We start from the raw sequence: 72,089 nt of genomic DNA, 5'->3' as shown, positions 1-72,089 counted from the left end.
AAAACAGGTTTTCAATGATTGACAGACAAACATAATTAATTAACCCTTTGTTGAGTGATTAGGTTTCAATAGTTTTTTTTTGTTTTTGTAATGGTGACCTTGATCCTATGGGCCCCAAATGCAATCCCACGAGAGGTCTCTATAAGCTCTTCCTATATACTAAGTTTGGTCACAATATGTCAACGTTAAATAGTTATTCGGTACTAACCATTTTTCTATTTATATTAACAGTGACCTTGACCTTGATCCTAGGAGTCGCAAATGTAATCCCATGTAAAATCTCAATAAACTCTACCAATATACCAAATTTGGTCACTCTCTGTCAAACTTAACTAAAATTATAAGGTACCATAGATGTATTTGATGCTGCCCTTCTGCTGACCAGCCCACAAAACAATATCATTGTTATAACCAGGTTTCACTTCACAGTGAAAACCTGGTTACAAATATAAAATGTGCCTATCAAAAGGAACAAGAGATGTTTGTCAAACATTATGCCCCCTGAGCGCCAAGTTGCCAGAAATATTTGGACAATTGAATGAAATATGCATGGACTGAAATGACAGCTGATTTGTCATTGGATGCATATGAGGCAGGTCATCTACTGGTCATACCTAATCTTCATGTCAAGTTTGATGACCATAGGTCCGGGAATTGTTGAGTTATCACTCGGACAAGCTTTGGTCTTCCAACAGACCGACCGACATGTGCAAAGCAATTATATAACCCCTCTGCTTCGAAGGGGGGCATAATTAAACTAGATGTTCACTGAAAACTGATACTTCAACTCATGCATTTAGTGACATATAAATTTCTACTGTCTACTATATAAGAAAATAAAATATGGACAATCAGAAAACCTTTTTTCAGCTTACAGTCACACTGACCTTGACCTTTGACCCACTGACCTCAAAATCAATAGGGTTCATCTGCTGGTCATGACCAATACACCTACCAAGTATGAGGTTCCTGGGTCAAAGCGTTCTCAAGTTATTGATCGGAAACCGTTTTTCATGTTAAGGTCACACTGACCTTGACCTTTGACCCACTGACCTCAAAATCAATAGGGTTCATCTGCTGGTCATGACCAATAAGCCTACCTAGTATGAGGTCCCTGGGTCAAAGCGTTCTCAAGTTATTGATCGGAAACCGTTTTTCATGTTAAGGTCACACTGACCTTGACCTTTGACCCACTGACCTCAAAATCAATAGGGTTCATCTGCTGGTCATGACCAATACACCTACCAAGTATGAGGTTCCTGGGTCAAAGCGTTCTCAAGTTATTGATCGGAAACAGTTTTTCATGTAAAGGTCACACTGACCTTGACCTTTGACCCACTGACCTCAAAATCAATAGGGTTCATCTGCTGGTGATGACCAATACACATACCAAGTATGAGGTCCCTCGGTCAAAGCGTTCTCAAGTTATTGATCGGAAACCATTTGGTATTCCGACCGACCGACAGACAGACCGACCGACCGACCGACATGTGCAAAACAATATACCCCACTTTTTTCAAAAGGGGGCATAATAAAAACGTACAAAAGTCAATCAAGGAAAAACTAGAAATGTGTCCATAGGACACGGATGCCCCCACTTCGATTTTTTGTCACAGAAAATAAGCCATAATGATTATTCAGGATAATCTGAGGGCCCTAACTCCTAAATGATTAAGGTGATTTCCATGGCTATCGAACTTGATCAAGATATTATGGTCACAAACATGTGTTAAAAGTTTGGTGAGGATTGGACAAACAGTTTTCAAGAATTAGATCGGAAACAATCTTCGGGACGTATTTTTCAAGTCTTTTTTTGCAAATAAAGGGCCGTAACTCCTAAATGACAAAAGCGATTTCCTTGGCTATCGAACTTGATCAAGATATTATGGTCACAATCATGTATGTAAAGTTTGGTGAGGATTGGACACATACTTTTCAAGAATTAGATTGGAAACATATATTTTTGAAGTATTTTTGGCAAAAAAGGGCCGTAACTCCTAAATGACTAAAGCGATTTCCATGACTATCGAACTTGATCAAGATATTATGGTCACAAACATGTGTTTAAAGTTTGGTGAGGATTGGACAAACGGTTTTCAAGAATTAGATCGGAAACAATCTTCGGGAATTTTTGGCAAAAAAGGGCCGTAACTCCTAAATGACTGAAGCGATTTCCATGACTATCGAACTTGATCAAGATATTATGGTCACAAACATGTGTTTGAAGTTTGGTGAGGATTGGACAAACGGTTTTCAAGAATTAGATCGGAAACAATCTTCGGGACGTACGGACGTACGTACGTACGTACGTACGGACAGACGTACGTACGGACAAGGGCAACCCTATATGCCGCCACTTTGTGGGGGCATAAAAAATCATTTAGGGATAATATAGACTTATCTAACCCAATTGTAAGTGTCTTCAATAATTGTGTGAAGTATTAAGACAATTGAATGAAATGTATAGAAGTAATTTATAAAAATCCCAAATTGCCCTAAAACTGTAACCTTACACAATGTGCCTTAAAACTTTAAAGTAAGTTCCTAAGTCAGAGGCCATAATTTTTGTATTAAAGATAACATGGCATTGTGTGATGGTCCTGAACAACTGTGTAAAGGTTATTGGATTTTAAGTGAAAATGCCAACTTGCCTCAAACCTTGAACCGGACGTCAACAGCGACACTGGGTCAAGTAGTAAAGCCTCCTTATTCTTCCAATAGTCAAGCTTAACATGGTCAAAATTTAACATGTTCACCAAAAAAGCACATTTTTAGGAAATTAAGAAAACAAATACACACTACAGCAAAAGGTGTAGGGTCCGTGGAAATAATAGTGATCAGCCAGGTTAATGGAAACAAACTAACAAAAATTTCACACAGTTGGGTATTTTAAAAGTTAGTCAAATATGACTGCATTGTAACCTTTTATTGTTCATTTAACTAATTAAGACCAATACCTGTCAGTATATGCAAATATCTTGCAAATAATGTGGTTAAAAAGCAAGAGAATACATCTGTACATAATGGTATTTTAGTTAAAAAGATACTTGTGCTAATTTACGCACATTGAACACAAACTCCAATCAACTAATGCACAATGCAATAGTACATGCTATCATTAAACAAATAAATCATTTAAACAAAAGATGTTTAAAGACATTGTGCTAGATTAAAGAAGGTATATATCAGCAATGACTGTAATATTTACTTTTGACCTAATGATCATAAAGGATAATCGACTGGTCAAGTCAAATATACTAAAAACGTATTAACTGTCTGAGATATAAAACAAAAAGAATGTTTTACTTATAGCATTAACAGTGACTTTGATCAACTGGTTTCAAAACAAGCAGGAATTGATGCAGGAGGGTGATGATTAAGGGCGCAATCTTTTGACACACGCCCATCCCTCAGAGACGAAAATGATACAGCTTTAAATGTTTGCAGTGGGGTTCAGGGAAATTTTAAACAAATCACGATTGAAATGGTGCATATTTAGCCTATTTTATTACCTTTCGATATTGACATAATAAGTACCCCCACTGAATCGGCTAGTGGTTGTATGCTGTTTTAGTGCAAACTAGCACAAAGTTACAAGGTCCTCAAACAAATAACTCTGTTAATAACTCTAAGTTATTATGCAAACATTTTTTATAATACTGAATGATTGATGTAACCTTAACCAGTGACACAACAACACCATCCCCTTGAACATTAATATCAGTCCTACACATTTGTACCAAATTTTCAGTACATTATTCCTAACAAAATCAACTTTCAAATAAGTTTTATTTCTAAATCCATCAAATGTTTTACGAAACTTTGAAAAAATTTAACAGGTTTAATATCATGTTAATGGAAAACTGATTATATAATTATGCAAAAACATTGGCTCTGAAACCTAATATATCATATAGTCTCTGTTTAAAGCTGCTCTCTCACAGCCGGATAGACCGATTTGACATCTTTTTTGTCTTGGAATGAGGTATTTTGTGCTAGATGTCTGGAAACAGTGATAATTATATATATGACTGCTGACAAAAGATCAGATTGTGTTGTTTTTTTAATTTCCAATTGGAAATCGATGTTTTATGGCTACAAGAGTTACTTACGCTTTAAGAAAATTATTTTTTTCAGCAGTTTTTCACACAATTGAGATCTGTTCTATTGTTTAATCTTAAATTATTTGAATTGAAGGATGTTTCTGAGACAAAACATGTAAAATAATGTAAAAACTGTAGAGTGCAGCTGTAATGTATGTTCTTAAAGTCAACAACACAAAACTTTGTTCCTGATTGCTGTAAAAAGAGTTAAAAAAATGCCAAGGCTGAAACAAGGTAAGATCAAAAATGACCCTTATTTGTGATGGTCAAGTTTTTAACACAAAGCCTATCAGTATTTATAGTTACATACACAAATAATGATTTGCAAAACTTGCTAATTAATAAGCTCTAGCTGAATTTCAGCAGGACCCGGTTACTTATGCATTGGAGTATAAATATTAATGGTCTTAGGTCTAAGAATTCAGGGTTATTGTGCAGAATAACCACTGTTTGCCATGACCTTCACCTTTGACCAAAAAACTCAAAATACAATACTGGTCATGTTCTGGTCAAAGATATCCTACCATTAATGGCATAATGTTGATTTTTCTGTTTTAAAATGATTAAACTTGACATAATTTTGACTCAGATTATTGATAATTGTAGTTCTATTTGTAATTTGAAACTCAATGTATAATTCCCTTCAGACAACTTTAACCTCATTGTACACTTTGTTTCCATATATGTATTCACTATGTGCCTGCATAAAGCCTCGTTATACTTTGCACTTATAATAGCCTCATGTTTGTAAACTCTGTTTGCATTGAGTGTATGAATAAACTTTGAAACTTTGAATTAATGTTTCATGGTCTAAGGTTAACCTACAAAATGTATTTTTAAGTTATTTAAAAAATAAAATGTGTCTGTTTGCAAACATATATATGCTAGTGTATATGCCCATTTTTTACAATAGTGGCAAAATAAATATAAACAAGAGATGTTTGTCAAACATTATGCCCCCTGAGCGCCAAGTTGCCAGAAATATTTGGACAATTGAATGAAATATGCATGGACTGAAATGACAGCTGATTTGTCATTGGATGCATATGAGGCAGGTCATCTACTGGTCATACCTAATCTTCATGTCAAGTTTGATGACCATAGGTCCGGGAATTGTTGAGTTATCACTCGGACAAGCTTTGGTCTTCCAACAGACCGACCGACATGTGCAAAGCAATTATATAACCCCTCTGCTTCGAAGGGGGGCATAATTAAACTAGATGTTCACTGAAAACTGATACTTCAACTCATGCATTTAGTGACATATAAATTTCTACTGTCTACTATATAAGAAAATAAAATATGGACAATCAGAAAACCTTTTTTCAGCTTACAGTCACACTGACCTTGACCTTTGACCCACTGACCTCAAAATCAATAGGGTTCATCTGCTGGTCATGACCAATAAGCCTACCTAGTATGAGGTCCCTGGGTCAAAGCGTTCTCAAGTTATTGATCGGAAACCGTTTTTCATGTTAAGGTCACACTGACCTTGACCTTTGACCTCAAAATCAATAGGGTTCATCTGCTGGTCATGACCAATACACCTACCAAGTATGAGGTTCCTGGGTCAAAGCGTTCTCAAGTTATTGATCGGAAACCGTTTTTCATGTAAAGGTCACACTGACCTTGACCTTTGACCCACTGACCTCAAAATCAATAGGGTTCATCTGCTGGTCATGACCAATAAGCCTACCTAGTATGAGGTCCCTGGGTCAAAGCGTTCTCAAGTTATTGATCGGAAACCGTTTTTCATGTTAAGGTCACACTGACCTTGACCTTTGACCCACTGACCTCAAAATCAATAGGGTTCATCTGCTGGTCATGACCAATACACCTACCAAGTATGAGGTTCCTGGGTCAAAGCGTTCTCAAGTTATTGATCGGAAACCGTTTTTCATGTAAAGGTCACACTGACCTTGACCTTTGACCCACTGACCTCAAAATCAATAGGGTTCATCTGCTGGTGATGACCAATACACATACCAAGTATGAGGTCCCTCGGTCAAAGCGTTCTCAAGTTATTGATCGGAAACCATTTGGTATTCCGACCGACCGACCGACCGACCGACAGACAGACAGACCGACCGACCGACCGACATGTGCAAAACAATATACCCCACTTTTTTCAAAAGGGGGCATAAATACATTTAAGGTCAATAAATCAATAACACAAAGCAGCCCAAAAGAGGTCTTTCATATCACAGATTCTCTGTATCCCAAGCTAAGGTAATTCCATCCAAAGAGCTTGCAAACTGTCAACAGCCTGTTGAAGAGATTTTCCTGAGGAACAATCCTGGGGATTCATTCACTTCCTTCTGAGTTGAGATGTTTCAAACTGACAGCCTGCAATTTCAATGTACATATTTGAAAATTGTTTACATTCGCAGTGACTTTTTATATATTTTTTTTACCTAAAGTGATGATACATTAAATGTTGCCCATATATAATTTAATTATTAAACAGACTATCATTAACAGTAATTTTACAGGCATGATTCATGAAAGCTTTATGGCTTTTACAGCATTTCAAAGAAAACACATTCATGAAACAAATGATAAAATTTACTTTGTCTGTATATAATTATTTATAACTATGTTTAAAAAGGTTATTATTTTTAGTTTTAATTACAGAAATGTTGATGCTGAGGACTTCAAGGTGAGAGGTGCAGATTGTATGGATCCATAGGCCTACTGCAGGTGTCAGTCTGTAGATGTTGTCATGGCTGCTACTGAGATCATGGACTCAATGTGTGTGGTCAACTGTTGGTCCTACCACCACTGAGGCAGGCTCTGGATGAATGGCAGGTCAGGCAAAGGTCCATGACCAGCTCCTAATAGCATTAATTATTCATAGTATAAGATGCATTGTTTATTAAACATGTACACGGGTATATCATTTTTGTTCTCACTCATCAACTCAATGCTCTTTAAATCATTGTTTTTATTTCAATTCTGTACTTGTGTATTAGACCTGTACTTGTGTATGGACATTTCTTTTAAGCGTGGCAGAAACAATAATTGTGGAATCATACAAAATTACAAACACAAAGCACAGTCTTACCAGTTGGCTTTTCAACATGGTTCGTTCTTGAACTCTTCTACATTCCAGAAGCAAGCTGGTGTAGACAGACAGCACACACTTTATGGTGATGGTGGTGGTGGCCATTTTGTGCTTGTGTGCTTCTAGTGTCTTTTTGGTCCAATTCTATTTAAAAAAAATGAAAATCAGTCAATTGACTTCCTAGAGTACATAAGAAAGTCACCTATATAGAGATATCACCAGTATAGAGATATATGGTCAACTGTCAAACTACAGTGCTTTAGAACATGTCCCTCAACTCTGATTAACTGTATACAGAGATATCTGGCCTGTTGTCAAACAACAGTGCTTTAGAATAGGTCCCTCAACTTTTAACACCAGAATAGACTAGAGATATATGGCCAGTTGTCAAACTACAGTGCTCTAGAACGGGTCCCTCTACAATGAACACCAGTATAGATCGAGATATATGGCCAGTTGTCAAACTACAGTGCTTTAGAACGGGTCCCAATACTATGGACACAAGTATAGAGATATATGGCCAGTTGTCTAACTACAGTGCTTTATAACGCCTTAACGGGTCCCAATACTATGGACACAAGTAGAGAGTGGAGATATATTGCCAGTTGTCTAACGAAAGTGTTTTAGAACGGGTCCCTCAACTATGAACACCAGTACTATAGAGATATATGGCCAGTTGTCAAACTACAGTGCTTTATAATGGGTCCCTCAAGTTGAGTCAACTATGAACACCAGTATAGAGATATGGCCAGTTGTCAAACTAGTGCTTTTGAATGTGAATTCTAGCTATGGTCACCAGTATAGAGATAAAAGCATGTTGTCTAACTACATTTCCTTTAAATGTATTTTATCATCCCTTAGCTTAGTGTACGCCAGTAGGATAATTATTGTTCCCAGGTGTATGGCACATATTAAATAGAAAATGCTCAATACTGTTATTTCCAAAGTTCTTTGAACCTGATTCTGTCACATACTGCACATTATCTCTCAGTTCCGACAGTTTGATTTCTTTGAAAACATCCTCTAAGTTACAGCTCAGCGCCATGTAGTTGTAAACCAAGTAAATAAACAACTACACAGATATCCATGACGTTATTTTACAATCGGGCACCTGCTAAAATCCGTCTTGTCGTTTGTCAAAATCAACACTGTATCCTGAATGGTGTCGGGTCAACTCGGCCCAATTACCTTTTCGGCCTGGTCCAAATCGGCCTAGTCCTTTTCGGCCTACTTTTAAAAGGATGTGTGCCTATGGAATGTCGATTGGTATTATGTTGTTCACACCTAATTTTTTAGAGCCGTTAATGTGTTAAGTACTGCAGTTTTAAAGTAAACGCCGAAAATAGTGCTGCAAATTTCGAGAGGTATAGAGCACCTAACTGGTCTATGTCTGCCAACAGCAAGTTTCATATACCAAAATGTTCGCAAAGGCCTGTAGTTTCTGGAATGGCTAATCATTTTGTTCAATGCCGATGCGAAGCTGAGAAATCCAAGATGGCGTCCAAGATGGCCGCCAAAACACAAACATTTAGTGAGTATTCATATTTGCCTATTTCCATTACTACGTTTGAGTTTTCAATGACAATTTTCAACTGATATGTTAGTAGGTATATAACGAATGCGATATACGTGTTTTTTATTACTATCTTTGTCATTTTTGTTTATTTATTTAGCTAAAATATGCTAAATTATGCGCAAAATAGGGGTTGGTGTTAGCATTTTTATGTGCAGACTGAAAGAGGATAAACAGACATATGTATTTTTCAGTTTAAATGGAAGTACAGAGTATGGACATTCATGTATGTGGCATTTTAATTAAAATTAGTGAGATGTCATGTTGCAGTAAGGTATATGATGTGGGTGGGGTAATTAAAACGAGTTTCAGCGGTACCTCATACTGCGCTTTTTCTACTATAGATTTACTATTTTTAATTAGTTTTTAAGTATTCTTACACTTCATAGTTATACTAGACACATATTAAAACAGTTAAATACACTTTTTAATGATTCATAATTTGTTGGCCAAGGTGGCAACTACATTTTGAAGAATACAGGGGGGTAAGTTTGCATAATTTTATGAGAGGTCAGACCCATCATAATATATTACATTTCAAAAAAAGATTGAATATAATTCATAAAACTGTGTTGCTTCTTTAATTTATTTCTTTTTACAGAAGGCGCATGCTACATTTACCTTTAACTGTGAGATTATCAGTAAACCTTCTTGCTGGTGATTACCATATATCTGAGCAGTTACTCCCCCTTGATATAATTAAGCCATGGAAAAATCTACTGTAAGTTTGTAAGTCAGTGGTGTTCTCATTTGATGCTATTGATATTATTGGAGACAAGTACTTTTTATGGTATGTATCATTTCATAGAATTGATTAAGTATGTTTCTTTATGTTTTGCTACACACTCAATATCTTTAAGAGACAGTCTGAGTACAGTTTGGAGTGTCACTTGAGTATGAAACAGAACTAAACAGAACTAAACGATTTTAAAATGTACAATATGAATTCAAATAATACGAATTTAGGCAGATAAAAAAATAGGTAAGTAGTAAGGGTGAAAAACTAGGTATGTTTGGTTCTTTTGTCACACACCCCATGACCTTTTTTTTAAGAAACATGAGTAGTAATCGGATACTCACTAGTAGCCGGATATACAAGTTATCCTTCTTGACGAAGTATTTTCCATATAATACTCGATAAAATATATATCCGATATGTTCGAAAGATGGCGTCAAGCTTATATCTATGTAAAATAAGATAAAATGAATATTATTTTCAGGGAATCTATCTAGAAGCTTTTTTGTGAACAGCTTAGACACATTGATGAGCAAAACAAGAAATCGACCACCACCACACTTTACGCACAGGACAAAACTGATTCTTATGCATATTACATATAGAGGTATATAGCTCATGCATTATGTACATTTGTATAAACTCAAATACAGTTTAGTAACTTATCAGTACATTAGTAACTTGTAGAATACCAATATTATAACAAAATTCATACATGTTGAGAGAAAAAAAAATGTTTTCATATATATAGAAAATTTGAAGTACACAATATTATGTAAAAATTCATATACTGTTGCCTGTTGGATAACTTCATAAATGTCAACTCATTTGCAAAGAGATCGTAATGTTTGTTATAAGAAAGCTAAAACACTCTTACTCAAACTCCCTGAGCAGCATCCGTATATGTATAAGAGAAAGTGTTGCAAGTCCTTCTCAATGTAAACATATTTACTTTCAGAACCATCGGCTGGAATAACGCTGGGTTTTGAATATGGCCAACAAGGAAAATATTGGAACACATTTGAAAACAAGATCTTGCAGTGATAACTTTGACTGGAAAGAACATTGTTTTATTTGTGGATGTAAATGTGACCCTAACTGTAAATCGTCATCACAAGGTTATTCACGAAGTTGGTCGTATGTTGAAAGTTGTATTTCTACAGACCATAATTCCATATATCACAAGGTGTTAAAAACTGCTCTACAGATCAATGATAAAACAATTATCGATCGGTTAAGTGCTGTTGCAAATGGTGATCTTGTAGCAGTTGAAGCTCGCTATCACAGGAGAAAAGGCTGTCTTGCGACGTACTACAGTTATGCAGGCACTGATGGCCGTACTCCACCCAAAACTGTATTCAATGCATCTGACAAATATAGTAAAATATATAAAAAGGCAGCAGAAAGGCTAAAGGAAGAGTACGAGCACTCGATTGTAGTCCAAAATAAAGTGTATTACTTGTCTACGTTAAGAGAACGTTTTATCCAAGTAGCAACAGATGAGGGGTGTACAACTGCACATAGTTATAAAGGTGCTTATTTAAAGAAGCTGCTTGGGGCTATATGGCCTGAGATAGCATTTGTCCACCAGCATGGCAAATCCGATTTAGTGTGTTCGTCTAATAAAACGATAGGTGAGGCCATTAGAGAAGCGAAACAGTTCGAACAAATTATTCAACACGACAACGAATGCTCTTATGAGAACACCACAGAATCAGAACCAGAAACAGACGAATCTATTGTGCATAAAGCGATTGGCATTTTAAGAAAAAGAGTAATGGACTATAATTCTACAGTCGATATGGATTATCATTCTGAATACTATTCACCTAATGAAATGAACATGTCTGCCCAAGCAGATTTTTGCGAGCCTTTGCTTTATAAAGCTGTATGTTGGCTATCAGACAGGAAATGTTTCAATGCCGCATCGGAAACCACAAACAGAAAATGTATAACACTCGCTTGTGACATTACTACTCTAGTTACGTCAACCCCATCACCGAAGCATCTTGGGCTAGGTGTTCATCTGTACCACGAATTCAACAGCCGCCACTTAATTGAAGACATGTCAGCACTTGGATATACAATAACGTATCCTGATCTAAGAATGTTTCTGACCTCGGCTGCTCATCAAGCAATTGCAGCACAGAAAGTTACACCATCTGGAGGAATTGTACCGGATAATATTGCTTCCAAACAGAGAGGGGGTAAACTTGTGGTCGCAGTGGCAGATAATTGGGACCATAATGAGAGGACGGTTGATGGGAAAAGGACTACTCATGCAATGACCAGTATTCTAGTGTCCAGTACAAGTGTTGAAAACAGAATCAGTCAACGATTAGGAAAATCATCCAGAAGGACATTTGACAAAAAGTGCCTACCAGGTGGTAGTTTATGCTGCCTCACTGCTTACAAGAAACCGAGTCAAAGACCAACTCCCGTTTTCGAAAGCTCTGTCACACTAGACGAAATAAATCCAGTAGAGCCCAATGCTGTAAAAAGTGCGAGACTGAAGGAGTTGCTATACTCATTGGGACGGAGCTCCGTCTTTTGTGATGATGTAGCTGAAGATAAAAAAGTTCCAAACTGGAGCGTTTTTTTTCGCAAATTCAATTGGGCAAGACAATCAAACCATCTCGACTATCGCCTACATATAGGATCTGACACAAGTTGTCATTTAATACAAGATTTTATTAAACGAGTTCATGAAATTTGTTAGTAAGCGAGCCTCTGGCGAGCTTACTAACAACTTTCATGGACGAGTTTAATAAAATTCTTGAATTAAATGACAACGAGTGTCAGATCTTTTTTATCACATGCTTAAAACGGTGTTTTTATTACCAATTAAGTTCTGTTTTCTGAACCGATTGTTTGACAGCCAAAGTACTCAGAGTAGAATGTCAACGATGTGCCATATAAATAGTTCCAAATTAAAATGACAAAAGTAACTAGCAGTTATCAAGTTTTAAAAGCTGATAAAGCGCTTAAGAAGTCACAAATACAAAAGTGTGTAGTAAAATATCCAACAACATGAATAACAAACGATTTTAACCAAAAATCCCAATAAGTACACAATTTGATGACGTCACACTCAGAGTACATGCATTCACGCGGTTTATGTGACCTAAATCGGTCTGTCAAGTTTTCTGTGTGCACGGATTTAAAAGTTATTCGCTGTCGCTTTCTACGATGATTTTGCAGCGTTTTCTTGGTGTACATGGCGTTTCACAACATGCAGATGATAACGACGAAACCTTACTCTGTACTGCATGGATGTTGCTGTTGAAAAAGTTAATTTCCACCAGCAATGTTTCCAGAGAACATGATGTTCTAGCCGCCATGGGATGTGTAATGAGATGTCTGTGCTGCGGAATTCGTATTTGTGTTTTCGGTAACCGACAGCTGATTAAATTGGCAAGCAAATGGCATTGATTGCATATTGCTTGTGTTGGTCAAGATGGAGATGTTTGAAATGTTCTTGTGGTGTTTGTCACTATTGTGGCTGTATTTGTTGACTGACTGGATATTTCTGTGACTAGTAATCTGCATTATCTGGTTGGCGGAACATTGTTATCAGAAAGTTTGTGTACAAGATGCTTTCTGGCACTATGATTCGTTAGCCATTTCTCTCCCGAAAGTCTTACAGCTTCATTATTACGGTAAGTATTTGCTGTCATTTAAACCATTTTGTTTACAAACAATGCGGAGGGATATCTAGGTTGCGTGTGATTAGTCTGGCCAATCGAAATGTCTGATAGGTTATCTTACACATGTGTAAGATAAAAATATTCGTAATGGGTATATTACACGGAAAACAAGGGTAAGCATGTGATAAAACCCAATCATCATGGCCAAACCAACAGATTACAGCACTGTGTACACAACACTTCTTCGGGCCAAAGAGGTTATGCATGAGTTAGGACAGAGTCATATCCCTGTAATTTTTGACATGGGACTGCTGTCAAAAGCTTGTGAGATTGTATGGAGTCAAGACATTTCTCTGAAAGGTGTAATTCCCGTCGAAGGTGGGATGCACCTTCTCATGTCTATCTTTGCTGTAATCGGCTACTTGTACGGGGAAGCAGGTCTGAAGCATCTTTTAACCGATGCTGGAACATATGCCCAAGCTACAGCAGCCAACATCATGACTGGGAAAGATTTCGACCGGGCATTGACAGCCTTCAAGTTGATTGACGAAGTGTTATACAGCCGTCTGCTCATTAACTTTGAAAGCTGGTGTATTAACAACAACAAACAATTACATCATGACGTTACATCGGTCTTGTCAACACTCAGATGTATGAATGATGATTCTTATCCAGAGCCTGAAATAGAAAGTTTCTGCGAAGCTATTGCGACTCATGTGGTGCCTCTGCTCGACGAATTCCGAGAGGAGGGTCGGAACGTATCCCCAACGTTCCGGGTATGGGACAATTATTTATCAAGAGTATCAACACCCCTTAAACTTCTCTTGGCTTCTACAAGGTCTCCAAGTTGGACAGTACATCAACATGCCAAATTACAGCTTATGCCTCTACTGTTTGCCTCCAATCGTACAATTTATGCTAAGTATATGGCAATTCAAATTCTGACTATGAACAGGCTACCGGCGGAAGTCGAAGAGGGATTTCTTGCAGGTCTTTACACGACCAAACTGGCACCCGGGAAGTTTAACAATGTCTGGTTAGACTACACGCTCGAGGTAACTCAAAATAAAGCTCTTAAGGGGTCCGGTGGAATCATCGGACTGACACTAAGAGAAAATGCCCTTGCACGTTGGTTTCTGGCACGACCTCTAGCATCCCGATATTCCACGGTATTTCATGAAAGCATAGACAGCCGAAACATCGAGGACAACACCAAACACCATAGTGACACAAAAGCAAAACGAGACAACTATGACAAAACTGTAACAAAAATGGCTAACCTTTTTGACAACAATTTCATCGACCCTTTTGATCTAACCAACGCGCCTGAAAAGCTTGTTAATTTTGCGACAGGTGTTCATGCTACAGAGGAAGTTCAGCAATCGATGACAACATGTTTAGAAAGAGGACATCAGATGTTCGAAACATTTGTGTCTGAAAGGCTAATTGCAAAAAGTGACGGCTCAGATCCACCTGAGAAAAACGTGTTTGCTCCAATGCAAAGAAGTAATGTAAAAACCATGTCAGACATGAAGCAGAAAAAAACAAAGAAACAAAAGGCAGAAATCATTAATGGGGCAGCAATGTTTCAACGATTATTGGCAATAAATGCATACAAGAAGGTGCCATCTGAACGTGTATTTTCCTTTGAAATTTCAAAGGATGTTAATAATGTTTAAAAACTGAATTATATTGCTAATAACTAAAATAGTTGAAACACACTTTTTCAATATTCAAAAGATATAGAATCACAAAGTCAAATGAGTAAAAAGGGACAGCCATACATAAAATAAAAAATTAATATTAAGTTAAAAAATATTAACATTCATTGAAAACTCATCCAATTGTAAGTAATATCATTATGTTCATCCTGAATGTACGTGCCAAATTGCGCAATCGCATTCGGTACTGCCATACCGGTACATCTGTTGAAGTAGGTCGTAATATTTTAAATATAACTAAGTATTGATTAACAATAGTTTTCTGATGTGTATTTTGTATAACTAAGGCCACAAACAACAAATTGATCAGTTGTTCGTCGGATTTGTCGCACCTAAAATTCGAAAAACGAAAAAAATAAAAAAATGATTTGCTCCCGCACATACTTTTTGGCCGCGCATATTATTTTTTGTTAACTTCTTAATTTCCTCTATAACTTAGAATAAACCTGCAACGTCGACTTCGCCTTTTTTTGAAGGTATTTCCATGCTTTACATTCTTCGCGAGCATAATTTCCTCGTGTTAGGACAAAATACAGCCGATATTTGTTGACATTCGGAGCTTATTTTGGCCGAGGAGTTCCGAATTATTTGTTGACAGTGTGTTTTTTTTGGTCGACGTTATATTCTATACACGCTCACGGTCTGACCACTGACCACTGGAATCTATACACCCCCATTGAAATGTCGTAAAATATATGAAAATTTCTTTATCCGCATTTTTTGAGATTTCAGATAATAATTAAGACAAAAGATGACAATTTTAAATAAAATAAATACTTTGCAAGGAAATAAACAATTATATCTCACTGTTCCTAAGTTCGATCGACATTGGAATCTATACAGCTACACCGTAAGACAGACAATGGACTCTTTTCAACTCCAACGTAGCACTAACATTGGACTGTATACAGCTTCATATTAAGACAGATATTGGAATCTAAACAGTTTCAAATTTGAGAGATCTTGGATTCAATACAGCCCAAAATTTGGACAAACATTGAACGTTATTAAGCCTCAACTGAAGACAGTCATTGGAATCTATACAGCCTCAACTGAAGACAAACATTAGAATCTATACAGTCTCAACTGAACAGCCTCAACTGAAGGCAAACATTGGAATCTATACAGCCTCAGCTTAAGACAAACATTGGAATCTATACAGCCTCAACTTAAGATAAACATTAGAATCTATACAGCCTTAATTGAAAGCGCACATTAGATACTATACAGCCTCAACTTAAGATAAACATTGGGATCTATACAGCCTTAACTGAAAGCAAACATTGGAATTTATACAGCCTCAACTGAAGACAAACATTAGAATCTATACAGCCTCAGCTTAAGACAAACATTGGAATCTATACAGCCTCAACTTAAGACAAACATTGGAGTCTATACAGCTGCAGGTAGGGACAAATATTGGACGTTATACAGACTCAACTGAAGACAAACATTAGAATATATACAGCCTCAGCTTAAGACAAACATTGGAATCTATACAGCCTCAACTTAAGACAAACATTGGAGTCTATACAGCTTCAATTAGGAACAAACATTGGACGTTATACAGCCTCACTTTAAGATAAACATTGGAATCTATACAGCCTCAACTGAAGACAAACATTGGAATCTATATACAGCCTCAACTTAAGATAAACATTAGAATCTATACAGCCTTAACTGAAGACAAACATTTCAATCTATACAGCCTCAACTTAAGATAAACATTAGAATCTATACAGCCTTAACTGAAAGCAAACATTAGAATCTATACAGCCTCAACTTAAGATAAACATTGGGATCTATACAGCCTTAACTGAAAGCAAACATTGGAATCTATACAGCCTCAACTGAAGACAAACATAAGAATCTATACAGTCTCAGCTTAAGACAAACATTGGAATCTATACAGCCTCAACTTAAGACAAACAATAGAATCTATACAGCCTTAACTGAAAGCAAACATTAGAATCTATACAGCCTCAACTTAAGATAAACATTGGGATCTATACAGCCTTAACTGAAAGCAAACATTGGAATCTATACAGCCTCAACTGAAGACAAACATAAGAATCTATACAGTCTCAGCTTAAGACAAACATTGGAATCTATACAGCCTCAACTTAAGACAAACATTGGAGTCTATACAGCTTCAAGTAGGGACAAACATTGGACGTTATACAGCCTCACCTTAAGACAAACATTGGAATCTATACAGCCTCAACTGAAGACAAACATTAGAATATATACAGCCTCACCTTAAGATAGACATTGGAATCTATACAGCCTCAACTGAAGACAAACATTAGAATCTATACAGCCTCAACTGAAGACAAACATTAGAATCTATACAGTCTCAACTGAACAGCCTCAACTGCAAACATTAGAATCTATACAGCCTCAGCTTAAGACAAACATTGGAATCTATACAGCCTCGCCTTAAGATAAACATTGGAATCTATACAGCCTCAATTGAAGACAAACATTGGAATCTATACAGCCTCAACTGAAGGCAATCATTGGAATCAATACATCTTCAAGTTAGGACAAACATTGGTGTCTATACAGTCTCAGTATTGTCTTGTACATATACAGCTTTTAAAAAGTATTTAGCAACAGCTTTGGTTCTTAATCTGTTTTATTGATCATATATAATGTATTATATAACAAGAGGTACACTGAATGTAGCAATCACATGCAGGGAAACCCTTAGATATTTTGTAAGAAAAATGTTGAGTTCTCTGTAGCCACTCTATATGTATATGCATAAAGAACACATTTTACAACAACAAATATATCAGATTCTGTTTTATCTTGAAGGCTAGGAATGAACATGTACATGTACCCTATGACATCAATACAATATAATCAAAATAACAACACATTTAAATTTGTTAAAATGTTTGGTAATATACGAATGGGTATTCAATAGAGTATAATAAATACAGTTTATAATGGTTAAACTAAAATGACACATTTGGTCTTGTTTCGTACAGAAAAATGAAGAGAATGAAGGTACACATAGTGTCAACATAAATACATACTATCCCCAAATAAGACAAGAGCTGTCACAGTATGTGACGAATGCCCCCGAATGTGACATTGACCTACGAACAAGGTCAGTACATGAAAAGTTGATCTTGCCTTTACGTGTCAAATACATATGGCAAGTTATTTTAAATTGCCTCTGAACATAAAAAAATACCACCCATACTTGACAACCTACACTGTTATGTCCTTATATTCAGAATTCCCTTGTGAATAAACACTTAGTGTATCTTTCACCTAAGAGGTAGGGACATGGGTCTTGCACACGACACGTTGTCTTCGTATGTGGAACACATGTAGCAAGTGATTTTAAAATCTGTCCATACAAGGGAAAGTAACAGTCCTGACACGACAACCTATACTCTATGTCCTTATATGCAGCACTCCATTGTGAATAAACACTATGTGTGACCTTGACCTTTGAGGCAGGGACACGGGTCTTGCACACGACACTTCGTCTTGGTATGTGGAACACATGTGGCAAGTTATTTTAAAATCTGTCCATACAAGAGAAAGTTACAGCCCGGACATGACAACCTATACTCTATGTCCTTATATGCAGCACTCCATTGTGAATAAACACTAAGTGTGACCTTGACCTTGAGGTAGGGACACGGGTCTTGCAGGCGACACGTCGTCTTGGTATGTGGAACACATGTGGCAAGTTATTTTAAAATCTGTCCATACAAGGGAAAGTTACAGCCCGGACACGACAACCTATACTCTATGTCGTTATATGCAGCACTCCATTGTGAATAAACTCTATGTGTGACCTTGACCTTTGAGGTAGGGACACGGGTTTTGCACGCGGCACGTCGTCTTGGTATGTGGAACACATTTGGCAAGTTATTTTAAAATCTGTCCATACAAGGGAAAGTTACAGCCCGGACACGACAACCTATACTGACATATATGCAGCACTCCATTGTAAATAAACACTAAGTGTGACCTTGACCATTGAGGTAGGGACACAGGTCTTGCACGCGACACGTCGTCTTGGTATGTGGAACACATGTGGCAAGTTATTTTAAAATCTGTCCATACAAGGGAAAGTTACAGCCCGGACACGACAACCTATACTCTATGTCCTTATATGCAGCACTCCATTGTGAATAAACACTAAGTGTAACCTTGACCTTTGAGGTAGGGACACGGGTCTTGCACGCGACACGTCGTCTTGGTATGTGGAACACATGTGGCAAGTTATTTTAAAATCTGTCCATACAAGGGAAAGTTACAGCCCGGACACGACAACCTGTACTCTATGTCGTTATATGCAGCACTCCATTGTGAATAAACACTAAGTGTGACCTTGACCTTTGAAGTAGGGACACGGGTCTTGCACGCGACACGTCGTCTTGGTATGTGGTACACATGTGGCAAGTTATTTTAAAATCTGTCCATACAAGAGAAAGTTACAGCCCGGACACGACAACCTATACTCTACGTCCTTATATGAAGCACTCCATTGTGAATAAACACTAAGTGTGACCTTGACCTTTGAGGTAGGGACACGAGTCTTGCACGCCACACGTCGTCTTGGTATGTGGAACACATGTGGCAAGTTATTTTAAAATCTGTCCATACAAGGGAAAGTTACATGGCCGGCCGGACGGACGGACGGACGGACGGACGGTGCGATTTTAATATGCCCACCTTCGGGGGGCATAAAAATGGTTGATTACTCACCACTTAACCTCATAAAAATACATGTAGTTACAAGACAAATTTCAAGTATGTGGATGAAACAAATGGAACACATCCAAGTTAACTGAAGACTCTGACTATGTCTGGATTTATCTTATCTTGCACTGTCAAAGAATATTTTTTCCATATCAATTTTTAATGGAATATCATTACTATTAATATAGATATTCATTATTGTAGTGCATACTTGTTATGTAAGTTAAAATAAATCATGTTCAAATAACAAAGGAAACACATCCAGATTGTCAACTGTAGTGTGAACTTCATTATTTCTTTACTTTCTATGTTAAGAGAACCTTTCTTTCTGTTCTTTGCCTGAAAAAATAAAAATTAATTTAAGATAAAGATTAAAAGCATCCCCATTTATCAAAGATCAGCAGTTAGCATTTTTTTGGCAATCTTGGGCATTTATCAGTTTATATGCAATACAGGAATAAATGCTGTTAGCAGGAAATTACAAGAATTTCAAATGTATAAAAATTATTCTTGCATAAAGTTTAGTTATAGAGGATCTTTTAGGATTATGATAAAGTAATACTGGCAAATTGAAATTGGAATACATGATACTTATTTCATGGCAAGATTTAAAGTTTAACACAGTATTCTCATATATAGAAGAAAACAAATACAACATACATATTATCGTTCTTCAATTTTGCAAGCAAATCCTTATTCGTCACCTCTCGAACACCATTTTGCCATGAGTACATACTGCAATTAAATCATAATATAAAAAGAAAATTCTATGAAAAATCATTCATTTGTTGATCACCTTCAAAAAATCAAAGTCTTAAAACCTATTGTGCAAATATTAAGATGTTTTTTACAACAAAAGTATGCTATATGGATGGCCTGTACGGTAGTATAAGGCAAAATATATTAAAACATACTTTGTGGTTTGCTTTACGGTCATGATATTATTTCAAAGACTGAAGCAGTTAAATATTCCTAAAAATCCAATAAAGAAAAAAGTCCAATTTTAGGATCACAATACACATGATATCATATTGGAAAATCATGAATAAAAAGGTGTTTTAAACATTTAACATGTTAACATTAACAGACTATAAGACTCAGACTTTCCTGCCTTCCCTCATCATTTTGCTCTCAACAATCTGCATAACCTGAAATTATATTTGAATAATGCAATACTTGATAACTTTGTCATTATCAACTATGACTGTAAGTCTTGGTATAAAACCTTTCAGTTCCCGCAGTCTTTGATATTCTTCAAGATATATTACAAAAAGAAAAGGAAAATCTTTACTGTGCATGATATCCGATCTGCTTTCATTGCCACAATTGATGAAAATAAAATTTGGACAAATGGGAGCAATTCTCTCAATCTGACATTGCATTTAGAATGTTATGCACCAGTCATTTATAACCACAAACACTTGACAAAGTAACATAATGAACCAAACATACATAAAATAACATTCAAATATTCGTCTTTGATATTTCAAACGTCAAAGTAAAATCATGTATCTTTTACTGTTAGCATGCTTGATCCCAATCCTTTCGTACCACAGCGACACATCATGGTGACGGAGCACTTATAAAGTTGACTTGAGGCTGTTTATCCATGTCGACATATTGGAAGTCCAAGTTATAATCCTTAAAAGAGTTATTATCCTAAAACGGGAGCTTAAAGTGCTATCCGGAAATAAAACTAGTTGAAATGGTCGCAGGCAACAGTTTCATGGTTTACTTTACGGAAAGATTTAAGGCTGTATAGATTCCAATGGTCAGACTGTGAGCGTGTATAGAATATAACGTCCACCCTTTTTTTGTCGGGAATATTTTGCAGAAAACAGTAAACAACAACAGTTTTACAGCGTCGAAGGCAATACTTATTTATGTGTGTTTCAAGTAATTCATTGTTTTGTACTCAACATTTAGTGTTCAATAATTACTAAATCGGATTTTGAGTGCAAAAATCAGAATACGACACGGGGTCGACCCAGTTGTATATCCTTAATTATGATCGGACCTGCTTCGAGGCCATCACAATTTTATTAATGTCGTTCAGATTGTCGTGATAATTGCTTTTATTTATTTTACTTTTTATGTTATAAAAGGAATGACAATATTACTATATATTATTAGTATTTTTCAGGAGTCTGTCATGAAATATTTCAATGCAACGTTTATAAATACGTTGAAGCTGTTGTCTATCACAGATTATTTAGCATGTAGTCATTCTAAAATGCCGTCCAGGCTTTTTTTTAAATGATGGTTAGCCTGGAACAATTCGGAACGTGATTATTTTATAATATGTATAGTGCAATTGATGTAAAAAGGATTAGTTTTAACAGGTAAAATGTTCTTTTTTTGTTTTAATAGACTAAATTGGAATTATTTCAATAAACTTGCGACCAAATTCTGATCGGCATTTTGAACATGTTTACGAATTTTATTATGAATGACGTCCAGGCTAACCATCATTAAAAAAAAGGCCTGGACGGCATTTTAGAATGACTAATTTAGCATGTTGAATAGGCTATTGATGAAACAACAGACGATTGAAACAGATTTTATTTTTTTGTTTTTTTTTCAAAGATGAATGATTGCTTTAAATTGTTCACACAAACATTTATCTTTGATAATCACTTACTTATGACTGAAATCTAAATAATCTTTAGGCGGTCTAAAACAGGTTGTTCCGGGATATATTCTTTGATAATATAAAGAAAAGTATATTAAACAAACAAGTGTCTATCAGAAAGAAATTGAATTGGCTTCAATTGCCAATCAATAATATTTGCTCACAGTCTATCACAGATTGTTCCCAGGCACATTGAAGTATTATATTAATATGTTCAATGAACAATTGCAATAATCAACTGTTAACACTAGCGGATCCAGGGGCCGGGGGGGGGGGGGCACATACCCCACCCCTAAATTTTTTATCAAAGTTTGCTTTCTGTTGCAAATAAATAAACTAAACCTTTCAAATGCCATCATGTGCAGGCGACGTGAACTCGTAAAAACAACAAATTCAAACAGCACAACTTCCTTTAATTACGTCCCCTTGATGTTTCTTCATCCGTAAATAAACAACAGTTTCCTCATCTTCCAATAATTTCTGATACTGATGAAAATGTATCGATGGTCATCCGTGTGATATTTGTTGAAAACAAGAAAAGCATACATGCCATAAAACTGAGAAAAAAGTTATTTTCTCCAGTCTTGTAGCAGAACGCAATCCCTGAACATGTGTAAGATATGCCATGAAGTCAATATCATAACTACTTGTAGGCCACCTTTGTGTTATGTCCACTTTTGGGTACCCTTAGGTATGCCCTTTCTAACGTCCATTCTTGAATCCTCCCCTGCTTTTAAGATAAACTTTTAAAACCAGTATCACTTATTACCTTATTATCAATATTCATCAAACTTATCTTGAAGCCATCTGATGGCAGATAAACAATGGTTGAATGTACAGTAATGTTCTTTTCTAATTTGTATTTTTTATTGATATGATTATTCCTAGTATGGAAGATTCATTTTATAAAAGTATATATATATATATATATATATATATATATATATATATATATATATATATATATATATATATATATATATATATTTAGGATAGACAATTAAGAAAACACTTCTATAATAGACAATATTTTTTTATGTAAATGATACACAAGAAAAAATATTCTTATGATTAACATTAAAACTTGAATAAGTAAATGATGTGTCTGTGATAGAATCTGGACACTCAATAAACTAACGCTTTAAGAGATATAAAAACCAATGACAATTATGAATAAAAATAAAAAAAACATTGATATTAAATCAACCTTTAATTTTTATGAAATATTTTTCACGATAGACAATAATAATTATTTTCTTGATAGACATTTAAGAAAACCTTTTTTCATGATAGACTGTAATAAATTCTTCTGCTTTGTTTATGATAGATAATAGTAGGTAAAATAAGAAATATACTTCATACTTAAACATTTTATGAGATATATTTCATGATAGACAATAAGAATTATTTTCTTGAAAGACAGTTAAGAAAAAAATAATTCATGATAGACTGTTACAAAACTGCTGTATTGTTCATGATAGATAATAAACGGTCAATTAAACAAAATTATATTTTATACTTTAAACTTTAAAATGTTCATGATAGACAATAAGAGATATATTTCATGATAGACAATAATTGAATAAAAAGTATATTTCATGATAGACAATAAGAAATGTTTTTCATGATAGACAATATAAAATATTTTTCATGGTACATGTAGACAATAACAAATATATTTCATGATAGACAAAAACAAATATTTTCTTGATAGACAATTAAGAAAATCTTTTTTCGTGATCGACTGTAATAAAAATACTGTATTGTTCATGATAGATGATAGTATATAAAATAAGAAATATATTCTAATATTTTAAACTTTAAATTTTTAAGAAATATATTTCATGATATGAATAGGCGCAAAAATTGGCACTACATATGCAGGCGCCCCAACAGTTGCAGACGACATTGCTCTACTCTCTACAAATCCGGCAGACCTCACAGCAGCACTCCAGCTGGTCCACAAGTTTAATAGCAAAGATAGGGCCAACATAAACACAACGAAAAGCGAAATTGTCATATACAACTCCGACAAAAAAAGGGAACCACAACATTGGGACATCGGTAACAGTACTATTCACGAAACCGAAAGTACCACCCACCTTGGTATCCTGCGACACCATAAACAACAACAGAATATCACATGCAGAATTGGCACTGGAAGGAGAGCAATGTATTCGCTGATGGGGGCAGGCCTGCATGGAAGAAATGGCATAAACCCCACAATATCCCTACACATGTACGTCACTTTTGCCAGACCCAGAATCATCTATGGCTTAGAGACAATCCACTTAACACAGAAAGACCTCAATCAACTAGCAAGCTATGAGGCGAAGCTAATGAGGCAAATCCAATACCTGCCGGACCGTTGTTCATCCGCTGCCGTATATTCATTAATTGGTGCGACACCTATTTCAACACAGATCCCTTACAGAAAAAATGCATTAAATGTGAACAGTTATTGTGAATAATATGTAAATATTTTGCGAACTATCTGCGAACATGTATCTTCTTCTAAGAATTCATTCGCACAATGTTCACAGAATGTTCACTTTTCACATGCAAATTAGATTATCTGCGAACTCAAATTGCGAACAAATTGTGAACAAATTGTACAAATGGAGATCATTAAATGTTAACAACTTGCGAATATTAAATGTTAACAACTCGCGAATATTAAATGGTAACAACTTGCGAATATTAAATGTTAACAATTCGCGAATATTAAATGGTAACAACTTGCGAATATTAAATGTAAACAATTTGCGAACAGTACATGTAAACAATTTGCGAATAGTACATGTGAACCATTCGCGAACTATGAACCAATAAATGTTAACAATATGCGAACAATAAAAGTGAACTATTGGAGATCAGTAGATGTGAATAACCTGTGATATATATAAATATATTGTGATACTGTGTGCAAAACTTTTGGAGTCAAATCCTAAATTGCCATTTTGGAGTATATATCAAATGTAAGAAGTGAAAACAATTATTATACAGTTTATTCAAACACAAAGTAATTATTCATTTTGTTTTTGTCTACATACATGCATTATACCTTTTAACAAACAATTTTTTCTTATTTTTTCCAATAATTTTGTCTTATATACTTGTCAAAAAATTCCATTTAAAGTAACTTACAGGTAACCATACTTATTGTTATAACATACAGTTTCAGTCATAATATTGCAGAAATGAGCTGCAGTAAGATTAGATTACCATATCAAAGTTAACAAAGTTAAATTGAAATTTTATCAGGTTTTTTTTAAAGTGTTATAAGGGCCTGCAAACCCCTGGCCACAGTTATGAAAAAGGTAGATCTAAGAAATAGATTGGCAACCTCCTGCCTTCATAGAATTAAAAGCTTAAGACAGTCAAATATTGATTTTGTTTTGATAACAACTTTACATTAACATGATTATAAATACACACAGGCTTTACATATTTGGCACTTGAAACCTAATAGTACTTCAATTAAACATTATACAATGTTCCTTACATTTTCTGTAACATTCAAAATGTTAAAATTCTTCACAGCTAAATGAAGGGTGTTCTATTGACACATGGAAACCTGTCTCTTTTCTGTGGCTCCCTGTCTTTCTTTAACCTGGCTAAACCCCTAAGAGGTTTGTTTACATAGTTATAGTAAATATCAGTAAGTTTCTAATTCCTGGAGTTTTCTCATACTGAGAAATAATGTTACTACTTATTTCTGAATGACAAATACTAGTCCAAACAAACAGCTCTAAAAGTTAATTAACAGGTTGCACAGTTTGTTCAATGCTTTGGTTGAGACTGTCAAGGGCACACTGTCTTTTTAAATGTCAAATCTGCTGTATTATCTGATCTTGTCATGTTAATACCACTGCTATTCAAGATCCATCCCCTTGATGCAGATTTCGGAAAGGAGTTCAGGTAACACAACTACTCTGGTTTTCATCAAGGTAAACTACACCATATCCGATGCAACAAACCTGCACTGCACAAAGCCAGGCCTGTTTGCTGAAAGTATGAAATGATAGAAATTATGTCTAGTTCAGTCATATTTTGACATCACAATAAAGCACACAAAAACAAGCTTATATAAAGATTTAGATATCATACTGGTGTTTTGACAAAGTGAGGAGTTTCTTGACTAGTTAAAACAGCATTTATTCTTGTTGATCATTGTTGAAAATTTGAAATGTAATATAGAAATAACATACTTATGAAAGTTCACATATACATTCGTCCTCTGGCAATAGGTATGCAAAGTTGCATTTTATCAATTTTAACAGTTATTGAGTTATGGTCAAGGTTATTTTTTTGACATGTAACTGACAACAATTAAAAGGCTAACATCTTAAGTGAATACTCTTGAAAATCTAGGGCTCAATTCTGTTAGGTAAGTATTTTCAAAATTAAAGTACTCTACTATAGGGATAAATGTGCAAAATTTATTATCTACCTGCTTTTCCAAAGACCAAAGTGCCAATTTCGGCTTTTCTTCTCCAAACCATGGTACTTGAAGTAGTGATCATCATGCTCACAGCAGTGTCTGCTCCCTTCCCCGGCAAATCAGTCTCATCAAGCAAATAAACTGCTCGTTATCCTGCAACATTTGATACACGTACATCTTTATTTTATACATGCTATTTTGTTAATCTAAAATATTGCATGATTTCAAAATAAAATATGGAAACACAAAATGCCTTCTGATTACGCATCACATGATTGTCATGTGTGCAACCACAAATATTCTCCTTACTTGAAAAAAACTGTCAGTTAATAATTTAATTAGCCGTTTATTAATTTGTGAACTTAAGTTATAAATAACTAAAATGTACCTGAGTGCTCTGTACATACTCCAAACTACGATGACGAGGCATTTCCATATAGTTTTGAACAATATTGGACCAGTCGGTTGGGCATGATGGGGGAAGAAGACTGGCAGGGAAATGTTAACTGCAACATGGGAGGGTGTCGGACAGGGAGCATGGATACTGTCCTGAAATAAGATAGCAATATGATGCATATAAATACACTGTAACAGTTATGTAGTGCACTGTGATCTTTTGTCATTTCATCATTGTTGTTTTCGAAACTCATAAACAGATCACAATTATCTACAGTGTTGTCATGGTCAGGATGAGTGTTCCTAGTAAATGAAGGTCATTCATAAGTTATAATACACAAATCATGATGAAAATGTCATATCAGTGTCGTTGACAAGTCCATCAGGAACACAGTACTCCCCTGACTACATAAACAATTGACTCGATCATGATGAGAAAGTTATATCATTATACAAATGACCTCATTATTATGGACAATGTTGTATGAAAATTAAATAAAAGCACCATGCTGTTCTTGAAAGTCCTTTGTTTACTAATCCGGGTTTATGACTATATTAACGAATATTTTAGTCTTTTTCTATATCATTTAAACCTTACAAAGCTTAATATTAAATTTATACAACTGCAATGATATTTACCTGTCAAAACTCGACAGAAGCATCCTCGAACAGCAGTAAATGTAGACAAAAAACGTAATTGTTTCAAAATTTCTCGTTTTTCAATTACAAACCGGAAATTACGTATATGGTGAAGGGAGATAACTAGGTTGTTATTATTTCTCGTCGCTATCGGTAACATCGTTGTCGGAGAATATGGATATTTTATGGATGCGATTTAACCATGTGTTTTACGTTAATTAAATCAATCTAACAAGAAAAAATGGTGACTTATAACAATTTAAGTCAGTGAAATAAATTAACAAAACTTCAAACACGTTTTTCTCCATATTGAAATTGCCGACTTTGTACTGAATGTATATGAATGTTTTTGACACATTGTTGAATATTTGATTTGATTCTGAATTGTCAACATGCTTAAAAAATAAAGTAAACAAAACGTTTGATATTCTTCATTTCTACATACTGGTAGTTAATATTCCTTTGAAAGGATTTGTCTGAAGATCATCATCAATAGGTACATGTATGTTCACTTTTTAACCAAGGATAAATTAACACCCTCGATCATTATAAAAACTCATTTAAAGTGGAATCCATATACTGTTTAACTTAATTTGTTCATCTTTGTGGGACTGATAAGTGGAATTTTACAAGTCACAATTGTGAACATATTGTAAACAGGGAAAATTAACAGAGTGTTTTCCATTAATGTTATTCCTAGTCAGTAACAAAGTTCTTTATGTGAACATTCTGCGACTTAAATGTGAACATTCTGCGAATTGAAACCCCTTCGTTCGATAAACTGACATTTTATATGTTCTAATTGTGAACATTATGTTAACTTTAACATTTTTAAAGTTATAACCGTAAACATTCTGCGAACTATTATTTTATTGTGAACTTATTGCGAATAGCAGTCCTAGGTGTGCGCTGATTATTCGCATAAGCTGCGAACATTCTGCGAATGATACCTGCGAATACTGGTGTTCACAATATATTCACAAATTGTTCGCGAGTTGTTCACAAAAAGGCATTCATTCTGTAAGGGATAGACATCAACGCCCTGACACTATTCGGCAACATCCTAAGAAACCCAGATACAGCCGAGTACGAGATTGCCAGGAGACAATTAGCCATCAAACAGGCCGATAGTCACAGCTGGTTCATGAATATACGTCGCATACTGAGCAAATACAACTTACCTTCTGCCTATGATCTTCTAGACAGACCTCCCACCCGTGATGAATGGAAGGAGAAAATCAATCTAGCAGTCAACAACTACTGGGCAGAACAATGGGAAGAAGATAAACAAAGCAAATCTTCACTGAAATTTTACTCAATACAAAAAGACCCAATTTCAAACCCACACCAATTGTGGTCCTCGATCGAGACGAACCCTCGGCAAGTCAAAGAGGCTGTGGTCAAGGCACGGGTACTCACTGGCACGTACACTTTGCAAGCAAACAAACACAAATTTAATCAACACTTGGTTAACCCAACCTGTACCCTATGCAACCTTGGCCCTGAAGATAGGGAACATTTTCTCACGCAGTGCTTATCACTGCAACATGCCCGGCAAAAACACATTATACGTCTTGCCCATACCCTGACAAATTAACTTAACATTAAGGTTAGTGATACCATTACAAATAACCCAACACTCCTTACTCAGTGTATTCTTGACTGCTCCGCCCCAACCATTAGAGACATTATTGGCAACAACAGTGAAACTCTATTGCAAGTAGAGAGAATTAGCAGACAGCTAGTGTATGACCTGCATTCTGCTAGGAACTTTATACTGAAGAAACAGCAGTGCCAGCCCCCGTAGTTGAACTGTCTCGCGCCAGGAAAACTGCTATATTCATCACTCAATTTCTCAACTGCTAGTCTGAACATTATTATTTACTGCCAGCTGATATTATCAGGCTTATTACCGTATACTTAGCCATAGTATTATACCATACCATGCCCACAAGAGGGATAGACTTATATGGTTACTGTGTAGTGGCTCTAGACTTATGTGTCGATAAATATATCGTCAAACGTTACTACGTGTGTGTACATATCTGTTAATCAGTTTTAAGCAATGTTTTTTAGTTTTACGTAGCTAGTGTAGTGTGACTAGTACTGTAACGGATCTTATCATACTCGTGATGCAGTAGTTTTTTTAGTGATTTAATGACTTATGCCCTCAAGGCTCTATTATTATCACATTCTATGACCGACATCCCAGCTTAACTACAAAAAATTTAAAATATACACAACCAGACCTTAACGAAAACTTCAACAGCAGCAACCAACATTACCTATTCCGATAGGGTGCTCCGATCAACTAGCGGAGGAATCTACAATAACAACAACAACAACAACAACGATAGACTTCAAAAATATTTTCATGATCGACAGTTAAAAAAAAATTCATGATAGACTGTTATAAAACTACTGTGCGTATTGCTTATGATATATGATAGTAAATAAAATAAGAAATATATTGTTTTACTTCAACTTTACGATTTAAGATAATAATAATTCATGATAGACAATAACTTAGAAGCAAGAATCACGTCAAGTGCTTCGCGTAAACTTTTCCTGGTATGGTGGCAATCGTAACAACTCGGCCATCTCCGGCAAGCTTCGAGATCATTCGGAACTCCTCAGCCATTTTTGTTGTTTCACACTACTTACAACAATTGAACATATTTTCGTGAGTTATTTTTTAAATTCAAAAATGCATTTCTCAGTTTTCATATACTCATAATTCTCATAAACAGTTAAAAATAGTAGGAGTTGTAAATTCATTAGAAACACTGACAAACAGTCTGTATAATGCACCAGTCAATTGTATAACTTTTTGGTTTCTAATTGTGAAGCTATCAAGGCCGTCATGATATTCTTTTTCAAGGCACAGACCTATAAACCATATGTTCGTGGTAAAGGCGAGGTCTTGAAAGGAAATAGAGGATATTTGTTTATTTCAGTGTAAGATCGTATTTTATTTCACGAGTGTCATAGAAAAACATATTTTCACGAGTGGCGAAGCCACGAGTGAAAATGTAGTTTTTTTATGATCACGAGTTAAATAAAATACGATCTTACACTGAAATAAACAAATTTTCTGTTTCTTTTATGCTTATTTTCGGAGTTTTATTTGTTTTTTTTATTTATTTCTGAATTACCCCTTTTTTTGAAAAGGGTGGGCTTTACGCCGCTACCCGTGGGGCGCCCCTCATGCATAATTATAGCTGTCAACTTTTTTACTTTCGGTTTGCTGAGAAATAGTTCTCTGCTATTCATTCTTATAGCTTAATATTCGCTCGTTTTTTATTGCAAAGCTTTATAAACAGTAAAATATGAAGTATTATTAGTGCACAAATGTTCCAAAAAATAATGAAAACACTTTTTATTTTAACCAAATTACTACGCCGCTATTTATAGAATAAAAATTTGGAAGGTCAAATGTGTTAGCAAAACAAATGTGGATACTCATTGGATTTTAACCATTCTTCTTAGTTTAAGACTGCATGTACGCGTGTTTTTATAGTAAGTTAATATACAGTCATCTTACTGTCAGAGACCAGTTTGTTTCGCTTTAAAATGTTTGTTTTCCAGAAGAGTAAATGCCACGCTAGTTTGTTGACACATTTTGAGATGTGGTTGGGGTAAAAAATATCGGATCTATCTGTAAATTGTTGTGTGAATTCTCCAGGAAGCTCATTTTACGTACTACAACGGTTAACAGTTCAAAATACATTTGATCGATGCTATAAAATTTTATTTATGTTCGAACAGTTGTTTTTGTCTGTAATTTGTTTGGAATGAAAGCAAATGTTCGAACATTCAGCTTCAAAGATCAGTAAAATGTTTGATAAACGGGATAACCGGTAATAAACGGTAAGTTGTTAATTTCCATTTATATATTTATTTAAATTTATAAAATATTTCTTTATTTTTTTTTAACCTTTTTTTGACATAATTTACTGAAGTCCAGTGTCCTGTTTTGACCAAGGCAAGTAGCAACAAAGGATTTTAAAAGTAGTTCTGAAAATTGATATTTTCACTCCTTATTTTGCAGTGAAAATATCAATTTGATATTTTCACTGTTGTTATTTCACTGTTAAAACCCCATATTTCATCGTAAAGCATGAAAGAAACATCTTTATTCCACCACCTGCTCTAATATAATGAACAGTGCCACATTTGCAGATTTGTTTGATTCTGCTTCAATTATGTTGTCCATCAATTTAATCCACAGTGTCTTTTTTAGAAATGTTCTCTGTGTTATTTATATTTTCGATCTTCTGCAATGTCCAAGTCACTACAATTTTATCATGCGCTTCAAGAAGTTCAAATTTAGACCTTACCCAATATTTGGAACAGCTCAAATGATGAATAACTCGTACTAGTCTAAAATGTTTTTTGTGGTAGTAAGTTACAGAATGAATACAATAGTTTTCTTTTTGGTCTTCGAACTATTGCATGTTACTATGAGGAATGTTGTCTAAAAAATATATCCATGTTTAAATTGAAGTTCATAGTAAAGCACTGGATCTCATTCCCATTTGTTAAATATTGAGACAGATTTTCATTTGATACAATCAAAAACTTTTCATTTATAACTGAGAACCTATGTTTGCAATTAAAAAGCATTTCTTAGTTTAAACTTTATTTAATTTTACAACGATTGTGAAACAAGTTATTACAACTTATATTAATCACTCTCGTTGGCACGATGTTGCGCGAGAGTGTGGTCTTGTGTTGTGGGGGAAACCGGAGTACCCGGAGAAAACCCACTTGTCCGGCTTGGTGACCACTAACCAAACTCACATGCGCTCAGGCCGGGAATCAAACCCGGGTCGCCTTGGTGAGAAGCAAGTGCGCTAACCGGACAACCAAAAAGCATTTCTTTACATAATTGTACATGGTAAATTTGGTAAGATATAAACTTTTTTATTTATTTTTTTATTTTTGCTTTGCGCTCGCCTGTGATTTGCCTAAAATTAAAAAAAAAAGTTTGTTGTATTTTTTCAACTCGCTTCTACTTTTTTGGGGCAAAATCCATAGAACAAATGATCAATTTGTTGTGGTCTAAGTTTAAATTGTGTAAACATGATTAAGATTCCCAAGAGTTACATCATGAAGTTTCACCACTGAATTGAAATTGATACGCGATCTATTTTCAGCGCAGTTAAAGTGTAAAGATTTCAAACATTGTAAACCGTCCATATACATCCTAGCACCAATAATGCGCGTACAGAGAACTATTTTTCAACATTTAGATATTCATTATGTTCCCTAAACGAAAAGGCTGCAAAACAAAAATCGTCAAAGACTCTAAAGCGGCTGTTTATATGGACTATATACATCCGAGGTTGTATTCGATAGAAATTAGCCGAGGGTTTCCGAATGTGCACTACGGGTGTTTTGATTAAAAACTGACCCCAGAAATGAGTGGTGTAAAAGTAATTTCAATGAGCCTATTGGAAATTCCAAGGGTTTCCCGCAAAATAATTTGCATAAATATGCGGATGAATACTGAATTGTTATGGCATTAGCTTAAAATAGTTTTTTTAAACTGACAACGTACCTAACCGTGTTCTATTTTTTCATTTTTTGTTGTGACCGTCTCGACCCCGGAACTTGGTCTCAAATGTTTTATACGGAATTCTTCCAATCCCTAAAGTTTCGCCATAAAAAAATCGTAAAAACAAACCGTCAATGTACAATTATTTGGACTACCCCGGAACAGGGAGTAATGAGGTCGCCATTCCTTATGCTTATTATCTGATTTGTAAGATGCAATAGTTGATTTAACGTTTTTATTCGAATAAAACGATTATTTTGTCATCGCTCTGATTCGTACATGTTTTGTTCATAAATTTTCCTTCATGTAACCATATTCCGTATGCAGATACATGAATGTAACCCTGGTTAGAGCTACCCTGGTTCTTTAAGTTTAACATGCACCTGTGTATAGCACTGTCACATGGGACCCCTATTTAACATCCCTCCCGGAAGATGATTAGTTTTTTTAGTGATGTGACGGGGAATTGAACCTGCGACCCCTGGATTGACAGTCAAATGTGTTATGCACCAGTCAATTGTAACAACGGCCCCCCAGGTCCAGCAAAATAGCGGGGACTTTAACTTTTAGTCCAGCCATCCCTGGGTAAAATCTCTGTCCTGCTGGGACAAACTGATGGTCAAATCCCCGCCAAATATCACTGCAACCAACGTAGCCTCTAGGTAAGGCAATTTCCCCACTTTATTTTGCGCGAAGACAAAACCACCGCATTCACACGACACTATTCCTTATTACACAAATGACTGTAGTCTGTTGCTTACAACATAAATGCTATTGGCCAAATTTATTTCAATGTTGTTTTGCTTTTCAAAAAGATGAAAATTAAACTATGTTTTACGTTTTCTTCAGATTTTTGCCATCATGGGTGATGAGGAAGGCAGCAACACCTGTTTAGTGGTAGTCTAATGAAATATATTTTATGATTTCATGAGATTCATGCATTTTGAACATATTATATATGTTGGGAAAGACCTCATTTCACTGTTACATTGTATTAATTATATAATTATAAGTCTTGTGTCTCTTGATTGATCTGTATTAAATAACAAACATAAATGAAAGCACTTGTGTAAGCAATATTTATTATGTCCAGTATCCCGGTCAGGTTGCATGAGAGTTTGGTTCGTGGTCGAAAAGCCTGACAAGCGAGTTTATTCTGGGTTCTTACAGTTTCCCAATTTTAGAAAGCCACTCTTGTTAAACATCATGTAAAAAAGACCTTTAATATAATTGTTTAAGAAATTGTTTCACAATCGTAAAATTAGTATTATTAAATTCAACAATGTCAAACAGTTATGAAATACTGTTTTATTTCTCTTTGAATGATTGCAGACTCTGATGGGACCCTGGCCCCGCAGTTACTATTTAGTGACAACCACAAATTGGTACATTTAACCTTATGTGCTTTTCAATATATTTAAGTATACATGAAAAAAGTAAGTATAAAAAAAATATCACTCCTGTATTTCCGGTATGGATATAAATCAGACCCTTGGGCATGCTGTGTGGCCGATAACTCAGCAAGCCTAAGTCTTACCGCCTTAAGCGTATTCCCACAGGTTGGATTTTTCCATCCATACCGTTAAAACATGAGTTATATATTTTCTTGCATATAATTATCTAAAATTACCAATTACCAAAAACTGAGGTAGAAAACAACACTTTTGTACATTCACTAATAGGGCGTGCAGCAATGTTTACTAACGTCATAACGAAAGCTCAGTAATTTTATATCACAATTGAGGTAAAAAAATTCCACTTAAAATCACTTTTTTACGATTATTTATTTTCAATTTTATTTGAAAGTCTTACCTACCTATATATTTGATTGCGCTTTATTGAAATAGCATTATATACTTTTCATTTTTACCATACAATAAAGGAAATAAGAAGTGGCGAGTTCTTGTGTGTGACCCATCTTACATGTGGGGTGTAAGAAAGGTTATTCGAGTACTGGAAACATGATCCGAAACACACGTCTGGTATGCAAGAATAGCTTATTATCTGCAATTTTTACTACCTTTTGAATGATTTGCTCTATTGTCTTAAAATGGTGTTGAAAATGTATTTCAGGGTCCAGGATACTCTGGCAATCCACGGCTTCACTTGAAGTTGCCTGATTCTGACGATTCTCGCTCAGGCCCAGAGTTTACTACCAGGGAACGAGAATTAGCCAGCACTTCTGAGCTATCCGCCTTCCAAGAATACTCATCTGAACAGGTAGGACTGGCTGACATAAACAGTGCATTAAATCTTGAAACAGCAGGCAAAGGACATTCATATACTGAACTAAATCTAAAAACAGGTGATTGTTACGGTGTTTACTTTGAATAACTCAATTTGAATCCTATCCTACATGTTTCCATTCCTGGATGTTCTCATAGCCTAACATTTCTAGACTTCAAGGACTCAATTGTTAGTCGATTGACAAGCAAGGGATTCTTGTTCTCCTAAGGCTTTGTCTAACTTGATCCATATATATGCAATTTCTGGTTGTATAATTATAATTGTGTAAAAAAATTATGTTCGTTTCTTTGTTTGTCTTTAGAATTATTGATAATAGAACATCGTATTTCCCTGATGATTGCTGTTTTAATAGCTGTTGGCATGCAAATGCGTTCTAGTTTAACCTGTTTTTACTGTTATAGGCATGCATTTTCTTCTTTTCAGTAACTACAATAAGCAATCTATGAATGAATTATTTTAAGATTTTTCTGTTTCATTTTTTTTTTACTTTACATGTTTTGAATGCTTAGAATGTTAATAAATTCTGTAATGAATATTCTGTCATGAATAGAATTTATGCCTTAGGGCTATTCCAGTAAAACATATAACCCACGGGGGGGAAGGCAATTATTTAAATAGTATATGGTTTGGTGTCTTTTTTCGCTAATTTGGACCCCGAAAGGGTAAATTTGCTTCTGTAGGGGGGTGGTATATTTTAAAAGTTCCTTCCCCCCGGGGGTTATATGTTTAAACGGAATAGCCCTTATTTGACTTCGACAGCTTTTTTTGTTGCTGACTGGTTTGCTCTCCTTCTGTGACGCAGAACCAGTCCTCTGGGGGGAATATGTTTCCAATGTAAACAGGTAACAAATATTTATAATTCTATGTGAAAACTCATGACAATGTTTCCCATTCGTTAAGATATTTCATTTTATACAAAATATTCATTTTATTGCAAAACTATGACCACTTGAACAAATTCACTGTAAAAAAATTTTTCTTTCTATTTAGCAATGAAAGCCTTCAATCATAGTTTGTTAATATAACTAAATCGTACAACTGTTAAAAATACTCTAAATAACACATAACTGTTAATTTACTTAATTAAGATCTTTCTATTAATGTTATACGTCCGATATTATTCCATTTTCAGGCCAGCTTGACGGGAGAGTTTTTTCATCAGATTTACAACCAGAAGAAGTTTACTGCCATACACCATGTACTGAAAAATCCTGTTGATGCCTTACAACAGCCTAGTGTAAGTAGCCCCACCAGACATTCATTGGAAGTGTTGAATGACTGTTTGACAAACAGTTTTTACCACCACATGTCTGTCAATAGTTTTAAAACCAATACCCTAATGTTTATTCAGCACTGACACCAACAAAACTGTTAATAAAACCGATAAACACCGAAAGGTCATTGGATTACATCACTGAATCAAAATGGCCTCAGTACGAAAGTTCATCGCTAGTTAAAAGGATCTATAAGTAATTCTAGAATAAAGATCATTAGCTACAAAATGAGACATGGTTTGCTGCCTAGCCTAACACGAAATACTTCAGTAAATGTGATAAGTTCGTAATCTGTTTCAGTAATTTGTAACTTCATCCATAATCTGTCAATATAAATATGAACGCCAAGACTGAAGAGCAAGATTCGACTTAATGTTGTTTAAATTTATAATACATATGATGAAAAAACAATGCATTTGATACAAAACCTGATGTTCTAATGTGACAATAAACATGCATTATTGTAGCCCAGTACAATACCTGCTATTGTACATACTTGCATGCCTTACAACGAGTGTTATGTTTTTAGGTCTTGAAAATAGCCCAAAAGATTTCTTGTCGTTGTTACATGCATTATGAAGGGTATTATGTTCTGAGGTCTGGAAAATAGCCCAAAAGATTTCTAGTCGTTGCTACATGCATTATGAAGGGTATTATGTTCTGAGGTCTGGAAAATAGCCCGGAAGAATTTTAGTGGTACTTGCATGCATTATTAAGGTATTACATTCTGAGGTCTGGAAAATAGCCCAGAATAATTTTAGTTGTACTTGCATGCATTTTCGAGGGTATTTCGTTCTGAGGTCTGGAAAGTAGTTTGGAATAATTTTAGTAGTACTTGCATGAATTGTTTAGGGTATTATGTTGTAAGGTCTGGGAAATAGCTGAAATAATTTTAGCTGTACTTGCATGCATTATAATACTGATTTAAAACAGATATAATTATTTCATTGAAATCTTTTCAGGTAATGTGGAAAGGAAAACACTCTGAGTTCTAATTGGCAAGAAGAAGTTAATTTACCACCTGTTGCAAGGAACATCATGCAGGAAGAAAATCAGAAACAGAAAACATGATGGTAATATAACTTTTTGTGCATAAAAATACAGTCAGTCACCACTGACTGCATTTGATATTTTTGTAGGTAAATGGTATTAACAATAGTGAGATTCAAACCTACTTTGCATATTTCTTAGTGGTTTTGCAGTCAGCAGTGTTAGGGACTGAGCTATCAAAGGTCAAATGACTATTACCTATCTTCCACAATGTATAAGGCCTTAATATGTAAGAATTGAACAGAAATTATTATAAAGTAAAATTATTTTACTTGCTTTTCATTTGTCCTTTTTAGCCTGAGTGTTAAATAAATAAGGAGAGCTTAATACTGCTCTCCCAGGCATCAACGTCACAGTTAGTTTAAAGTTTTGCATATATATTCACACATTTTAGTCAATATCTCATCAAATGTTTCATTTACTGCATTGACATTATTCCCAACCATCCAACCTACTTAATTAATCAAGAAAAATAACTCTGGCTTGCATATCTGCAAAGTTTGCCCCCTTTTTATTCAACTTCAAATTATGGTTAAGCTTTTGCATGTAAGCACATACCAATTATACTTCAATATCTCATGGCTTAATTGATGTATTGCATTGAAACTTTACTTAGACGATCAAGTAAGGTAACTCTATCCTGCATTTAATGCAAATGATGGCCCATTATTTGACATAGAAATTCTGGTTAAGGTTTTGTATGTAAGCACATTTTAGTCAATATTTCAGTAACAACTTGATGTATTAAATACTTTTGACAAATTTTCTCAACCATCCAAGTGCATACTTGTCTTAGTTTATAGTTTATTAAGTTTAAAGATTATAAGTATCTATCATGTGTTTCCAGTACGGATAGAAAAATCCGACCAGAGGGCATGCGTGTAAGCCGGTAACAAGGCTTGTTGAGTTACAGACCTCGCAGCGTGCCCAAGTGTCGGAATTTTTTGTCCGTACCAGAAACACATGATTGATATTTTTTCTTGCAGATCTATAAATATCACTTTGTGGAAAAAATGACGTAGAAAATGAACTGTTGTACATTTCACCAAAAAGCGCTTGCGACGTTGTTTACTGACGTCATAATCAGAAATTTTAAATCACTAAAAATCACGTTTTTTACGATTATTTATTTTCAATTTTAATTAAAAGTCTTGCATACATTTATATTTGATTGCGCTTTAGTTAATTGAAATGGCATAATATACTTTTTATAAACTATAAGATAAAAGAAATAAGAAGTGGCGTGTTGTTTGGCGTGAGTCATCTTACATGGGGGGTGTAAGATGGGTTTTTCCAGCACTGGTCACATGACCGGAAACACACGTCCGGTATGCAAGAAAAAATGTATCTTGCATATAATGCAAATTATGGCCCATTATTATTTGACTTACCAGTAGAAATATTGGTTACGTTTTGGCATGACATGTAAGCAAATATGAGCAAATATATTTCAATATTTCAGCAACTGATTGATGTATTGCGTAGATACTTCAGACAAGTGTTCCCAATCAAGTTAGGTAACGTTCTCTTGCATATAATGCAAATTTTGCCTTGTTATGGTTTTGAATGAAATCTTATTTTACAGTGATCCATGTATGTTTCACCAAAATTTTGCAAATCCTTACAGTCAAATGTTTCAGAAAAGTCAGGCATGATTTGAGGAGAACTTGGGGCATTTCAGTTACAGTGTCATTAAGAATACCATGATTAAACAATAGTTTTTTTTTTTTTTACAGTACTTGATCATTTCTCATTCCTATTTATGAATACTGTTATCTGAATGAGGATAATCTTTGCTTTACCCAGACAGAACAAGAATCATATGCATCCTTCATGAAAGGCAGCAAAAGATTCCTTGCCAAGCCAACCCTAAAACTGGATTGTCATGTGAAAGTTGACAGAGATGTAAAGATGTTTCTGTTTGAAAGCTTCGAGGTAAAAACCTGTGTATTTATGAATTAAATGGCTCTCATAATTCAGCATTTTCTTAATGGCAACATTATACCGGTACTTGTTATTGGCACATGTGTACGGCACATAATGATGACTTTTCAGATGCAAGACCCAAGTCCATACCGCTTACTATATCACTCCTCCACCCTTGTCCTTAGGGCAATGGCATATGCTTAAAGTTTATGATAGCTTGAATGTGGCATATTTTACATGATCTACTGTGGCAGCTCTTGTTTAAATAATCTGAATATGATTCACTTTTTTAAAGAGAAATTTATCGTGGTCCATATCTGATCTATACAAAATGTATCTTTTATTAAAGCAAAGCTTATATTTTCATGGTTACCTCATTTTTTATTAAATGCTTCAAATTTGTCCCTGTTAAATTTTTCATCAGTAGCTGTCTTTAGCTAATGAATAATGTAAAACTTATTGCTGTTTGTTTTTAAGACCAGTGGTGAAGAAAGAGGTATGAAGGAAAGGCATGCAAAGCTCCTCCGAAAGGCCGTAGATCTGGGATGACTCTTCTGTACCCAAGAAGGGAATCATATTCACACTTCCATTTGGGTCAGAACACAACAAACATGCTGTAGGGATTGTATGCATATGTACAGCATATGATTTTTTTATTTACTCTGAAATGTTATTATGTCTCCCTCATACATAGGGAGACATTTTTTGCCCTGTCCGTCACTCTTCCTTTCCACTCAATAGCTAAAATAAGCTTGGGCCCAGGAACTTCATACTTAGATGACCTCTATTGATTTTAAAATCAGTAAGTTAGGTCACAGTAATCTTTAAGTGAATAACAACTTAATATCCCTGATCTTTTATGCAGTAGATGTTCACTCTGCATATGGGCGAATAGGCCAAACTTCAAGGTCACTGTTAGTTTGTCTCCAGTCCAAAAGTACAAATTTCACATCCATTGTTGATTTTTTTTGATTTTTTAAAAAGCAATCTCTAGTTGAGTTCTGATTTTACTTAATTTGTAACGGTCACTAAATTTATCAATAAGCTGGCCTACTTATTCAACTGGTTAGATATGAAAATGTTGATATTCATGTATTTCTTATTTGAGAATTTGTTCTGCATGGAATATTGAAATGCTGTCTACTATTAAACATAGAGAAAAAAATGCATTGTAAATGAAGCAGACCTTCCACGTTTAAAGGAAGAGAAGTCTCCTGATGGTGAGGAATATGCTAAATCGTTCATCTTGATGGATCATTTGGGCTTGACCTGGGAGAAGAACATGTTGGTGTTGGAAGTGACCTGGGAGAAGAACATGTTGGTGTTGAAAGTGACGTGGGAGAGAAAATGTAGGTGTTGGAAGTGACCTGGGAGAAGAACATGTCAGTGTTGGAGGTGACCTGGGAGACAAACATGTCTTTGTTGGTAGTGACCTGGGAGAAGAACATGTCAGTGTTGGAACTGACCTGGGAGAGAACATGTCGGTGTTGGAACTTGGAAGTGACCTGGGAGTAGAACATGTTGTATTGAAAGTGACCTGGGAGTAGAACATGTAGGTGTTTGATGTGACATGGGAGTAGAACATGTCGGTGTTGGAAGTGACCTGGGAGTAGAACATGTTGTATTGGAAGTGACCTTGGAGTAGAACATGTCAGTGTTGGAACTGACCTGGGAGTAGAACATGTCAGTGTTGGAACTGACCTGGGAGTAGAACATGTCTTTGTTGGTGACCTGGGAGAAGAACATTTCAGTGTTGGAAGTGACCTGGGTGAAGAACATGTCAGTGTTGACAGTGACCTGGGAGAAGAACATGTCTTTGTTGGTGACCTGGGAGAAGAACATGTCAGTGTTGGAAGTGACCTGGGAGTAGAACATGTCAGTGTTGGAAGTGACCTGGGAGAAGAACATGTCAGTGTTGGAAGTGACCTGGGAGTAGAACATGTCAGTGTTGGTAGTGACCTGGGAGAAGAACATGTCAGTGTTGGAAGTGACCTGGGAGTAGAACATGTCAGGGTTGGTAGTGACCTGGGAGAAGAACATGTCGGTGTTGGAAGTGACCTGGGAGAAGAACATGTCGGTGTTGGAAGTGACCTGGGAGTAGAACATGTCAGTGTTGGAAGTGACCTGGGAGACGAACATGTCTGTGTTGGTAGTGACCTGGGAGAAGAACATGTCAGTGTTGGAAGTGACCTGGGAGTAGAACATGTCAGTGTTGGAACAGACCTGGGAGAAGAACATGTCGGTGTTGGAAGTGACCTGGGAGAATAAAATGTCCATTGTAATAGTGTTGGTGTTGGTAGTGACCATTTTGGAAGGGGTTAATATTTACTCCCAACATCAATGGTTATCTATCTGCATCGATTAAACAACAGCTGGATTTGGACAAATTATTACTTTTATCTGTAAATTTATATCAAATTCTTAACACACACACAGCCTACAGATGGAAGGAAGGATAATGTTAGTGAGTTTGAGTATTGTAGAATGAAGGAGGTCTAGTGTTCAACATTGAAACTATTCCTTTCTTTTTCATACTAAAGTTGCAATGAAACTGATTTTTCAGTGGCAAGGTGGAAAAAACTTGGATGATAGACCAAGCTCAGGACTTGTATCATGAAAACCTACTGTTGAAAATACACCTTTTTCATACAAAAAGTGTGATATTGAAACCAATGAAGCTGATGTTCCAAAAGTAATATGGCAAAACTTAAATGACCAAGCTCAGGACTTGTTTAATGAAAACCTACTGTTGAAAACAAGAGCTATCTGTCCTGATAAAAAAGTTTGTATTGCCCTGAATAGATTGTATGTTTAAATATATTTTAGTCAAATTTTGCTGAGGATCAATTAAGGCTACTACTTACATGCCCTCATGCGGTGTTCAACTGTGGAGCAATCATGAAATTGTGTTGGATACAAATACAATTCCTATTTTTGCATGCAAAGCAATTTATCTTAAAATGTAACTCAATGTATTTTTTTACAAAATTAACCAGTTGTGTTTACCACTTGATAATGCGAATGGACAAACTTCAAAAATTTCCTTTCAAAAATTAAACAAGAAGTAGTAAATACAAAACTTCAATGTCAGCTTTATTTTTGGTCATGTTTATCTCTGGCAAGCTTTTTGAAATAATAACTCTTTCTTTTTGAAATGTTGAATCAGGAATTTTTTATATTTATCTTGACATCATTTTGGAGCCGGTTCACATGGGACAAACATTTAAGTACAAAATACCCTATAAAAGTCATGTTGATAATGTATAAAATAATAAAAGGTTATCTTAAGCAGGATTAGTTCCACCATGTTTTTATACAGATTTCTGTACTTATGTATATGGTATAAATGATGTCACAATCATGAAATGTCATACTGATTATCTTCTTTTTATGTACAACTAGTGTAATAACTTTTTATGTACAACTAGTATAATAACTTTTGATGTTACTACCTAAATGAATAGCATTGGAAATCGTAATTAATGTATTAATTTTGTATAAATAGAACGTTTCTTTATATATGGGAGGGGCTGACTCCGAGACCACCATATATAATCAAGACTGTCCGTCCGTCCGTCCGCAACTTTTAGAACCAAGATTGCTTTAATTTTGACAATAAATAATTTTAAAGTAAACTGACCTCAAATGAAGCCGAGTTCTTGGGACAAAAGCATGCTCTTGGAAGGTGGAGTAAAAGGAAAAAAAATACAACTGAGCTGAAGTCCTGGAAGTTGGTCAGGGTCACAGATCAGGTCAAGTAATATATTGACCTTAAAACATGTTCAAAGCAGTTTTGCACTCCCTTGATCATATGGTTTATGTTCTAATGACAATGAGTCCATCAAAGTTGACCCAAACATAATATATATAAATGAACCAAACTGTGGTTAGGCAATGATTTAGGATCAAGGACACCGAAACCTACCGACCTACCAAATTTCAAGAGAATATTATGTGATCTCCCCATTTTGGAGCAAATGTTTGCGCCTTTGCACATAACGCACTACATCACGTACTTCAAACGATAGTCAGAATTCGGTCTTGGTTAAACTTTAATATATTATATTGGTTCATTTTAGTATTTTTTGTATCAATAGCATTTCAGTAAAAAGGCATGTTTGTCTTATTCTAAGTGCATTCGTCTGTCCATAATACATAAAAAAAATTTGGTCCGCATCAAGTATAAGAGGATGCTTTTTTAGTATTTTCCGTCTTTTTTAAAGACGTCTTGATGCGATTTGATTTAATAAACAGTTAGAGGTACATGTATAATTTAAGCTTTACGGTCAATGTTTGAATTCTTTTTTTGTCTGTATGTTGCCCATCAAAATATACCATTATATGTATGCATTTTTTTATACATAGCCAAAGCTTATCAGTTTGTATTATATTGTTATTGTTTGCCTACAACTATTTGGTGAACCGGTGCATAGTCCTTGGCCGAAACTATTTGAATACCTTTTTATACGCCCATCTTACGATGGCCGTATTATGGGAACACCCATGGCGGGCGGGCGGCGGGCGGGCGGCTCCACAATGTTGTCCGCTCTCTAACTTGAACATTTCTCATCCAATTTCCACCAAACTTCATGAAAGTGTTTGTTGGTGAAATATCTAGGTCAAGTTCGATAACCAACCAAATCGCTTTAGGCACTCCCGAGTTATGGCCCCCTGAATTTGTCAAAATTGGCCATTTTAGCTTTGTCCGCTCTCTAACTTGATCATTTCTCATCCAATTTCCACCAAACGTCATGAAAGTGTTTGTTGGTGAAATATCTCGGTCAAGTTCAATAACCAGCCAAATCGCTTTAGGCACTCCAGAGTTATGGCCCCCTGAATTTGTCAAAATTGGCCATTTTAGCTTTGTCCGCTCTCTAACTTGAACATTTCTCATCCAATTTCCACCAAACTTCATGAAAGTGTTTGTTGGTAAAATATCTAGGTCAAGTTCGATAACCAGCCTAATCGCTTAAGGCACTCCAGAGTTATGGCCCCCTGAATTTATCAAAATTGGCCATTTTAGCTTTGTCTACTCTCAAACTTGAACAGTTTTTATCCGAATTTCACCAAACTTGCTACTATAAATGTTTGTTGGTATATATTCTTGGCAAAGTTCTATAACCAGCCAGGCTCTTCAGGATTATGGCCCTTGAATTGGTCAAAATTTGCCATTTTTGCTTTGTCCACTGTCTAATTTGAACAGTTATCATCTGATCTTCACCAAACTTGCTGAAAATATTTGTTGGTAAAATAAATCGGTCAAGTATGATAATCAGCCAAATGCCCCGAAGCACTTCAGGATTACTGCCCTTGCCATTTAAGCTTTGTCTACTCTCTAACTTGAACAATTCTCATCTGACCTTCACCAAACTTGCTGAAAATGTTTGTAGCTATAAAATCTTTACCAAGAATGTTTGCCGGTATAAATGCTTTGCCAAGTACACACTGATTGTCTCTTGGGTACGATTAAGGATGAATCATCTCTTGGAGACGATTTTTACATGAATGTTGTTTTTCAAATCTCGAACACGTTGATCGTCTTTGGGCATGATTTGGGATTAATCGTCTATATCTATAGACACAATTTTCAGGAGCCTTTTCTGACTTTGACAGATTAAGGTACTGAATTTCGCATCACGGAATTTGGATACACAGTTTACAAGAATCCAAGAAATTATTGATGGGCGTATTTTGTGAGTGTCACTCTTGTTAAATTATTGCAAAGGTCGACAACGACAACGACACACACAATGTACAATATACATATTTTTGGTAACTTTTCTTAGCAAAGCAAACAGACTTATACACCGTGTTAATAGCAGAAGACGAAGTTTAAAGTCAGTGTTTATTTTTCAAAGAATTCAAACCTGATCACAAAAAGAAATATTGTGACAATGACAATACTGTGACATTGATACATTGCATGACTTCAGTGCCACACACAAGTCCCTTTACAATCACATGTGATGTGACAGGACACTTTAAACCCTGAAAATATCATACCATTCTTAACATTGTATAAGAAAGAAATCAACTGGTTATATGTAATCACTAACTATGTCTTAAGGCAAATAATGGCAAAAAAGGTCTTCTTCGCAATTCAAACACATAGTAAATTGAAATGTTGTACTTCCCTTTTAAAATGGTAACAAAACAATACACCAGTGTAAAAGGACTTTGTGTTGGTAATGTATAACAAGAGCACTGCCTGCGGGTGCTGAATGCTCGTCTGATTTTACCCTTTTACGGTTTATTTATTTCATATAAGATATTGTACATTTGATAGTGAACAGGTATTCCAAAGTTTGAAAGTGATAGCTTTAATAGTTTGCTTGTTAGTAACCCAAACATAAATCTTAAAAAATCAGATTAGCTAAAAATTATTGAGTCCTAAAATACAACGCACCCTCCTCTTATCCCAAATAGGTGAATCAAAAACCTGTTATGAAATCCATCCAACAAAAATAGAAGAAGCTATGTCCAATTCTTAAATCAACCAAAATCCATTAAAATTCATGATTTTTACCCATAAAAACAGGTGAGGCTCAGCATCTTTAGGGTACAATGTGAAGAAGGGTATTAAATGAACAAGTTCCCAAAGTTTCAAAGTGATAGCTTTGATAGATTTCCATGTAAGTGACTTAAACGCAAAACTTAACCAACACCTCTAGCAACGACAACAATCAAGCCACGACAATAGGTTGTAATTTTTTTCTGAGCTAAAAATAGTATTCTTTCAATTAAATCAAGAATACAATTATTTGAATGACATACTTGTGCAGCATTTATCTAATCTTAAAATACCCTCAACATAATATAAACATTGTCTATGTACTGTTTAAAAAAAAAGTCTTTTCAAACTTGTGAAATTCTAGCCTTACAACAATATCAATATTATAACAGACTATTTTATACAAAGTAAGCAGGCTAAAGATATGATGTATAACCTTAACTATTGCTAGTACATGCACATGCAGTTTGAAATATGCATTGAGCTAATAATGTTCATATATATTTATACTCATCATCTAAATTTTAATTGGTATTATGTAGAAAAGGTTCTTTCAAGGACAAATATTGTGCAATAAAATACAGATGCAATCTCAGCTTTCAATGATTTGACTATAAAGTTGTAGTTACAACACAAATATATCAAAACTCTAAATTCAGAGACTGGATGTAATGTATAGTCACTGTTAACATCAAACTGTTCTTTTTTACATTTTTTTTTAACATTTCATATTTGATTATAGTTCTTTGACAATAATGTTATCACTTAGAATCATTGGACATTTTCAACGTTCGTTGTACAAAATGTCCAGAGAAAAAGATGAACTAGAGCAGTGTGTAGACTCTGGTTTGGTTGATCCTTTTATCATGCAGCTCACCTGAAGAGGATTGAGTTAAAACACTGTTTTAGAAAAATCATATATTCACATTACTTGACCTGCTAAACCAACATGCAACTTTTTCCGGTAAACTGGCATCTTTTATTCCACTCATGAAAGAAATACTGTAAATAGAAGCAAAATTGATATTAGTCATCCGGATGGGCTGTTTTTTTTTATCTGCTGAATAAAGCTATCAAATTGCTCACAAAATTCAGAATTAATAGTTTCAAAGCCCTGAAGCCTTGATGACCGGAATGTAACAGAGGACTTGTGTGCCCATGAAAGAAGTCAGGAAAAAATCTTAATTTCTGAAGTACCCAATCTCACGATTTATAAAAAGTCCTGAAGATTACATGCTCAGTCATAAAATACATCAGGAGTTTTTACCAGTTGTGAATACAGTGAGGCTGCTGGTTCTTTTTTTCCTTGTGCCCTTGTCATATGAAAGCCAAAGCAGTGACCACAGTCAGAATGAAACCATAAAAACAAAGCACTTGTTCCCGCCTTACCCTTACCTTCGTGAAAATTTTTTTGAAGCACTAAAAGTCATGCGCAGCATCATCATAGTCAGCATTCCTTCTGTTTACCTGTTCTCCATCTCCTCGCCAAGATGAATGCACCTTGAAGGACAATTCCAATGCCCTGTTTCTTCTTTTAAATATTGTAAACTAATACTACTACTACAACTACCACTAATACTAGTGCAAATTTCAACATCTAACACTTTAGGTTTTCCAGTTAGCGGACTGGATTCCCATCAAGACGATACAAGTTCGATTCCGGGCTTGAATGTATGTGAGTTTGGTGGGTGGTCAATGAGTTTTCTCTTGGTTCTCCGGTTTCCCTCAAATCCTGAGACTACACTCGCGCAACATTGTTCCAACGAAAGTGAATTTGTGTAATTTTATGTAACTTTCTTCACTATTGTTGTACAATAATGTTTAAACTAAAAACTTTCTTATAACATTTCAATTTCATGACCATTATCAGCAAAATCTGCAACTAGAGTTATTTGAACCAGTCTGAACATTCTCCATTACCAGCATTTAAAGGATCATGGTTAATTCAACTAACATGACGCCAGCGCTTATTGTGATTTCAATACAGAATGACTTTTCCAGCTTTGCACAAGTCACTATGTATATTCCATTACTTTAATTATAGGCTAACCTTACCATAACTGGCAAGCTATCCTCACCAGCTAAATCATAATACTTGGCAAGTCCTTACCTTTGTACACTCAACTAGTGAGTTACTTACATTTATCGCAATCCTTTTTGAACAAATATGTTTCGCCAATCATTTTCCATTGGGTTGCCTTTTTCTGGGAGAAATGAAACAACCATCTCTTTCAAAAACCTGCAATGTATGCATATAACCCTATTAGCTGCCTGGATATCTTAAACCATACTTTCATTTTCCAATAAATTACAATCAAGAACATTAAAAAGATAATTTTGTATTTGCTGACACTGTCTCTAATCGGAACCCTCTTCTGGCCTTTAAGGGAGCTGGCTCATGCCCAGTTTCAGGAAGACTGAAGTTTCTCCTGAATTTATTTTAACAGACTCAGGGGAAAATCCTTATAAAAGGGGAACAAGTTATCAATATTTCCTTCCAAGAAAAGTGAGATGAGGGTGTGAAACATTCAGTATTCTTTTACAAATATGAATCAAACCTAGTTTTAACTTCAAACACACGTAAATGCTTATATTGTCCCTTAATACCACCTGTCATGCAATTTACAAATACTGATTGCTGTTGAACAGTACCCAAAACCTGTGACGGTGGTTGCATCTTGAATGCATCTTGAATGTGGAAAAGAAAGAGAGAGTGACCTATTGAGACAAAAGTCTATGTGTTTTTCTTATATTACCTACAGAAAAAGAATTGCTGATAAATTTCTTGTTTTCATTGACTAATTAACCAGTTTTTTTTATATGGAATGAGATAAACAGTATGACAAATTAGACACATTTCCACAGAAGATGGCAAAATGGGTAATTCTGCAATTCAAAGTAAAATACTTTTCACAGACCTTTGAATTATTGACCAGGGGCGGTATTCATAAAGCATCTTAAGTCATTTCCTAACTTAAGTCATTTTCTTAAGATAAGTATCTCACTTCTCATATGATATATCTTTATAACATCTGAAATACTTTATTATTATTGATTTGATACATACTTTCAAGTTAAAAAAAACTTGCGCTTTCCAAAAATTTGACTATGAAAACATTTGGAAGTTGACTTAAGTTAAGAAATGACTTCATAAAGATCTTTCATGAATACCAGGCAAGAACGTTATTCATCAAATTCATTTTCGTAATACCCCGGTATCTTCAGATGTCAATACACTATGTATGATAGTATATTGCTCATTTAGTCCACACCTGTGTTCAAAAATCCCTTTAAAACCCCATAATTCAATGTAGTGATCATAATGGACAACAACATCATCAGTGCTGTGTTTGAAAACTGATTAAAGCCAAAAGTTTAATATTAATTCTGATATTTCTGTTTAACAAAGTCGTGTCTTATTTCTTTATCATTTATGAAAACAGAATCAGAGTGGGCCGTCGGGGAAGAACATCCTTGATCATTACCCCCTTTAAAGTATTCTTGCACATGGACCTGTTTTCAACACCAAAGTAGCTTATTTAAAAGTGTCTTTCTTTTCTGACAGCAAGTTATTATGTACTTACTTTTACCCTTTAATGTAAATCAGGTCAGCTACAGGATATGGTCCAGAAGCTCACAGGAATCTTAATTGAAGAGTGGGATATTCAACTCTGCTCTCTGAAATTGATTAATTTCTATTCCCTTCAAGCACTTATTTTTAATTGTCTTAAAAAATATGAACATACAGGCTTTCAAGCGGGCCCTTCTTTTCCTACTTTTCCCTACTTTTTTTGTCAGGCTCCTACTTTTCCCTACCTTTTCTATCCCTACTTTTTTGTAAAAATATTTCGAGAAATAATAGAAAAGTTTAAACTACCGTAAATGAATTGATTGAGTTTCTAAATCTTGATTTTAATAAGAAGCCATTTCTAGTATATTGAAGGATTAGTTTGATGCAGAAGGTCTTCAGTGCTGCAAGAGGGGTACTATGATGTGAATGAGTGGCGAATGCTGACAAATCAGAGACACCAATTCTAGGTTCATCTCCTCATCCTGTGGCTGAATCCCTCTTGAAGCACTGGTTTCTATGCAAAGATAACTACATGTACAACACAATTGATGAATAGTTTTAGTAGTCATTTATTTGCATCCAAAAAGGTAAGAAAAGAGCCCTACTTTCCCTTTTTTTGCTCTTAATATTCATATTTTACTCTATTTTTTCGAAAAAATCCTCCTACTTTTATCCTTACTCTTTTATTATTGTTCACCGCACTTGAAAGCCTGAACATATTTGTATCGCGTCATGAGAAAACCTGCCTTAATGACATCGAGTGCGTCATCGGAAAACCTGGTTGAAATGACGTCAGAGTATTTACCTGATATCCGGTGTTGAAGGTTATGTGTCACACATTGTGTGTTTGTTGTTTACCAGTGTTAACAAAAGAAGAAAGAAGAACCGAGACAAAATGGAGGAGGAATTAGAGCTAAATCTTTTCTCTTTCCGTATATATCTTTTTTTTAAGTGATACTGCTTCAATCAGTTATATATGTGAGCCGCCGGATAACGCAGAGGCAGGGCCACTTGTACAAACAAGAATGCGTGAAATGGTTTTATCACTAAATTCAGAGAGTGGTGAAAGCAGCGACGAATGTACATATGATTCAGATTGCCAAGACTATTTAAACACAAAACGCTTCATGGAAGACTGCGGATGCAAAAAAACAATGTCAGTCTAACTTTACACTTGATGAGGCTTATAATATTGTTCTCGAAAGTAAGGAGAAATCAAAAGAAGAAAAGGGACTATTTCTTATGGGCGTTCTTAGTGCGGAGAAGTATGATTCTGTAAAAACGAAACGAGGCAAAAAGCGGGTGCGTGCCAGAACAAAGTTCCATGTTAATGGCAGTGCTGTGTGCAGGCAAACATTCCAGTTATTATATGATGTGAAGCGGACAACGCTAAATAATATTATCCAGCACATGAACGACAACGGCACTGGACCACGAGTACATGGAAATACAGGGCGGCGTCTGAAGCACGCACTTAATTTTGATGATGTCCAGCAATTCATATTGAATCAGGCTGAAGAAAAGGGTATCCCGTATCCAGCAGCACCACGCGGCCGTGACAACCTGCCTACAGTGTTTTTGCCATCCGATGCCACAAAGCTGCTTCTCCATAAAGACTATTGTAGTATTTGCACGGAGAAGAATGTACGGCAAGTGAAACTGTCTGCATTTAAAACAATCTGGTCATCATGCGTCCCCCATATAAAAATAGCAAAGCCAAGAGATGACGTGTGCGCAACATGCGAGAAAATTCAGATTCAGCGCGGGGAAACAGCTCAATTTCTTAATTGATGAAGCTGAAGCCATGGGAAAAGACGGGAAGGAAACAAATGGACCCAACGCCGTACTATCCATGATAGACTATGTGCTCGAGTCTCACTGTGTCCCGGGCGAAACGTTCACTATTCATGCCGACAATTGTCCGGGTAATACTTTTTATTGCTAATTTCAAATGAATTTAGTTATTTGGTAAAATAACTTCATGTTATGTAATGTACATTAAAACATAAAAAAACTTATATAATTATGTATCGTATTTCATTCGTGATAAAGAAATATTTTTTCATGAAAATCATGTCATAATGTTTTCTTGTTGCAAGGCAAAATAAAAATATGTACGTCATTGGCTACTTCCTATGGCGTGTTATGACCGGGCAGCAGACAGGGATCGAATTATTGATGCAAATACCAGATACGTTATTTCATATCAAAACCTTAACAACATACATACGAAATTTCGAGTTAAGTTCTCCATTTGCTTTAGTTTAAAAGTCAGGAAATAAATTAAATATTTTGCAGGCCATGCCAGGTGCCACGTGGACAGTGGCTTTGCGACTCTGAAGAAGGCATACAGACATCATGATACAGAGACGCTTGACGAGCTGGCAGGAGTGGTTGACCGGTCGTCTGTGACCAACGTATCGGTGCGCTACCCGCAGTGGATCTGGAGAGATTGGAAATCGTTCCTATCCAGGCATTTCAAGTCATTTGTAGGAATATGGTAAATATTTGTGTGTTACGTTAATATTGAGATTTAGGTTTACTGTATTGTACATTTATTTTTAATATATTAAAATATTTTTCTGCGTAGATCCATATTATATAACAGGAATTGCATTTTCGATGGAGACCCGTTTTACCTAATAACAGACCAAATTATTCAAGTATTATTAAGTTAATTCTTTTTCAGGAAATACCAACATTTCAGGTTCACAGCCAGTCTGCCAGGCATCGTGATTGTAATGGAAAAAAGGGGTGGCGAAGAAACACATATCAACCTCCTTAAGGACCGCTCCTTCAGGTTTTTAGTGGACACCAGGCCGAAACCGTTTCAAGCGGCTCAGTCTTAGCTTGAACAGAAAGGAATATCTCCGTCGGAGTGTCAGCAAACACGTGTCCAAAGAGAAGCGGGAACAGTTTTGCGCGGGGTTTGCATCTTAAAAGACGTTCATGTAATATGCAGTGGTCAGATTACAAGAGACACTGGAATATTTATCAATTAAGTTATTCCATCTGTTTTATGATAAAAAAATATTCTTGGTTTTTACACTGTTCCATATATACATGTGTTGTCGAATGATCCATAGTCGTTAAACAATGCTTTTGAAGACACGCATTACATGAAAAATATTGATAGAAAATTAACTGCGAAATAATTGTAGGTACACCACATACATGATTATTATATAACGTTCATGTTAAGATATATGCTTGTACTTTGGTGTCAAATGTAATATTATATTATATTGACAGTCACCGGTGATCTCAATCTTTTGTTGTAAATTAAAGAATATTGCTTGTGAATCTTGTTTGATTTATTTTAAAATTAAACACTATAAAACTGTGCATCCTGTTGGAATACTACACTTTAGTAAAAAAGAACAACTACATTTGCCTAGCAACCCAAGTGACGTCATACTGACATGTATCGAACTTCAACTGAATGTGCAATTCTTTTACGATAGTAATGGAATGAATGATCAACATTTTAATTTGTTTTTTTCTGCCTGATTAAAAGAAAAGAATCCGAACATCTAACGCCGTAAACGTGACGTTGTAGAACAGAGAACGTTCAGAACAATGTTATACGGTTGGCTCATTTGAATGCGTTTTTGTGTAAGAAAAAATAGGCGCATATAAATAAAACTCATATGGTTAAGCTCATAAATAATTACTTGTTCCAAATATGTAAAAAAAAATTTCTTAAAAAATGTCATTAAAGCAGGTTTTCTCCTGACGCGAATCATTTCATTTCCCAAACTATGCAAAATTAAGAGTTATTGACGGTGTTTATTTTTATTTTTCAGAAATAAAAAACCTTATGAACCATTTAAAATTATACTTATTGACTCATGTGATTCATTCATATTATGAAATAGAAGATAAGAAAATCATTCAATATGTTATATACATATATATATATATATATATATATATATATATATATATATATATATATATATATATATATAATGCATATCTTTAAAAACTCATATTCATACATTAACTTTAAGTGTTTACCAAATATGGCAGGAGAGCTAATCAGTTGTTGCATGGAGTTGACTTGACCCTCTGGCAGTGTTACCAACCAATCATCAATGCGGTTGAAGATTCCTCTACTCATGTAGTCTAATAAATATAAATGTTAGTTAAAACAAGAGCTGTCACAGTATGTGACGAATGCCCCCGAATGTGACATTGACCTACGAACAAGGTCAGTACATGAAAAGTTGATCTTGCCTTTACGTGTCAAATACATATGGCAAGTTATTTTAAATTGCCTCTGAACATAAAAAAATACCACCCATACTTGACAACCTACACTGTTATGTCCTTATATTCAGAATTCCCTTGTGAATAAACACTTAGTGTATCTTTCACCTTAGAGGTAGGGACATGGGTCTTGCACACGACACGTCGTCTTCATATGTGGAACACATGTAGCAAGTTATTTTAAAATCTGTCCATACAAGAGAAAGTTACAGCCCGGACACGACAACCTATACTCTATGTCCTTATATGCAGCACTCCATTGTGAATAAACACTATGTGTGACCTTGACCTTTGAGGCAGGGACACGGGTCTTGCACGCGACACGTCGTCTTGGTATGTGGAACACATGTGGCAAGTTATTTTAAAATCTGTCCATACAGGAGAAAGTTACAGCCCGGACACAACAACCTATACTTTATGTCCTTATATGCAGCACTCCATTGTGAATAAACACTAAGTGTGACCTTGACCTTTGAGGTAGGGACACGGGTCTTGCACGCGACGCGTCGTCTTGGTATGTGGAACACATGTGGCAAGTTATTTTAAAATCTGTCCATACAAGGGAAAGTTACAGCCCGGACACGACAACCTATACTCTATGTCCTTATATGCAGCACTCCATTGTGAATAAACACTAAGTGTGACCTTGACCTTTGAGGTAGGGACAAGGGTCTTGCACGCGACACGTCGTCTTGGTATGTGGTACACATGTGGCAAGTTATTTTAAAATCTGTCCATACAAGAGAAAGTTACAGCCCGGACACGACAACCTATACTCTATGTCCTTATATGCAGCACTCCATTGTGAATAAACACTAAGTGTGACCTTGACCTTTGAGGTAGGGACACGAGTCTTGCACGCCACACGTCCTCTTGGTATGTGGAACACATGTGGCAAGTTATTTTAAAATCTGTCCATACAAGGGAAAGTTACAGAGCCGGCCGGACGGTGCAATTTTGATATGCCCACCTTTGGGGGCATAAAAACATATTTTAATAAAGTCATGGGCCAATAAACCATATGGTTTATAGGTCTGTGATGAAGAGTATAAAATTGTCAAGATAATAAATAATATGAAAACCTCCACTAGATTCTCACAACATAAGGTATTTTTATCATATTTCACTTATATGTTTAGTAAATCTTTCAAATTAAAACCATCAAATCGATGCAAATTCCACTTCTTAACATAATTGATTTCTTATGATTTATGACAAAAAACAACATTATTTGGACAGAAGTTCTCAGCATTTTGTTTGGATTGAATATCAACCAAGTTTATGATAAAAACCTATTATTAGAAATTATATTGCCACTTAAACTGTTGTCCTGAAGTATTAATATAGAAAGGGAATATTTATTACCAGTCCTAGGTTCTGCTCAGCACCATTAGCCAACATAACATCTTTTTGGTAGTATCCATATTCTGTTGAAAGTTTGAAAACATTTTAATGATGTTCACAGGAAAAGTTCAAACATTTTAACAAGAGGTCCACGAGGCTATGCTCTAGTTCATAGGCGCCGCCATTACAGTCTTGTAACATATAACATGCCATGTTAATAGGGAGGCTATATTAATTTCAGAAATGTTGCAAATTTCAAGGGCCATAATCCGTGGCCTCATGGATATCTAACAACTGTCCAAGTTTAGAGTAGATCAAACAAAACTGGATGCTCTGTGCTATTCACAATCTGAATTATAGCAATTTTGTCAATTTCAAGCAACAATAACCCAGTCATGCATGGGCAGCTCTGGCAGGTTTTTGAAAGGTATCGTCATAAAGTCAATATCTAACACTGCATAAATTTAGTACACATTAGATTTTACGTGGAGGCTCTCTGGTGTGAACAAGCTGTATTATAGCAATTTTGTCAATTTTAAAGAATCAAAATCCAGTCATGCATGGGCAGAGCGGGCTGCTTACTTTAAAAGGAACGAAGCTCTCATCAACATCAATATTTAACAACCATATAAGTTTTAACAACCATATAAGTTTGATTGAGATACAATAAAAATACTCAATAAGTACTGTTTACACAGTGAGTATGTGTACATTTGAGCATGTGTGTGTGTGTGTGTGTGTGTTTGTGATTTAAATGTAAATAATGAATAAAGTATGATAACCTTGTCTTTCTGTTTCTGTCGCTTGACCTTCATCTTCTTTTGGTCTTTCTTCTTTGGGGTTTCAAGTCTATGTTGTGCCTGGTTAAGAATTATTACAAATACCATATTATATAAATTATTGAAATTACTATTAGACTATTACTTTAGAAAAATTAGTATGAATATCATTATTATTCAGATATATTGCTAAGCTTTATACAGTGGTACATAATTCTACAATAATGAAAACCAAAACATAGAGATGAAAGTCAATGATAGATGTAAATAATTTCTTCTTTACAATGACTTAGAATAGTTTCAAATATCTCTGAGCATATTCAATCACCTGATCAGTGCTGAATGCCTTTTATCCAAAGCTGTTACTGCATTTACATGTAACTGATGTAAATTAATTTCACAGTTATTATTTATTGAAGGATTATATATGAAAAGTCTAAAGCATTGTGAAAAATCATTATGATAGAAAATCACCTCAATCATTTTCATACTGTATTGTCTTTGAGCTATAATATCATACAAACTTAAATTATCATCACAATAGTATTATGTAAAAGAAAAAAGCGTACAGCAAATACAAAAATATAAGCTTTATTAACCTGCTGCACAGTGGCATAAGACAGCCGTTCCAAAGACTGCACTGGTGGTAGGCTGACATCATCTCTGACGACGGGCTCCATCTCTTGTAACTCTGGCCACTCTTCTTCCTCACGCTGAATGTGATCACCATCAACAATCTGTACAACCAATCATCACCCAGATCTTGCAGGCACGGTCACCGTCTTGCTCCATGTCTGTTGAGGTGCAGTCCATCCACAGCCAGAACCTACATTATAAACAATGAAGAGAAATGTTAGACTGTATGCACCAGAGGAAATGAAAATTACTGCTTTTATCTCTGTTGACTAAGGCAAATATTCACTCAACATGCCTTTAAAGCAGGTGGGGCAAACTTCATATCATAATTAATAGGCCATGATTTATATGTGAACCCCGTCTCATGATACTTTTAAGTATTATTCAGCTCATGAAATAAATAAATGCACAATCAATACAAGTTGATGTCTGAAAGAATTGGAATACATGTTCAATCATTTCAAATACATATCAAGTTTCTAAACAACGTCAGAATTACTTGTTCCAGATTTGACAAGGCCGCAAAAAATGGTATTGAATAGTGTTTGAAATCGGTACCAGTTTGACTAATGATCCACTCGCCTAACCAATTATTGATAGTGCTATCAGTTTTTTACGATACCTTATTTTTTTTACAGTTACTCATAATCCTTAACAAAGTGTATGTTTGAAGTTATTAAGTGTTGTTGTTGTTGTTGCTTTCAGCCAGATTGTTAACAATAACACCTGAACACTTCAAACTGTACAAATGAATTTAAAGGAGAAAATTGGTGGAAATTAACTGAACGCAAATAACGTGAGAAAAAGAAGAAAAGCAACTCATCAGTTGAATGACACACAATCAATGATCGATTTTGACTTAATTCAATCAATTGTTGCAGATTTTGGCCCCCATACATGCCATATCCCCCGGAGGGGGATAAAATCCCCTGGAATTTCGACCCATCCCCCGGTCTCCCGGAGGGGGATGAAAATCCCCCGGAATTAAAGTGTTTAAAATTACGCAAATTTATCACAGGGTTTAATTATATATGCCTGTTTACAGTTATAATGCCCTTCCTGTCTTGAAGCTTAATTGGATTATCAACTGATGGTGTGTTTTAACAACACCTATTGGGTGACACTTAATAAATCAGCAGGGCACATTTCATGTATTGTTTTGATCGAAACTGACAGAATTTGCATAAGAAATGTCAATTAGACTGGTCAGATAAAAGGACGATTTTCATTGGTTAAAACTATAATTTTTATCCAATCAGAGAGGATGTAACAAATTAAAGCGTTCTTCATAACATGTGTCATTGTCATCAAAAGGATTGATAATTAAAATGTGACAGTAAATTATTCATTAAAGAAAAGGATTAATATAACTAATAGACAATGCTGTTCTTTGTTATGCCTCACTAATATGTTTACATACATGACATTGACCTTCATCGCAAATATCGGAAAATAACAGAACTTCCAGAAGAGAAACTGAAAGTAGACAATTCGGATGAAATGACTTTTATTTATTTATTATGGTGGTGATGTTTTTATACATATGTTTATGAACTTAAACAATAAATTATGCATTTGCTTTTTATCAGAAGCAAACAAATCTGACTATTTGGGAATTGAAATGAAAAATATTGATAATTCATTTCATTCTCTCTATTAGTCTGAAAGTCATCATTTATGATCATAGATTTTGTATCCAATTTTAGAGGAAGGTAAGCCCATTAAATTGTCTCTGAAACATATTTTTCTGTGAAGTATTCTATTTTGCAAGTGAGTGATTTTATTATGCAATATGGTTGTGTCTCATAAAAATATAGATGAAGTGCTGGAAAAAGGGGTAAACAAGGTGAATTGGCATGTGTGTCATGCCCTAGTCTAAAATAATAGACGTGTTATACGGGATTCTTCCAATCCCTAACGTCTAAACGGGAATGTGCAAAAAACGGGGGTGTTTTAAAAATATTGAAATTGTTTTAAGTGAAGTATTTTATGGTTGAAATTGATCATAAAGAGTTATATTCATATTTTACCATGTAAGTGAAATGTTATTTTGCACTAAACAAGCATTAAGTGCATTAAAACAAGTTGTTTACCTTTCCAATGAAACGAAAGTTGACTGACACAGACAACAATTATGCGAAGGGGAACAACTCGATACAATCGTAATAGCTCGGCCTCCTCCGACAAAGCTTCGAGATAGACCTCGTTATACAATCGTAACAACTCGGCCATGGCCGAAATGTTCCGAGTGATTTAAAACTGTGCCCTAAAGCCTTGCAGGTGCCCTTCATGTATATATCGTTATGTTTTGACAGAATGAAATGAAAAAAAGCCGTCAAACTCATAATTATAAGTTGGATATTTATTTTTTTGTGTACGAAACTAATATAAAATAACATTATCTGGTAATATTTCTTGTTTTTATGATATTTTATAGACGCTATATGCTTTAACCCGGAATCCTGATCGGAACAACTACCCACTTTTGATACTTAACAATTTGTACGTGAAGGATTTGCCATATCAAAAATCTAAAAAAAATCCGTCAACGTACAATTATTTGGACTATGTCATGCCCGTAATGCTACATGGCGATGATGAAAATCCCCTGGTATGTGACCAAAATCCCCTTAAATTCTGGACATAATCCCCTCAGGAGCCTTTCAAAATTATGGCAATTTGTTTTTTTTTCGTACTTGCGTCTTAAAATACTTTGAAATTTTGCTGAATTAGATCTGCTAAAAAATCCCCCTGAATACTACCAAAATCCCCCTGAATTTTCAGACTTTTGAACAAATCCCCCTGAATGGTCTCCAGAAAATATGGCATGTATGGGCCCCAACCAATCAATTTCCGATTGAAATCAATCATTGGAACATCACTTTTATTGAATATCAAAAACTAGATTTTAAGTGTATATAGGAGTTGACACAAAATTCTCATTATTGTCAGCACTTTTATGAAATCATGGCACTGCTTGTAGCAACGCCGCCAAATTGTTTCCATGCATATATTCAATGTTAAGAAAACATATAGAGGGCAGATATCATAAATAATATGCAGACAATCAAACCATAAACAGAATATATCTGATATCACTTTGCTGGCTTGGATTTAATGGCATTGGGCTCGTAGGTCAGAAATATGAAATGAAAGGTCCAAACAGAAGGCTTTATATTTTAAATAATTCATGCACCAGTCAATTGTAACCACAGCCCCCCAGATCCGGAGAATAGCAGGGAATTTGATTTTCGGTCCAGCCAAGCGCGGGTAACATCCCCGCCAAATGCCCCCACACCCAAGGGACCCTAAGTAAGGCCCAGACTCCGCTATTTTTGACGTGAAGACAAAACCACCGCATTTACCCAGCACTGCGGGGCCATCTGGAAGATAAAAACACGGCCCATTTCCCTGGCTATTCCAAGTAAACCCCTGGACCTGGGCGGCCGTGGTTACAATTGACTGGTGCATTACTGTAATATGTTTTTGCTTTGTTTTGGAGTGGTGGGGGTATTTTACCTCTGTTGAGCAGTAGTACTGTAACACTTTACATACATACAGTACATGTAACGCAACATCTTGCAGGGCTTGGTTGGCACATATCCCCAGATGCTGGCACGCTCCTGTCATTTTGGAGGACAAGAAGTTTTGTTCACTGCAGTGGGCGCCCTCGGCACAATTGAGCACAGAACATTCTCTCCTCTAGGAGCTGTCTCTCTGGGGACATAGATCTGCAATCTGAATAGTATTCCTGAATCCAAATATTGTCAGGATCATGGAAACGGTTTAGTATTACATTGTGATACCTGTCAGTGTCAAAACTATATAGTACATTTTTAGACTACCTTAATTATGGTTATAACATCATGTTGATGCCACAATAATGTAAACAATATTCAATGTCAGCATACAGTTAATGGAAATTTGAAGACAAGGGCCATTTCTCTGGTTTTACTGTGCAGTGGGAAACAAAACCCTAGGTGCACAATTTCATCTCCCCATTGACATTTCCCTAAGATTTCATGTCTCTTTGTAATACAGCTTGGAGTTTTGAGCAACACATGTCAGGAAATGCAATATTTATGAACTCAAGGGCAATAAATCTGGTTTAACTAAGTGCAGCAGGTAAGGAAACCATACATGCAAAATTTCATTTCCCCATTCACATTCTCTGAAGGTTCCTTGAATGTTAGTGATATCTGTTTTGAGTTATGAGCAACACAAATCCACAAATGCCAATTATTGTTAATTCAAGGGCCATATATTGAAACTCTCAGGTTTTACAAAGTGCAGTAGAAACAGAACCCCGGGTGCATAACATCAATACCTAAATAACATTCCACCAAGATTTCTTCAAGTTGACAGTAGGTAAAACAAGTTTTGGAGTATTGAGCAACACAAGTTTGCATAATACTTACGGCAGGAAGACACAGGGACTGACAATGGCAAAACGATATGCCAATACATTTCTGGTAATATGAAAAGTGAGGATTTTTTCTTTTGTGGTAAAAAATGTACTGAAACAATCATGGTATAGTCATGTAAAAGTAACATTTTACCTTGTAATACTGTCATATAGAACTACATACATAATTGGATCCAAGGTGAAAGTAGATACTGCTGTAACGCTGAACCTCTTGCTGAACCTGGCATCGGAAAATCTTTTCATCCCTAACATATCGAGCACCTTAAAACAAGTGAAAACTACATTGATATTAATTGGGCAATTGGACACAATTTAAAGGAAACCGTAAGCATTTCCAGTGATATCAGTAGCAATGGCAAGCAGTTTTATTATAAATATCAATCTGGTGCCAGGCATGTTTTGGCTTTTGTCAAATATAACTGATATATGAATGTGTGTGTTTTTTCAATTCTTACATGCTTATTTAGTGGTGGGTTCAATTAGTTAAAACATAGTCAAACATTTTTTTTTTTTGGTCGCAACTCCTTAGATCAAGGTCATTTTGCAGGAATCACCATGTTACACGTGCAATAGCACTTCAGTAACAAACCTAGTTTCTTGTATTCAACCAGGAAAAAGAATGGAAAATAGTGTTTACACTAAATCTATGCAATTTTGAAGGAAAACATTCTATAAAAAGTATACAAATTTGGCAAGAGTGATCATAGCGTGGATGCTAAAAAGCTACACTGTTACTAAAAATAGTCAGTGTTTAAAAATGTAATCTTATTACTATATCAGATTACAAAATTTCATTCGTTTCGACAAATAAAACAAATGACAGGGCATGAAAACTGTTGCAGGCATTACAACAAAAAGTAACAACATGCTCACACGCAAAATATATTCTAAAATTGCTACCAGGTCAGTATGACGTTAATTTGTTTTCGACCTCAACTGTCCTGAATTCGGATCCTCATATTCGGATATGGAAATTAGAATACCTACATAGTTGCGAATTGGAAAATATTTATACCAGGGAGTTGGATGTTACAATTTTTTTTATATATTGCTTCAGGTTGCATGCTCTCTTGTTTGTTTAATTTGACGAAACAAACATATTTTTTTTAAAACACATATTTCGATGATTAGGAATTGCCTTTACCAAGATTGGTTCTTAAAATATCAATTTTGTTGATAGAAATGTATTGAAGTTGTTCATATTCTGAGAAGAATGCAAGATGTTTTGAGATAATTGGTTAAAAAATAAATTAGTTACAGGATTTAAATACAAAAACACCATCGTCCATGCCAGAGTCTTAACATGTCAACCTTTAATAAGAATATTAGTATTTTATTGGAAAAAAAATCTTTGAATTTTTGGTTGATATTTAGGGTTTTGCAATAGACTATCATGTTCTAATTAATTTTGGTATTGATACAAAAAATGACTATTTTCAAGGAGGGGGTGTGTTCACGTCAACGCAACTGCCGCCTGTGCTGTTAACTTGATCGTTGTTAACCGTCAAATCTTTAATACTCTGAAAGTTTCACACCGCCAATAAACAGATAGTCAGTCAAGTTACCCATAACGGATCACAACCATTAGCGGATCACTCTCTTGTTGAAGACAGGCTATCAAATTTATTCAATTATATTCTTTTATGAAATTTGGCAATTATGCACTTTAAAGTATAAGTGAAAATCATAATAAATATTATTCAAAATAATCTGTATCACACGCACGATTGATGCAACTGTTTACGTGACCCAGTTGTTCCAGCCTCGTTTGATTGCAACATGTGCTTTTTCCGAGAACTTTTCGTCCAACTACAATGTGTTTAAGTAAACAATTTATACATTTTATGAAAGGCCAATATATAACCTCTTAGAAATGACTAACATTATTTTCTTTCATCAATGTTTGAATTTGGCGATAATAGTGAAGTGTGGGTAATTAACCAGTAGCGGATCGCCATTTTGTTTATGCAATGAGTCTGAGGGGTTCTCTCAAAACAGTGAATTTGTAACATTTTGTCATTTCCAAATTATTTAATTATTACACAAACATTGCTGACCACTAACATTACTTTAGTTATGATTTAAATATGAATCATGAAACATATCTCTAATTAAGTTTCATTTTTTTAAATTGTATTCTACATCAAAATGATGTATACCTCAAGACGCAGGAATTAACAACTAGTTTATATGGAACAGTGGCAACTTCTTGAACAAGGGAGGCAACTGTAATAGAACGGATACTGGACTTACCGAAAAACGCTAAATTACCGAAATACGTACACAATTACCGAGTTACGCAAGAAAGTTACCGAAAGACGCTTTTTATACAAACAAATTAATTGTTTTTACATTTTTATTTTATTAATACCCTACCAATTTTAAATTTTGTAAAGAAAATGATATTGTAGTTATATATGTCTGATGATGAAAATAATGAAAAGTTATGATTCAAAATGATCTTTATCATATTCTTGAATATATACTATTAAGTCAATGAAAATATTTAGAAAAATGTTCAAGACAATATTTGGGGAAAAGGTCGAAGGTGTCATTAAAACATATTATTTCCAAACCGATTTTTATTAATTAACTTAGATCTATAATTTATGTCTTTCAAATATAGAAAAAATATTAATATTAGTAAACAGAGAAGTATTTTTGTTCAGTTACTTTTGCTTAGAAATAGATCATATAAAGCTGACCTCAGCGATTATAACCACCTGTTATTGAATTGAATAAGCAACCGATTTATGACACCACACAGAGTAGCGGTTCGTGTTAAAAATGTCCTTCAGTGACAGTTTGATATCGTCGAAAGTTCGTTAATTGCGTTTAACCTTCAATAATTTGCTATGTTTGATCTTTGAACATCGAAACCAGTTTGTCACCATTTCTTTTGGCACTGTGACACGTGTGGAGTAAATACAAAAATAATTACAAACATACAGTACATAACAATAATAGTAGCAGCAGGAAACAATTATGAGGCACACAACAATCTATACTCTAGCGCTACCCCTTTTCTTAAAAAACAACCATCTTAAACGAACAACAATTACGTATTTTTTACGCCCATGCACATACACATAAATATTAAGGCAATTGTACCGCCATCAACTTCAAGTTATCAATAAAGGAAAATAATGGTTAAGAAAACGAAGAATGTTCATTACTTCAAGCACATACAATAACATATACTTAGAATGATGAGCCATATTATCATGATTCATGACAATACTAGGCTGGCATCAATGTAAATGCTAAGTCATAACACGCACACAACTATATTAGCCAATGAAGAAATATCATGAATACTGAATACAAACTAAATTACAATTTCCACAAGCTTATTTTTTAGAGCAATGAAATAATCGGTCTCTCTTTGGGGTGGTTGAACAGGTCCCATGTTGACATGCGCCTTGAAATGACCAGAAGAGCCATTGTATCCTTCCATTTTAGAGTCAAATACTTCACCAAACTCTTTAAATAACTATTGAAACTTCACTTTGGTACTTGGAGGTAGGATTTTGTCAGGATCTATCTTCACAGTGCTTGTATAATATAATGTTGACTGAGTCGATACGCTTCACGATGGAATACCATGCAACGATTGTACGTTTTCAGTGTGCATTTCAGCTTGCTTAGTATCATGGATGTATCCCAAATGTTCATGTTTAAAGACACGTATCGGCTCCACTGTGTCGTTCAACAGCCATATCTGTCGACCGACAGTCCCGAACACTTGGGGCCAATAACCTGAACTGATGAATCAGGTTCAATAGCAATGGTGCTGTCGGATTCCAATTCAGATGGGACAGTAAGCACCAAATATGATCATGGCCATACAACTGACGAAGAAGCTGTAGACCGAAGAACGTATGCATGAGCATGTCGGATGCGGTAATGTCACTTGTTGCGCTTGGCGAGACATCATATTTGATAGGTTCTTCCTCACCAATTTTGATCTGCTGTTTAGCTGGGCGTAAAGTAATGTCGTTTGCAGACATGAATGGTATTTCCGCAAAAACCTATACTTTCAGATCACCAACTTCCAATGCTTCTGGAAACAGCTTCTGGCGACCACGAGATAACGACATGTATGTCTCCCATACATTACTTAAAGTTGTTACTCCATCTGCCTGAAGAGCTAGTTGATGTGTCTTTTTAGTGACAGCCCCAATGTACTTCAAAACTGAGTGCTTAATCATACTTATTTCAGCTCCACTGTCGAAAACAACAATGTGGATGATGATTGAAAAGGACTTTCATGGTAGAGGGTTGCATCGAGCAAACACGACGCATGCTGTTGGATTAACTCGAGATAACGCTGATACTATTGCGGTATCACAATAATCATCACCTGTGTCGGAATCTATGTGCAGCTCTGTCTGGTTTGTGCTTGTTTGGCGCACTTTTGAAGAAAGGTATCGTCTATCATCATCTGGTAGAAATCTACATTGGCGTACATTTCGTATGATCAGCTCATGATTGAGCTCAGGAGAGAAGATGATAGAGCCTTCAAGAAATTTCATGCCAACTGAAATGTATACTGAAATATTCTAGAGGGCCCGTCATCGCCGCATGACATGCAGTTTTGCTGGCTGGTCGCTGAGAATACCCGTCATGTAGTGATCAGGTAAATACCCCATGTTAAATCTGAAGAAAATGTGGATGAGGTTATGACAGCCCCCTTCACACCTGAAGAATGGAAACAACTGCTGATGGTTTCCAAAAGAAGTGGAACTTTCCTAATTGTGCTGCTGCCATTGATGGCAAACACATAACCACCAAAAAGCCTGAATGTTGGTTCCTTATATCATAATTATAAGGGTTGCTTCAGCATTATCTTACTGGCGGTTGTTTCTCTGGCTCTACAGGAGCAGCCTTTCTCGCTCTCAATCTAGATGCTTCTACTCTTACCCTTGGCAAACTTTGCACTTTCAAAACTTGAAAAAAGCTAAAAATCAAACAGCAGTCAAACAGCAATACGACTTCGTGTCGAGTCGGAGAAAGTTAGTAATTGTTCCACCTGATTTTCGCCAGTGTTGTTTAGCGTCCGGTAGCGGTCGGAACGCTTCGGATGGCTTCTGAAGCACGGCAAAGTTGCGCTTAGGTTCGCCTGTTTACTTTCCTTATCAGTAATGGAAAGAACAAAGAATGTTTGCACGACCCAACTTATTTTAGCGAATAACAGTAACCGTTCTTCATATTTCGTAAATCATTTGCAACAAATAGTTAACCTACGTTTACCTTTCGTTATATAACAGTTTCGGTCAAAATTCGCCAGAATTGACAAATTTACCCAATTCGTCAGGCTACGTTTAATGGATTCGCCTATGTGTGAGGAGACTATTGTTATAATAGTCGTCTCGCGTTTTATGAACAGAACAGAACAGAACAGATATTTTATTAAGACTTGTACAAAGTACATCATCTTCTTAACCACATATGAATAATAAACATATGAATTATGACGCTTGAAAAAAGCGCCCGTGGTCGCTGGTTAAGCGTCAGAAGAGCGTTGAGTGAACGCTGGTGAACGGTGGTAATCTTCGGTGAAAGGTATTGAACATGCATACAAGTTCTCGTAGTACCAATGATTTGCCAATGTTCTTCAACGTTTAACTATAACCGCTGGAGAACGTTGTACTATCGTTGCGTTCGTCTTTTGTTAGTCAGTAGTAGCCAGAGCGTTTCTTGATTTTATTTTGTTTTTCACACGTTTTGCTTTGCAGTGAACGACACACTGGTGACCTGTCAACTACCACTGAACGGACACCTAGCGCACTCAGCGTGTGAATAACGTCAGACGTCGTTAGTCACACGTTGGCAGCACACGCCCAACACGCTCGTCTAACGTTGACTAATCGTTCGTCGTCCGCCAGTGACACGTCAACACACGCTAAAAGTTTTCATGGGTGTCTTATTTGGTCTTTGGTACACGCTCCTCATGCGATCGTCACACGCTAGTCATGCGTTACAGACACGTTAGTCACACGCTAGACGTGTCCACCCTACACTAGAACGGTTGAAAATTGAATGGTTAAACATTCTTAGAACGTTTAAAGAAGCGTGACCAGAACGTTATGGAGTGTCGACCACTTATAGCTTATGTTGTTGTGTATCTATTTGTCAGAAACATATATTTAGACAGACAGACCGAGTAATTAATCGGAATACTCGATAATTATCAGAAACTTTAAAAGAACTCAAGTCGGGTCATTTAGCATCTTATAAGAAGGTACTGGTTAATGAAAACAAATTTATTGCATGGTTTAGGAATCACATAACATAAAGAAGTGAAACATGTAAATTTGGAACTTCGTAACTTTTTCCAACAAACAACAAGCACTTTTATGTCAATTTTTCAACAAAACAATAAAAAACAAAAACAATATTCATTGCTACTGGCAAATAATCGTCGCTGATCGCCGATTTTTAACCCGCCTTGACGATTTATTGACAACCAACCACTTCTTATTCGCCCTAGTCATATGTTTATTTTTATTTTATTTTTAAAGAGAAAAATATTTGAATTAAGTAGTTCATCTTCCACCCGTCATGTCTCTTAAGTGAAATGTCATTTAAACACTAAACAAATTATACAAGATTATATCCTCTTCCTTAGCACGTTGATTATAACATGGTTGTCCGGTTAGCGCAGTGATTAGCACACGCGCTCATCACCAAAACGACCCGGGCTCGATTTCCGGCCTGGGCGAATGTGAGTTTGGTTAGTGGTCGGTTTTCCCCACAACACAAGACCACACTCTTGCGCAACTTTGTGCCAACGAGAGTGACTTAGAATAAGTTATCATATTTTTCTTTACAATCGTTATGAACTATATATGTTTAAACTAAAGTTATAACATGAGACTGGTATAAAAGCACGAAAATTATGAATGCGCAATAACACACATTTCGTAACCATGTCAACGACGAACATTATACGGAATTGTTGTTTGGATTCCTTAAGTCGAGTGTCAATGAAACATTACAAGTAGCATTTTATTTCCTTGACAATGATCGATCGGGCAACAAGCTTTGTCAATTATGATTGCCCCTTTGCATCGCTTCCTCCGTCAATACCATCCTTTAATACCAGCATTCTTTAAAATTCATTTTGCTGGAATTAAACAAAAAAACGTTATGGGAAGTTTACTTGCAAAGGAAGATTGAATATTGTCGGCTTGTTGTGACTCGCGTATGAATTATGTTGCTAATGATTTATTTCGGAGGCACGGCTCTTAATTTCCTGATAGATAATAGTATGTTACAATACCTTTATTTATAGGACTGAGTTGACCAAATGCACTACGTGGCATTCAGCAAATGTTGCTCAAAATTCCACAAGACACACACATTTGCATCCACGTAAGTTTTGCTCAATAAAAATGTTAATTATAATGAATAAAGTTACTGAAAATGATTTTAATTGAAAGTGAGTTCGATAAGCGGAATCACTGATAATATCTTCATTGCCAAGCTTTGGGTCTGTATTCACAACACATGAATAGGTGAATGCTTACAACTTTAACTCAAATGTTAACAAATTAATCCACTATTCAAATTGTGTTTATGTGTTTAATTTATCCATTTGCAGTCATTTATAACTGTGTAGTAGCTTAAATATATATTTAATTCAAGATAAACATCAACCATTGCAAAATTGTTTGTCAGAGTATAATATACATGATATATTAAAACGGATTAAAACGAAAGCTGAGCTAAAATGTTTCTCTCCGGATTGTTTAACATACATTAAAAAAGCGGTAGGATGAACATTTTATATATGTATGAATATGTATGAATATGTATTTAAGGTGTTAAAATATTTAACGATGAAAATATACTAATCGAGGTCAGACTTTAGACTGGAAGATTGGTTAAGCAATCTATGAAAATATATAGAAGGTAATCAAGGGTAAGGAACAAGAGACAATGAACGGAAAGGAGAAAGAAAGTAGGGTTCAAAACAATAAGAGAAGGGGGCAGTTTAGATTATCAAAAACGTTTCGAGTTATTGATGCAATTCTGTAATTACTTTGAGAATGAATTTTACGTTTACTTACTGTAATTTCTGACATATCATGAATGAGTGTTCTCTAATATACGAAAATGCAGAGCATTGCATGAAAAAATAGTGTTATTTCCGACTTCACTACAAGTGCAGAGGGGCGAATTAACAATATTTTGGCAAAAACGTTGGCCATTAAGGGCACTCCACTTAAAATGTAGTCAACATGGATTGCATGCAGACGTCTCTTTCCCTGGTAGAAGAAGGAAGGGCAAGCTGAAATTTTACTATAAAGAAACCGTTTAAAACTAAAATTGAAAGACTTAATTCTGCGCGTGTATTGGAAAGTAATTCAATGATTGTACAGTATAGGGCAAGAAAATAAAATAATAAGAGCTAGTAAGTGAACTACCGCTCTGATATTAGATTAATTGCGGAGTGCGTAATTCCTAAAACTGACAAGTGATGTTGTGAGGGATGAAATACGTATACGTTGGGACCATACCATTATACGTTTTGTAAAGAAGACATAACGAATGATTAAGACGTCTTGCAGAAAGAGCGGGCCAGCTAAGCTTTCAACGAAGGACAAACATAGATACTAGCTTTGTTGCTTAGCACAAATTTCTAAATTTGTTTAGACAACTTAGGGAAGATACGAGGTTGTCGTCTTCTAGGGAACAGACATTGTTTTCGCTGAATTAAAGGTAACTAGCTATTTTTCAGCCCAAAAAATTATGCTATCGATGTCTGTCTGAAGTAGATCAATAGCCACAAATGGCTCTTTTACAAGGATATGAAAAAAAACTAGGATAACTTTGTTTCTTAAACAGCAGCATTTCTAAATAAAACAGCTCTCGAGTGAAATCATTAAAAATATTCAAACATATTGGTCTGCTACTTTAAATGAAACGTAACCACCATGATCGTTGGATCACTTTAAATTTCAGTATCAACGCATGTTTGGGTCCCCGCCTTGGAAATGTCAATGACGAACTAGATAAGTCACTGCGGATGTTAAGTCATGTTAAGTGATGTTCCGCTCTGAAACAAAAATGCCATTCACAATAGAGGAACTTACCAAACCATAACCAAATGACGTCATTATGCACATCACTTGTCCTCAAGAGGGACACTTACTATTCCTGTTTTTTACACATGAAACAGACTCGATAGAGACACACATTACTGTTCTTTATAATCGAGCTTAAATACATAAGTATAAAATAAAGATTTATCGTACAAAACACATTTGGCAAGTAAGGAATCACATAAATAAATTTGGTACAGGGCAGCACATCAAATTAATGTCCTCTCCCACAAAGGAATTTAATGAGGTTATTGCCTTTAGTCGGAAAGATGATACTTATTTGCTTCAACTATATTTTAAAGACAGCTTAAACTAAATCTTCAACACGTAAGCTTATATTAATCAATCGAGTCCGTTTTCAGAACGTCTTGTAAATCACGAAATAAAACCATGTGGGAATATAAATCACAACCTCTTGGGTGACAGGTTAACAACTATACCACAAATTCACTCATATTTTTATGAGATGATTATAGCAACAACTATTTTCTTGTGATATTTTGTCAGGAGCCCGTACAAACACAACAACTAACACAATTGTATGCACATTTTTTCTCTCAAAATCTAGTATCAATGGATTGTGGTAAAATCATCCTAGGATTTGACAAATTAAGCAAACCTTAATTGAACGCTATTTTTCAGCTCTGTGTTTAAGACTTTTATTTCTCCCTGGTGTTTAATATCGTCATATATCTTAAATAAAATGTCATCATATCCGAAAACAAATTATCTAAGATTATGTTCGTTTGCTCAACACGAAAGTATAATGACATAGAACAGGATTTAAAGGGAAATGATGAACGCGCACTTACATCTACGTAGAAAAACACATTTCGTAACGATGTCAACACCGAGCTGTATAGGGAACTATTATTTGGTTCTCAAGTTACAAAATCTGTCAATAGAACCTATCAATTATCAAGATATTTCCTTGACAATGAGAGGCAAGAAGTTTCGTCAATAAAGCTTGCCATTCACAGATGTGATTTTACCAGCTATATTGCTTTACCTTTCGATTGCGTTCCATAAAAATGGTTGCCGCTTCGTCCGTCAATACCAACATTCTTCAAAGGCTAATTTCGAAGTGTCAATTAGCTGGCATTTAACTGTTTTACTAACAAAGGGGTTTTACATATTCTCAGCTAATTTGCAAATAATTTCTTCGGTGTTATGGATCGTTGATTCCCCTAAGCCTTATTGTATGTTAAGAGAACCTTCTTTTACGGTCCAAACACACCAGCTGAAATTCAAGGAATGTCACTGCAAATGTCGAAACACACACACACGCACGCACGCACGCACGCACGCACACACACACACATACATTGAGTATCACTTCAAACCATTGTTAAATACAACATGTACATAAAATAATTGAATGCCAAATTAGAGAGGAATATTAATGCTTTATGACAAGTAAGTAGCTTGGTAGCCGGTCAACAGTTTCGAGATTTCGTGTGGCTTTTTTTTGGTTGATTGTATAATCGTTTTTTTGCCATATTTAGTAGCACATGTATTTGAGAAAGTTTGCAATAATTATATTTAGTTACTTTTCAATCGACCACAGGCAATATTTCATTGGTTTTCCCCGACTTCGGGATAAAGTTCCTAGGAATTTCCCCGACCTCGGGCAATAGTTCAATGGTATTTTCCCGAACTATTAACCGGGAAGCCGTTCAATAAGTATATACTAGTGC

General features: G+C 35.4%; 4 long non-coding RNA genes and 1 pseudogene across 8 annotated transcripts in view; 1 reads left to right on the top strand and 4 right to left on the bottom strand.

Annotated features, from left to right (window-relative positions):
* Positions 1-8,219, bottom strand: part of LOC128239382 (uncharacterized) — an 8,748-nt gene extending 529 nt beyond the window's left edge. The window contains exons 1-4 of the long non-coding RNA XR_008261870.1: positions 8,125-8,219; positions 7,168-7,311; positions 6,736-6,937; positions 1-6,449 (exon numbers count right to left, since the gene is read on the bottom strand). The exon at positions 1-6,449 is cut by the window's left edge and continues 529 nt beyond it. This is a non-coding gene — a long non-coding RNA (uncharacterized LOC128239382). The remainder of the gene's footprint in view (positions 6,450-6,735; positions 6,938-7,167; positions 7,312-8,124) is intronic.
* Positions 8,220-17,470: 9,251 nt separating this feature from the next.
* On the bottom strand, positions 17,471-21,276 carry LOC128238789 (uncharacterized). The gene is made up of 3 exons (XR_008261773.1): positions 21,095-21,276; positions 20,236-20,723; positions 17,471-19,914 (listed from the first exon to the last, which is right to left on the bottom strand). It is a non-coding gene; the product is annotated as an uncharacterized LOC128238789 (long non-coding RNA).
* Positions 21,277-23,954: 2,678 nt separating this feature from the next.
* Positions 23,955-27,789, bottom strand: LOC128238748 (uncharacterized). The gene is made up of 4 exons (XR_008261763.1): positions 27,687-27,789; positions 27,040-27,200; positions 26,661-26,804; positions 23,955-26,215 (listed from the first exon to the last, which is right to left on the bottom strand). It is a non-coding gene; the product is annotated as an uncharacterized LOC128238748 (long non-coding RNA).
* A 17,785-nt stretch (positions 27,790-45,574) lies between these two features.
* Positions 45,575-63,494, bottom strand: LOC128238930 (uncharacterized). Of its 5 annotated transcripts, none has more exons than XR_008261791.1 (10): positions 63,442-63,494; positions 61,446-61,543; positions 60,376-60,594; positions 56,820-57,046; positions 56,224-56,301; positions 55,463-55,524; positions 53,846-53,953; positions 49,839-49,932; positions 48,395-48,493; positions 45,575-47,131 (listed from the first exon to the last, which is right to left on the bottom strand). It is a non-coding gene; the product is annotated as an uncharacterized LOC128238930 (long non-coding RNA). The 5 variants fall into 5 exon arrangements; XR_008261793.1 differs by having other exon boundaries at positions 60,412-60,594; XR_008261794.1 differs by lacking the exon at positions 63,442-63,494 and adding an exon at positions 63,008-63,102 and having other exon boundaries at positions 60,376-60,573.
* LOC128238929 (uncharacterized) lies at positions 51,361-52,674 on the top strand (annotated as a pseudogene).
* Positions 63,495-72,089: the final 8,595 nt, after the last annotated feature.

Source organism: Mya arenaria, chromosome 6 (assembly GCF_026914265.1).
Source record: "Mya arenaria isolate MELC-2E11 chromosome 6, ASM2691426v1".
NCBI lineage: Eukaryota > Metazoa > Mollusca > Bivalvia > Myida > Myidae > Mya > Mya arenaria.
This window is presented reverse-complemented; position numbering and strand designations above follow the sequence as displayed.